At 36.0% G+C, this 72,089-nt stretch overlaps 5 protein-coding genes across 8 annotated transcripts in view; 4 read left to right on the top strand and 1 right to left on the bottom strand.

Moving 5' to 3' along the window:
• Window positions 1–2,694, top strand: part of LOC128230798 (histone-lysine N-methyltransferase 2D-like) — a 15,360-nt gene extending 12,666 nt beyond the window's left edge. Inside the window, exon 8 of the mRNA XM_052943239.1 lies at window positions 1–2,694. This exon is cut by the window's left edge and continues 570 nt beyond it. Coding sequence (XP_052799199.1) covers window positions 1–101 — 101 coding nt within the window. The 3' untranslated portion in view covers window positions 102–2,694.
• Window positions 2,695–19,389: 16,695 nt separating this feature from the next.
• Window positions 19,390–26,362, top strand: LOC128232336 (uncharacterized). 3 transcript variants are annotated; one of them, XM_052945837.1, is made up of 5 exons: window positions 19,390–19,964; window positions 22,512–22,592; window positions 23,261–23,383; window positions 23,629–23,904; window positions 24,329–26,362. In XM_052945837.1, the coding sequence occupies exons 1-5, from the start codon at window positions 19,904–19,906 to the stop codon at window positions 26,221–26,223; spliced, it is 2,436 nt and encodes an 811-aa protein (XP_052801797.1). In that variant the 5' UTR covers window positions 19,390–19,903; the 3' UTR covers window positions 26,224–26,362. The 3 variants fall into 3 exon arrangements, with proteins under 3 accessions (XP_052801797.1, XP_052801796.1, XP_052801794.1); XM_052945836.1 differs by lacking the exon at window positions 19,390–19,964 and adding an exon at window positions 21,200–21,444; XM_052945834.1 differs by lacking the exon at window positions 19,390–19,964 and adding an exon at window positions 21,200–21,447.
• Window positions 26,363–26,860: 498 nt separating this feature from the next.
• On the top strand, window positions 26,861–32,773 carry LOC128232349 (uncharacterized). Of its 2 annotated transcripts, XM_052945858.1 has the most exons (5): window positions 26,861–27,055; window positions 27,661–27,736; window positions 29,344–29,463; window positions 29,704–29,976; window positions 30,416–32,773. In XM_052945858.1, the coding sequence occupies exons 2-5, from the start codon at window positions 27,661–27,663 to the stop codon at window positions 32,671–32,673; spliced, it is 2,727 nt and encodes a 908-aa protein (XP_052801818.1). In that variant the 5' UTR covers window positions 26,861–27,055; the 3' UTR covers window positions 32,674–32,773. The 2 variants fall into 2 exon arrangements, with proteins under 2 accessions (XP_052801818.1, XP_052801817.1); XM_052945857.1 differs by lacking the exon at window positions 26,861–27,055 and having other exon boundaries at window positions 27,545–27,736.
• A 4,719-nt stretch (window positions 32,774–37,492) lies between these two features.
• On the top strand, window positions 37,493–56,949 carry LOC128232750 (serine/threonine-protein kinase greatwall-like). The gene is made up of 17 exons (XM_052946470.1): window positions 37,493–37,632; window positions 38,505–38,560; window positions 39,216–39,316; window positions 40,302–40,393; window positions 41,200–41,339; window positions 42,552–42,640; window positions 44,089–44,198; window positions 44,527–44,735; window positions 45,374–45,518; window positions 46,252–47,714; window positions 48,204–48,264; window positions 48,666–48,815; window positions 49,421–49,616; window positions 50,624–50,737; window positions 51,021–51,122; window positions 52,954–53,064; window positions 53,497–56,949. The coding sequence occupies exons 1-17, from the start codon at window positions 37,573–37,575 to the stop codon at window positions 53,541–53,543; spliced, it is 3,246 nt and encodes a 1,081-aa protein (XP_052802430.1). The 5' UTR covers window positions 37,493–37,572; the 3' UTR covers window positions 53,544–56,949.
• A 26-nt stretch (window positions 56,950–56,975) lies between these two features.
• LOC128230797 (uncharacterized) lies at window positions 56,976–66,485 on the bottom strand. The gene is made up of 4 exons (XM_052943238.1): window positions 65,934–66,485; window positions 65,443–65,601; window positions 64,575–64,632; window positions 56,976–62,124 (listed from the first exon to the last, which is right to left on the bottom strand). The coding sequence occupies exons 1-4, from the start codon at window positions 66,483–66,485 to the stop codon at window positions 59,060–59,062; spliced, it is 3,834 nt and encodes a 1,277-aa protein (XP_052799198.1). The 3' UTR covers window positions 56,976–59,059.
• Window positions 66,486–72,089: the final 5,604 nt, after the last annotated feature.

Genomic DNA, 72,089 nt, shown 5'->3' with positions numbered 1-72,089 from the left:
CAAGCGTTAATTCCAACGTTAAGAATACAAATACACAAAAACAGCTGTTTAATCTGTTAGGTGATCTCTCATCAAGACTAAGAAATAGAACTCGACATTAACATTTAATTTTTTCTTAATATATGTTGTAAAGCAACAGTCTTGATTGCCGTGAATTGGTTAACGATCGCTACCTACATGTGTTATGTTGTACTGGTCGCTGGTCAGGCGCAGTGGATATTTCCATTTGTCAAGGGAAAGCGCTACGCTTAAAAATCGATAAATATTCTCGCGCATACGTGTCGGATGTTTTAACAATAAGAAACACAGGGATTAAGTCAGCAGTTTACCGCATTGCTAGGTTATTTATTCCAGTTGATTGCGCTCACAAGCCATAGTGCAGCCATTATAGGGCGAGGGAAGACCTTTATAAATATAGTATTTATTGCCTGTAAAGACAATTATGTCATTTCATTAGCTTTTTAATATTGATTTTCAATTTCATTTCATTATATTTCTTACTCTTGACATGAAATGTATTATATTTTGAATTTTCTCATTTGTACTTATATTTAATATATATTTAATGAAATATGTTTATAATGACGAGACAATATGTATAGTTTAAGTCGATACAAGCTCTGCCCCGTTCTGTTCTGTTTATAAACTCAAAGAACGACATTACGCACTTAGTTATCAACCTAACGTGCATGGAATACTTTCAACATACATGCATGTCCAAAAATTGCTCCACAGACATTTATCGGGAAATGATTTATTAGTTCCCGATCGGTCGGTGGGGTGAACATGTAGCATTGAACCTTTTACGTGTTTCTATTTACATTGTTATAATAGTTATACATCAATTCATGTTATTCCTGCTTATTTCACTGACTTATATGAATGTTTAAACCTATGTTTACCCTCATTTATATTATGAGAAATATATATATATTTATATATATATATTCACATTTAAACATATTTAGGCGCCTTTTTCATGTATTGCATCAAAATTCGTCTTGTTCAACTCAAATGACAATTAACTAATCAAAACAAAGTCTTAACGGCTCTATTCTTTTGACGTGCACTTCCGGTTAAATATTGACATCGCAGAACAATGTGGCGTTGCAAGAAATATTGGTTTTGCTATAATTGCTCATAATTTATAGCGCTATTATATGTTATGAGATAACTTTTAGTTTAAGTCATAGTGTACCGTTGGGCTACCAACTTTGGAATTTATTTGGCCTGACCAAATAGTTGGTGCTGATGGACAGTGAGACAACCGTATATGTCTAACCATGAAAAAGAAATGATTTTGTTGATGATTTGATTGTTAGTTTATCAATACAGTAGTTTTTACCATGAACTCATTTATTAATTCATTGTGTGGTATTATTACATGTATTACAGTCTTTATGTATTAACACAAAAGTTCGCGTTGTATTGTTTGTGGCATTTAGATATACAATTTGTATGCCGTTCTTATTGTATGTTCCTTTTGGCTTCCATACAATAATGCTAGTAGCATTATATTCAGGTACTATTGAATGAAAGGGCAAATCCATATATCCAACAAAATTTGAACGTTATTTGCTTCTCAAAGATAAGTTAAGACGTAAGTCACAAGAGTGCCTTAATTTGCTCCATGAGTTAAAACGTTGGTCACAAAAGTAAGGCTCCTCCTTCTTTATGACGAAAGAACACAATTTATATAAGAAATCTTAATCAATAAATGATTGGATTACAGCCTTTGAACGGTCAATGAAACAAGAGTCGACTTGGTGGAATTCGAAATCACTGGATTATGAGTTCACTGGATTATGAGTTCACTTGATTATGAGTTCACTGGAATACGAATTCACTTGTGGTTTATTAGTCAGGCTGTAGGCCAATAGGCCTGCATACTTTTATAACCTTTAATCGGAATCTGACAATGGCAGATCAACATAACATTTTTAACATTTGACAAGTTAATGAATGCACGTGTGTATTAACCCCAGCGCTGTTCAAACAGCGGTGGTCAACTACCTAATTGACATTACCAATTTGGTATTATACTGACTGCGGCATGCGTTTTGCACGATAAGCTTGCTAAAAGTAGCGGTGTAATGAGTTTTCATAAGATTTTGTGCGGTTGATATAATTCTAAAACCCCGGAAAGACATGGTAAAACCCCGAAAAGACAATCAACGTATTGCAATGAAATGCTCATCTGGCGTAAGATATCAAACCAAAATGGTTTAAATGCAATTATAATATTCATTTTATCTCACAAACAGCTTTTTGGTGATTAAAATTCATTCGTTTATATAGTTTATACATGGTATGCTTAAAATAGCCTTAAATCGACTCTTAACTTGACATTTTATTATTAAAAGCGGTAGTATTTTTTACACAAAATAAGGTTATGCAACTACGTCTCATCAAATCATTAATTGTGTTAATACATACAAACAATATTCAACCATTACTTAAAGTGTACTATACAATTTTACATTAAAATTAAAGCTCTGCGACCTGTTACGATCTGTGAATATAGTCATGTAAGGCCGATTAGAACGGAAAGTGTGTGAAGATTTTTCGGTTTGTCTCAATAATTTGAGATCAGATTCGTGAGCATGTTGCATAAACATATTTATAAACCACTTACATAAATCTTTTCATTTTTTCCACGAGTAACATATAGGTTGAAGGCAATGATAAGGTACATAAATACATACAGGGAATAGATAGTTTGTTGTTTATTCTATCCAGAGGAATTTTGTGCGAGGAAAAATTAATTGTAGAAAAAAACCTTAAACATAAAGGTTATTGACATGTACAATGCATTTTGTTGGATGCATTTCGCGTAGCGGACATACACTGGAAGTAAATCAAATGCGACATAATACGTTTCATAAGTAAACCAAATATAAATCATACCACATTTAACAAATATATTTTGTATGTGTTTTATCCATTGCAATTCGTTGTTTCTAATTATGTTATCATACATTTATCTACTAAGCATAATTCAGTTTCAAAACAACTGTTTCTCTGTCAGATCTGCCACCCCAAAGTATATTAATAATGATATGCTAATGCATGGGTGGTTTGCCTATAGTGTTGTGTGTATCTCGTTTGATTGAGCTATGGTATAAGCTTTACACATATAAACAGGAACTCCATTAAATGTATAACTACTGTTCTTGCCAATGTATGTATTACAGTAATAAGTATATTAACACTCGTATAACTCCCAGCTAAGGAAATAAAAGCACTGAACGGCTTAAGCAACGATTACTTCTATTGGATACTCGCTTGCCCGCACTCCCGCAAAACTAACTCACTCACCCATCCCCCAACCACTCAACTCACTCACTCATCCACTCACTCACTCATCCAGTCACTCACTCATCCACTCACTCACTCATCCACTCACTCACTCACTCACTCATCCACTCACTCACTCACTCATCCACTCGCTCACTCATCCCCATACCACACACTCACTCGCTCGCTCGCTCACTCACTCACTCACTCACTCACTCACTCACTCACTCACTCACTCACTCACTCATCCACTCACTCATCCACTCACTCATCCACTCGCTCACTCATTCAGCTAATTTCATTGCTAGAGCAGTACAGAAGGGAGAAAAATCGCATTGAATTAATTACATATAGTATATCTAAGTTCTCTTCTCCGCAGTTCCTTATTTAAGAATTATAAAGCAATCTTGTTCCAAAGAGGTCGAACCCAGAACTGCCAGGGGTTTTCCAGTTTATAGGAGTTCTCCCTTTAATATCCGTGCTTTACAAGAGTGTTTACTGTTAATATACGCAACATATTAAAAACTCTTACCTTTAACTAAACATCAACTTATTTTGTAAATCAAACATTATTTCAGATATGTTTCAAGAACTAATTTTCATTGAAATCTGGTACATTCGTGTATGATTTTCAATTCCACATGCCCTCAGTTGAATTTTTGTTATTTATTACTAAAGTCAGGAGCTAACGCTTAAGCCTAAAATATGGATAATGTTAATGAATATAATATCAATACATTTTATTGTCAATTAGAATAGAAGTTAATTCTTTTAATGTATTTTTATTGCTGTCGACCCAAATTATTACGTAAAACACATACACCTATTATGAATATACCAACACTATCAAAGTTACAGAAAATGCCGTCTATAAATAATTATTACTAGTTAATTTAAGTATTAATTTCTTTTTGGTTATTTTCCATAAACCTCAACCAAATTAATTTTGTCCCTGACGTAAGCATTAAGTGTGCTCACAATTGCCATGATAAAGCACGCGTCTGTTTGTCTAAGATATGATTAGTTATCAAGGAGTCACGTTTTAATAATAAACGGACCCCCCCCACCTGCCTCCAAAAAAACACAAAAAAACAACTTTTGTCTTTCTTTGTATACATTATGATTATGTGGAAATGATGACGGTCAACGTGAAACAGTCAGAAAAATGACTAACGCACTGTGTAAAGGCGTCTTTGATCAAGTGTTGTCCAAAATTAGGTTATTTGTTATTTTATATCAAGATGCTGTATGTACCTGCAATATTGTGTCATGCTGTGATTAGCATTTATGTTTTTGCTACCGCGAATGGACAAGAACGTAAGTATACTCTTTTGTTGTTTGCCTATTTTCTTATTAAGTCATGTTACAAGCAAAATTGGCAAATCGGCATCTTGCCTTTGACCATTATTACATATAAGTAACGTTAGATAGTATTAGTTGATTGTAATAATGCTGGCACAAATAAATGATAATATCATGACTCACCATGGACAGCAACTGAATGGGTCATCCTTTTTGCTATAGTTCGTGATTTAAATAAGATTATATTAAATTTGTATACAACTATCAAGTTTGTTTGGCACATATATCAGAGCAAACCTCAAATAAAACCCTGTGAGAGCTAATCATTTATCCTGCCGCAGATATAACATAAAATAAATTGCTTTCGATAATAAAGAAAAAACACCGAATATAAATGCGTGATAATGGGTAACATTATATTAACGTAATGGTAAAAAAGCATCATCATAATTAAAATGGCCACGCTTGTACATCACAGTAGATTAAAGGTTTGTGATTCAAGGCAGTTATTTTCGCGAGCGCCTTTTGTCACGTCCTATGAAACACGTCTCTTGCCGTCCATCGGACAAGGAGATTGTTAATACATGTATACTTTTAACGCAGTCAAGCTCGTCTATTTTCGAAGAAAACTGGTTCAGGTTTTGTGATAGCCTTGGAGTCATTGGATTTAAAATGACTTTTGAAATTCGCATTTATGTGTTTATAAATAAATCAACTTTACTATTTCTTTTTTTTCCTATAGATGTTCGTACTGTATATATAATCATATATATTATAACATGTTTTACCTTGCTTCCGGTTTAAAGGGAGTAGACACCATATGGTCCAAAATAGGCAAATACAGTATTTCCTAAAAACAAACTCAGAATTTTAAAAAGCAAGCTTGTAGGAGGCCGATAATACACAATTTTTTCATGATTAAAATGATATACGCAACAATCATCTTAAAGTCTTATCTAACAGACCCCGTGTAAAAATAACGCATAGTGGTTGCCCAGCTTAAATCATATATATATATATATATATATATATATATATATATATATATATATAATATATATATATATAAAATAGAAACTATTTGATTAACGCGGTAAATGACCAAAGTAAATTTTGAGTTGGAAAAATGCGCAAAAACTGGGAAAGATACATGTGTTGGAAGCGACATGATACATCAGAAAGTAAGATTCATTGGGTTGTACACAACGAATTTTTTCTTAAGTTTTTGACAATTTTCTTATTTCTTGCAATTGTATCACTTGGTGTCTAGTCCCTTAAATAGGGTTACCACTTATTCTATATTTTTTTCTGTGTAAAATAACATTACACCTTAGTAAAAGGCTGTACTATCTTTGGATGTACTGTCTAAAGTTCACGCTGAATCGGGTATCAGAGAAGGGAACTAGTTAACATTTGTAAATGTCGGAAAGGTCAGTCGTTCTGTCGGTTGGTTTAATGGATTCTTCACTAGAAGGATCATTGACTAGACTGAAGATGATAATCGTATTTATATGTTGTACATTAAACTTACAGACATTATACCAATATAAAACCAAAACCTTCCACCAAAAAAATCGGTAAACCATTTAGGAGCATAATTATGTAAAGACATTCTTCTATATGGTATCCAAACATTTATTCAAACTCGCCTTCCTTGTGATTGATGCATATTGCTGTTTATATTGTGATTGTGCGCAGGGGGGGGGGGGGGGGGGGGGCATACATGATGGATGAGAATTAAGCATTCAAATGGTTGTTCGAGGGGTGTACAAAAGTACGACAAATATTTTATGCAGTATTTTCAGGTTTGCCTCACAACATGTCGATTATATATCATCTATCAACTGAAAAGATCCAACGTCTCAAAAGCTGTCAATTATTTCGGAGGTAATTATCCTACTCCAAGACAAGACAAATGAATGCGATACATAATATTTAGAGATTAAAGATTATTGTACATATAATACACTGCCAACCACGTTATTTATTACGTGTTTTACTGCAACTGCCAACCACGTTAATTATTACGTGTTTTACTGGACAACAGCGTGGATTTAAATGGTATATGTCTAACCAAGGTCACACTTAAATATTAAAGGTCAATATAACTTTAATGTCAGACTAAAGTACCAGCAACATTTTTTGTCAGACTGGGCAGAACTGTTTACGATATTTAGACCAGAGAATCGCGTATGAGTGCAACAAAAAATATATTTATTAAGTCTGCTGATAAGTGAAAGGCAGTTTCTACGGAAACGTCGCTCAACGTAACTCGCTTATGTCTCATTGCGTAAAATATGACTCGCCATCCATAAAGCAGCACAACTTGGCGTGAAATGCCTTACACTTAGCAAAATTCTGTCGTCATTTAACCGTTTCGCAGCCATTTTGCTTAGTTTGCCGTCTGAAAATGGGGATTGAGCCGAGATCAGTCGCAACTTATATGTTCGTAATCTAAATTTAATAAAGTACACAATGAAAATGTTTAATCAATAAAGCAACACCACTTGACGTGATATTCATTACATTAATTGAAATTCTGTTGAAAATGAACCGTTTGGCAGCCAATTTGTTAAGTTGGTCGTCTGCAAATGGGGATTGAGCAATGATCAGCCTTAAAGTCATGTGTTCGTAGTCTAACTTTTAGAATATAAACAATTAAAATATTAGATGAATTAGCAACAACACTTAATACATTACTTTATGTGAAATTCTGTTGAAATTTACAGTTTGGCAGTCATATTATTAAGTTGGTCATCTGCAAATGGGGATTGAGCAAAGATCAGCCGTAAAGTCATGTGTTAAAACAATGACAATGTTAGAGAAAGCTATGGAGATACATCAATGAAAAAACAACCGATGTGTTAGTGGTATGCAAGGTTTTACGATGGAAAGCAGAGTGTAGATGTAAGTATCGAAATATTGAGTGGCCGACCAGAGTCGATTACGTCGAATCACGTCTCGTAAATCAATGAACCGCCTTAGAAGGGCCATTACCAAACGACTTCCGAACTGAAGGAGAGTGGACAGTCATAACATAACTGTATAATATTGTTTATTGTGAACTAAGTATGAGCAGATAGTGTGCCAGATGGATAGCCTGTATTACCTACTTATTACCAGACCTATGCATATTCGTTTTGTTTCATCATGATACGATTTATTCTGATATTAATTCCGTAAATGTTCATTGCGTTTCGTTTATGTTTGAAGAAATGAAAGCACTTATGAACCGTGAACGTGTCGTACATACCACAACAGGGAAAAGGTAATTAATGTTAATGCTGATGAGTTTATATCGATAATTTTATTGGTACTTGGAATGATAATTTATTTATTTAATGTGTTCTATTTTGTGTCGACCTCAACGATTACGTTGGCGCGTACGTCTGTAAAAAATACACCTTAATTCCAGAAGAAACTCATTATGAAAAATGAGAATTAATAACTTAATAAAACGATATTTTCGAGCGTCGCTGAAGAACTTTGATTTTGAGCTAGGATTAGGATTAATATAACGTTGGTTGTCAAGTGTGGTGGTTGAATTAACAGCGGATAACACCTTATAATTGGTAAATATCTTTAGTCGAGAGGAACTGACTTTGTGTATCTTGAAATACCATGCACTCTTTACAAGGAGGTATTAATACTAAATGAAAGAAGAAAGTCGGTGTTAAAAAACTGAAATAATTTCTTTCGATGTTAATGCTTGTATAAAAGAAACCTGAAAGGATTTATTTCAATTTCACCGTGTACACTACAATATCGTTGAAATAAACCTACTGCTCTGAAAAATAACGGAATTGTAAATCGCAACACCTTGGCCTGTTTTTTGAAGCTTATCGGCGATCGCCGAGTAGTTAGGATTTTTTATAAATATAGTCTTGCCACATCGAGGCCAAGAGGTCATTTTTTATTCATATTGGCAACCGTTTAAGCAGTGTGGCATACACAAACGCATACAAACAAAAAGCAAGTTCTCTACATAAATACGTTTACAACACTTCTTAAAATCAAATATCAGTAAACATTCAACACTTCAACTAAAATTATTTCTTCATTCATCTACGACAACATCACCTTCTTTCTGTTCCTTTGTCTAAATATTGCCGGCCCCTTCGGCACATGACCTGATCAAACCTTTATACTACCAGGCGTCAACAATTAATAGTTACAAAGTTTCGAAGTGTCTTAATTGCGCCTCTTAATTTTACTAACAATGATACAGATTTGATCATATATCCTTCATAGGAATGACAGCCGCCCACGAAAAACACCCGGTGGGTGAAACGTGTTTACCGTAGCGATGCACGTAGGGCTTAACTACAACAGATAACCCCTGATTAATTCCTCGGAATATAGGATTTACGGAATTCATCCGGACATGTATGCATGTATAAACACATATCAAACATGTATACAAATATCCTTTTTCGAATTTGAATGAAATCACTGTTCGCTGTTAGAAGTCAAGCCTAGAACTTCCAATATAAAAGACCACCTTAGATCGAATACCACGTGACTTTCACGCTCGAATGACCCGTGCATTTGCGCTCATAACGCGTTAAGACATTCGTTCTGCCCTATACTTCGTAACGGCCAGAACTATCAAGTCTTAACGTCCCTCCGCACAAAAGACAAACACATGTTTGCAGGGGGCAAGACTTCGATAGAACAAAATTCAAAGGTTAGAGAAGCAGTTATCATTCAAATTCGAAAATATATATTACATACTGAATATATCGAACTATCCATACATATTTGCAAATTCAATTGCTTTGAAACATTTTACTTGTTTTGAACTAAATCATTAATATATGAAACTTTTGCTAGCTCGGATTTCCATATATCGAACTATCCATGCATATTTACAAATTCAATTGCTTTGAAACATTTAACTTGTTTTGAACTGAATCATCAATATATGAATCTTTTGCTAGCTCAGATTTCCATCTGCCATGTCGTTTAAGACAACGCTCGCGTACAGCGCCGGAATTAGCCGCCGTAGTTGCCCCACTAGCGCGCAACGAGTGCGTACCCAAATCTAAACCCGGAGCCACTGACTTAAGTTTTCTTACAATGCATTCCCTAGCTCTGGTATAACTAAGCTTCTTAACTTTTTAAAAAAAAGAAAACACTTAGAACCTGAACGACAAGCAGGCCTAAACAAATTCATATGTGAATCTGAATTCAAACCGGCACAATACATGTAACGTTTAAGCATTTCCACGGGGCACGCGCTAGTGACGCCTTTGGCAACGTATACATCTCTACCTTCGCGATACACGTCGGTTTTACTAAAACGCACGTGTATTATCATACGATCAGACAAAAACCTTACATCTTTAGATCTCAACTCACTGACTTCGCTAAATTTAAAATATCCTGCGTAACTAAGAAGTATAAATTACAAAATCATGTAAAGAAATTACATCAGTGCAATCTATATACATGTTACATAGTTTTATAATACGTTCTGTAGACAAAACATCCTAGGTTTAAGGTTATGTCGCTTTGCACATTCTAACATGTTTTTCACGATAGAATTCTCGGTTGGATCAGGAAGATCATTGATGCTGTGAAACCACTTTACAGCGTAAAATGATGCTGAAATAACTGCATCTGATTTGCCCGAGTCTATAAAATTCGACAAAAACATTGCAACGTGAATGGATTGTGCAGGGTTCGTGGAAAATCCTTTAGCACCACAAAAAACTTTAAATGCTTTCAAGTAAGATGTATATTTATCTACTGTCCCGTCCGCTCTTGACGCTAGAATGTGTGTTGCCATTATGTCCACAACGTGTGCCTCGATTTCTATTTCCACCCCTGCCTCCTCGAATTTCCGTTTTAGGTTAAGTCTTAGGTCAACACCTGAATAAAACAATAAAAAATATTTTCCATATTGCATAATCAATATCTATATAACAATAGATTAAACGAAACGGCACCTCAAGGCCATCATTCTGAAAACAAATGGTTCTTTGCCAAATACCCCGTTATTGCCTTTGCCTTTACAAACGGATCCCATCACTGGGAGGTGGTTTATTTCTTTAACAAATTGCTTAAATGTGCAAGATTTTTCTATTAACAACGGCCAAACTGGAGCCGACTCCCATCTCGGGATAATCAGAGTGCACATACACTTGTCACTTTCCATTTACTTTATTTATTTCGCCACCATACTAGGTGGTGGTACCAGCCAGTTATTTTCTAAAAACCAAAATTGTTCGAAACAATTCAGGGCTTCCGTACCAGGAACCCACCATTTGGAATTAAACCTTTTACATTTATGTGCTTAACGTTCATGTAACACCATTGTCATTAAGTGATCACTTTCCAATATGTTTCACTAGACATAAGATAAATAATTTCAAATGTTTTGAACGAATTGATCTCACAACTCGATATCTTACCGATGTTTTAAGAATTTCAATGAACAATGATTTCAAAATGATCTTATCTCATCAGGAGTTGATATGATTAAAACAAAAGTCAATCCGAACGATGCTTTAAATGTATTCTATTCTATTGTAATAATGTTTTATCTAAACATGCTCCTATTAAGTAAGAAAGAGTAAAACATGATTTTCAACCTAACTGGTTTACTGGTCAAATAAAAACAATGATATTTGAAAGAGACGATTACCATAGAAATGGTGAACACGACAAATATAAGATATTAAGAAATAAAATTACAGCCTTAATTAAAAAAAGTAAGAAGGCATTTTTCAATCAAGCGGTGAAGGATAAAAAGGATCCAAGCTTTATCTGGAAGAATTTAAAGGATATTTCTCATTTGAACAAAAATAGCAAGATGATTTTACCGGAGTAACTACAAATAGGTAATAGAGAAGTTTCTGGAGGACTCAATATTGTTAATGAACTTAACATTCACTTTACCAATATATCAAATATAATAGAAAAAAACGCCCTTTAAACCCGACCGTTTTAGTAAACTGAAATATGACCTAAACGTTAAATTAGGGCACAAAACGTTCGAATTGAATTATATATCACCACTTGAGGTAAAACAGATCATTGATAAACTTGATATAAGTAAATCAACTGGGATAGATGAGATTGGCCCAAGAGTAATTAAACATTGTGGTTACATTATCACACCATGCATTGCGTCTATTATAAATAACAGTATCATGAACGGAATATTTCCGGACTCCTTGAAAACTGCTCGTGTATTACCATTGTTTAAATTAGGATGTAAAGATGATCCAAGTAATTATCGTCCATTTTCGATATTGCCAACAATATCAAAAATATTTGAAAGGCACATTGCAAACCAATTTCAAGATTACTTCCATTCTACAAACATTATACACACTAAACAGTCTGGATTTAGGAAAAACAATTCCTGTTGTACAGCGTTAACAAGTTTAATAGATGCATGGGTAAAGATATTGACAGTGGCAAAATTGTTGGTGCTGTCTTTCTAGACCTACGAAAGGCATTTGATCTAGTGGATCATGAAATTCTACTACATAAATTAAACTTGTATCATTTTTCTGAAAATTCGATAAAGTTTTTTAAATCCTATTTATCTAATAGAAAACAATTAGTTAAAGTCGGAAACATAAAGTCTGGTTTGCTTCCAATATCATCAGGAGTACCTCAGGGATCCATTCTTGGTCCACTGCTGTTTCTTTTATATATCAACGACATTGCTCTTTGTAAAACGAATATGAACATCGATTTATTTGCAGATGACTCAACATTGCATGAAACCGGTAGTAATGTAAACATCATTGAAAGTAAACTACAACCACATCTTAATCTCGTTGTCGATTGAAGCCAAATAAATAACATGTCATTGCATCCAACTAAATCCAAGTGTATGGTTTCAGACTATATATAAAACAAAACAAGTCAGTAAATTAAATCTTACAATCGATGGAACAGCATTAGAAAATGTGACTGTGCAAAAACTACTTGGAATCTATATTGATAATAATCTAAAATGGCATCCGCAAATAGAAATTGTTTGCAAAAGAATCAACTGTAAAATCTCACTTTTGAAACGTCTATTGTTCTACCTCAATGATGAGATGAAACGTTTGTTTTACAATGCATATATCCTTCCAATTTTAGATTATTGTTGTCATATTTTTGGGGCAAAGGAAACTCAAGTTACTTACATAAAGTTAAATCCTTGCAAAATAGGGCTGCAAAAATCATTCTTAAAATTCCTAAACGATCATCTTCAAACGGATTGTTACAAGAACTTCAGTGGCTAACGTTTACAGAAAGGTGTAAATATCACTGTGCAACCCTTGTCTATAATGCCCTTAATGGAAAGGCTCCGAGGTATATGTCTGAATTGCTAATCTTTTCTCTAAGATCAACTTCAAAACAAGATTTAGTTTTGATTCAAACACCGCGAACTAACTATTTCATGGATTCCTTTTCGTACTACAGTATGAAGGTTTGGAATACTATTCCGGATGAAATACGAAATTCAAAAAAAGTTAAACACATTTAAGCATTATTATAAAGTGCACCTCTTGAAATGTGCATAGGGTTAGTTTCAAAAAGGTATATCATCTTTTCATTATCTTAAAGATTGAAATAACTGTTGTTTTATAAATTGTTGTGTTTTATTGAGTGTCTGTCGGCGTGTACATGATGTATATTAAAATAATTGTTATGTTAATTAAACATGATTTGTATATAATAATTATATTAAAACATCAAAAGTTCTTGTACAGGAATGTATAAGTGCGATGCAGATGTTTTATGATTTACCCAATGCATTTTTTTTTTTTTTTTTTTTTTTTCATAGAAGGCCACATTGTAAATATGATGTTGTTATGGTTGAACCTGAAATTATGTCATAATGTGTTTATACCTTCTCTAAATAAAGATATTATTATTATTATTATTATTATTATTATTATTATTATTATTATTATTATTATTATTATTATGCGTAGAAAATCTATCAACTGCGTGCGTTCCTCATATGTTATCCAAATAATGAAATACCGTGTCACTTATAGACCAATCGTCAGAAACTAAGCATCTACTTAAATGATCCGCCCTAGAATTTCCAGATCTAGGTATCCAGTCAACGCCGAATTTTATATCGTGCGTTTCACAAACATCACGAATCTCTAACCATGTACTATGCAAACTGCCTATATTGCTTCCTGATGCCAAAATATAGCAAATATTTTTATTGTATGTGAAAAACTGTACTTGTTTACCTCTCAGAATCGTCAAACTACTCCGTAAAACTCTAAACATAGCTTGAAGTTCTTTCCATGTAGAACTTTGCATGGACTCACTTTCAGCCCAACAACCGACCACCTCAGTACTAGTACTACAAACGTACCATTGCTGGTCAAACAAAAGTTTGCCTGCCGGAGTTCGCCATGCGTATCTAATCTAGTACTCGTCTCCGAAAGTACACTACAAATTTCTGATTAAGGTTGTTCGAACCGGAAACTACTCACTTCCGGGAGCGCCGTGTCGTTTCTCTCGACTTGATAACCAAGACGCAATGCTCACTTCCGGGAGCGAAAGCGAACACACGCCCACTTCCGGGATTGCCGACTGAACCTAGCTCACTTCCGTGAGCATTAAATTGCCACAGCTCACTTCCGGGAGCAAAAGCTAACCATTGCTCACTTCTTGAAGCGCTAACCTGCTACTGCTCACTTCCGGGAGCACTGACTGACTTTCGCTCACTTCCGGGAGCACCTGTTTTTGTCTCGCTTACTTTAATTATTTCGCCTTTTATGTCACCCAGTGACGCCTTATAACCTGCACCAGTTAATACTAGCGGTGAAAAATGACTCGTCGTATTTGCTAGATCAGGTTATCCAACCTTATTGCATGAAATGGACTCGATTAAATTAAGCTCACCTGTACAAGCTACATCTCTTTTACGATAAAATAAAGCCTCCGTAGCCTACGGCGCTAGCATCAAAATAAACGTTAGCGTCAATAATACAATCTTCTGTCCATGCCTTGCCAATTGCATCCATTGTTCTAACATTATCCTTCCAGAAAGTTAACTCGGCCAAAGTCGTATCGGTCACATACACATATGAGTACCAGTTTAATCTAGAGAGCAAGTATTTGTGTAAATACCTCGTTTTCCGACAAACTACTTTCCCCATTACGCTTTGTAAAGAAACAATCTGACCTATTATTGATGCTAAGTAACGCACTGGAATTAATTTATGACTTTCAGTTTCTAACTAAAAAAACAAAGACGCCAACGATGCCTCTAAGCGCGCAATTCTGTCTGAATATAAAATTCTTCTGGAATTCTAATGTATGCCCAAGCCAGTTTGCTAACAAAGATGGAATCCAGTTGCATTTCTCATTCGCAATCAAAAACCCTAAATCTACCAAACATTGTAAGACAAACTTACTACTGACAACCGCCTGGTGGAGATCAAGTGACCACCGATTCCGTCGTCGAGAAACATGATGACTCTGTGCCCTAAGGCTCTAAGATACTTAACTACACAATTAAGAGTTTTTGAAAATATATGCCCGGCAAAACTTATGTCAAATGGTAAGGAATTGTACACATAAAACTTTGTTTCTGATCCGACCGACCATGAGAATCCCAAGTATGTCCTATTGTACCTAAAAATATCTATGTGGTAATATGCGCCTTTCAAATCATATGTAAAAACAAAACTTGACCTTGTCAAACATCTGTAGAGCAATAGAAATATCCTCAAATTTGATGTTAAATAAATGCAAATATGGATTTATGTGCCTACAGTCGAGGATCAATCTAGGTTTACCGGACTTTTCGTAAGCTACGGTTAATGGGTTCACAATCCAAGGTTGTTCAAGCACTTCTGATAGAACACCTTTAGCCAACAATGAGCGTATTTCTGTTTCTACAAACGCCGGGTTATCCCTTGCGGACTTATTGTTCTTTAAATGAACTTGTGGAGGAACACTCTTAAAAGGAAGCTTATATCCATTCCGTACAACATCTAGAATATATCTATCATCGGTAATTTCTTCCCACTTTTTAAGTTATTTCTTTAAACGACTTACAAGCGATGAGATTTGGGCCGCGTCGCTACTGCAATTTTCTTGTACCTAACCATTGTCTGAATAAACTGTACTAAACTGATCTGTACATACCTGATCGACGCTCTCCGATCCGTAACACCCTTTTACATGCATCTTATTTCTAAATGTACCAACCTGTACCTCAACCGCATACTCTTTGAAGCCAACACTGTCTTCATTACAAACAAAACTAATAGCACTTATCTTATTATCATAATGCTTGTTCTGGCCACATTCCGACTTCCAATGCCCTGGCATTCCACATAAGAAGCAAAGCCCCGGACGCGAACGTTGTCCGCTGACTGGAACCGCCTGACACTGAGTCCCCGGAGCCGCCGGGGATTCGGATGCTTGCGCAGGTTTCCTTAACGAATACGGCCACCTCTTAGACTTCGAGCGCTTGGTGCTCTCTGACCGGGCCTTCCTGGATGCTCTGGCTTCCGCCTTGTATATCCTCTTTTCGTCATCGCTGTCAGACGCAATAAGATTGACCTCGTACTCGGCCACGACTTTCCACCCCAACTCTGATGAATCAGCCAGCTGAATAAGTATCTGCCTTCTTTTCACAAGGTCTTTAGCTAAAATACACACATAAGTCATTTTAAATATTTCTAATAATATACATGTACTCCGCCGTGTTCAATCCCCCTAATCCCAATACTGGCTATCGAGAGAATGACAACGCTCATTGTGCTATGTAAAACTTAAAATTCAATACAATTAACATCCACTTATGATTAGCTTCAATGACGGATTCTTGAGCCTTTTCAATATTGTCGGTGCTAATACAACAGGTGGCCTCATCCAACTTCGACATAACCTTAGAATTGTGTTTAAATTGTTCTTCGTTACTTTTACGTTTAAAATATTTTTTATCTGCCAAATTTACGGCAGACTGATTAGAAGGCTTAGCACTTATCTTGTCAATCTTGCTGCCAATGCTCTCAACAAATCATTGTTGTTTCCTTCCAAGCCCGCTTTCACTTTATCTTCGACCAACTGCTCCACGTGTCTTTCGTCCATTATAGTAATAGTTGCCAAAATAGATGTTCGCTGTTAGAAGTCAAGCCTAGAACTGATTTGCCCGCCAATATAAACGACCATCCTAGATCGAATACCACGTGGCTTTCACGCTCAAATGACCCGCGCATTTGTGCTCATAACACATTAAGACATTCGTTCTGCCCTATACTTCGTAACGGCCAGAACTATCAAATATCACGCACAACATATATTATAGAAAAATGAAAACAATTTGTAATTGATAAGTATTTATTTTTGTTACAATCTTAAATTTTATCCGAAGACCCTTGGCCATTGAAAGTTGTTAACATGTATCCCAGTTTTTTTAAAAATTATTTGACGAATTAATGCGCGCACGGAGGTATCAACCCCAGCGCTGTTAGAACGGCGGTGGTCAAAGACCTTACTTACATTAACATTTACAATGTACATCTAAATTACCTAGTTACCAATCTGCTCCAATAGCTACCGACTGCGTTCTTCGTATTAAGCAACTTGCTGAAAGAGCGCTGTAAATAGTATTCGCAATATGTTATGCGGTTAAGATGGTGCGAATTACTGCGTTTTGTGTATGTGCGAAACTAAACTAAAAGAAAACGCACTTATTCTAACATCGACGAGTTTCAAAAGGCAATATAAAAACAGAATACGCAAATAGTTTCAAAATGAACGCGTACACAATTAAAATAACTATATGTTTACATCTGTGTTTATATTTTGGCCGCGGCCGGGGAACTAGATACATGTACTATTCGTACCATAATTTAAAAATATAATCTGGGTCATCGGGATTCGGACAAGTTTTTTCTACGGAAATTAACCTGGATAACATTTTAAAACCCTGAAAAGGCATGGATCGTATTAAAGATGCAATTAAATAAAAAGTGAAATAATAATATTTTATTGTTTCCTATAACCTGTTGTTTTGGTGATTGAAGTTTATTCATACGTATATTTTCTATGTTTAAAATAGCCTAATACGGCTCTTACTTGACAATTTTTATTCAGATTGTTAGTATGGACTGAGTCGCATCAAACTGTACATGTGTCTGTTCATACTTTAACGTGCGAGCCTAACAAGGTCAACAGATCCCTTCAGCATGCTCGCTCCGGAAGGGGTCCACTGGACTTTATATACAGTAAATTACCATTCAAAACGGAGCCCGGGCTTGCTAATTTGCATATTGCCAAACAAGTACATCAACGTACTTTGAACGTACTTCGATCTATAACGGAATGTTATACTATGAACGCACAGCGGCCTACAGCGTACCATTACAATACTATCAAGTTCACCTTTAACCATTAATAAATGCACATTATACACTGACAATTAAACTCAAAGCACGTTAAGTGTTGAATATAGTCATGTTATGCCAATTATGTTTTCCTGTCGGCGCTTGTGTCATTTACGGTTTTCCTGTAAATCCATTGCTTAATATGTAGAAACAGGCTCAGTTTACAGACTTGCGGGACAGACAAGCCATTTACGTTGATTGATTTTTCAATAGAATGTCAATGTTTATCACATAGTTGTCAAAATGCTCCTATATGTGAACGTAGTCCATTAGTGCGTTATTTTTGAGACACAAAACCAAATGGTTTGTGTTCTTACACGATTCAGCTGACGCCGACGAAAGTTGTCATCCCTGTACTAGTACATCGAATTATCCTATTCAAAAACGATTTCAATAATTTTTGTGTTAAAACAATGTACTGAAAATCCTATTTCAGTATCGTCTCCGTTTTTTATTCATCCTTCTCGTCAGCTAACTCGTCCGCAATTTTGTGCGACCGACAGAACGTTTTTCAATTTACTTTGATAGTGCGCGCAAAATCGTTGTTTTTTCTGCATTTTTTTTTTAAAATGTTCGAAATTTTATGTTTGTTATTTGCTAATAAATAATTTATAAGTGCAATAATTTGCACTGACAACTCCGTTTAGATAATATTTTGCTACAACATGGAACTAGTTGGCCGCAACATTTAACTTATGACTGTAATTTGGTTTGCAGAAACAGTCAAACCGATTGTCGATTTCTCGAATAGGAAATATGCCTTTGTTGTGTTTACACCGTGGCGATTGTGAGCCTGAATAAACGAATATGGTTTTTCCTGTATAATTGACTCAGAAAGTTCAAGATGTGCTTAATACCTAGTCAACAACCTTAGTAGGCCATTTGTAAATGTCCGAAGGTCAGTACTTCGGTCGGTCGGTTTGTCGAATTATTCATTAGTTAGTTATCTTTGACCAGACTGAAGATGAATCTCGTGTCTATTTGTTGTTCATTAATCTTTTTGGTATTATTACGATATTAAACCAAAATGCAATCCCCCCACCACCAAAAAAGTCGGTAAACCATTCAGGAACATACATATGTAAAGACATTCCCGTATACGTTAACCAATAATTTATTCAAACTCGCCTTCCTTGTGATTGATGTATATTGTTGTTTCTATTGTGATTGTGCGCAGTGGGCGTAAATGATGAATGAGCATTTAGCATCCAAATGTTTATACGACTGGTGTTCAAAATACGCGGACAAGTGCTCTCATTTCCATAAAACGCTCTGAAGATTTTATGATATTTAGACCAGAGAATCGCGTATTGATTCAACAAAACTTACAGTTATATTAAATTTGTTAAAAGGTGAAAGGCAGTCTCTAGGTTAACGTCGCTCAACTCTTATAGCTGATTGCGTTAAATATGACTCGCCATTAATAAAGCAACAAAACTTAAAGTGTCATTAATAACATGTCAGAGAATCGCGTATTGAGGCAACAAAAACACTAATATTCACATAAAATATGTTAACTATCTAAGGCAGCGTCGCTCAATGTAACCAGGACCAAAATGTCGATTTCGCTTATGTCTCATTGCGAAAAATAACACTCGCCATCAATAAAGCAACAAAAGTTGACGTGATGTTCATAACAATAAATGAAATTATATTGACATTTAACCGTTCGGAAGTAATTTTGCTTAACTCGTCGTCTGGAAATGAGGATCAAGGAAAAATCAGCCGTTAAGTAATGTGTTTTAATGGAAATTTTAGTAAGGAAACAATGAAAATGTTATAGAAGGCTGTGGAGATATAGCAATGAAGAAACCACCGAGGAGTAAGTGGTATGCAAGGTTTCACGATGGAAAGCGGAGTGCAAATAACGAAATATTAAGCGGCCGAGCATAGTGGGCTACGTGAAATGACGTTTGTTAACCATGAACCATTGCCAAACGATTTGTGAAATAACGGAGAGTGGACAGTGCCGGAACCGGAATTGTGTAATATTGTTTATTGTAAACTAAATATGAGCAGATTTTGTGCCAGATGGATAGCCTGTAATACTTACTTATTACCAGATCTATAAATATTCGTTTTGTTTCATTATGCTACGCTATATTCTGATATAAATTCCGTAAACGTTTCATTGCGTTTCGTTTATGTTTGAAGAAATGAGAGCACTTTTATGCGTTCTTTTTGAACAGTGAACGTGTCGTACGTACCACAACATGGAAAGGATATATAAATGCTAATGAATCTATATCTATAATTTAATTGGTACTTAATTCATCTAATGTCGACCTCAATGATTACGTTGGAACGTATCTCTGTTAGAAATACACCTTAAATCCAGATCATAGATACTCATAATGAAAGATGCGAATTAATAACGTTTAAACGCCATTTTCATCGTAGCTGAAGTAGATTGATTTCGACCTAGGTTTAGGATCAAGATAATGTTGTATATCAAATGCGGTGGTTTAATTTATAACGAATAACACGTTTTGATTGGTAATAATTTAAGCGGAGAGGAACTTAATTTGTGTATCTTGAAAATATCATTCACTCTTTACAAGGTTATATTAACAGTGAATGCCAGAAGAAACTTCTTATGAAATGTGTAAGTGTTTGTAGAAATATGTTAGTAGTTGCCACAACGAAACCAAGGGTGTTTCTTTTAATTCCTGTCAAATTGGTCGTATTTGCTCCTTGCGCAAGAGGTTAATTTTAATTCATATCAAAGTGGGTGCATTTGCTGCATCTTGCGCAAGAGGTTATTTAAATATCAAAGTGAGTGTATTTCAACTACGCCTAAATGCAAAGAACAAGTTGCCTCAAAACATGTATATACACATCCTATCTGTAAATCGGTAAAATCTTCTGTTTTCAAAGTTGTTTTTCTATTAAAAGATTCCGTATAAACATCATTCCTTCTACGCCGTTTATCTTTTTGAAGATATTTTTTATTTCATTTTTCATTAAACATGACCTTGCACTATACATGCGCTTTTAATTGTTTCAAAGATATAAACTCGCAATGTAAATACTCATTACTAATTAATTAAAGTAGCCATGTCATTTATATATATGTTTTAAAATGTCTCATCCAAATTAATTAGATTCCTGACGTAAATGTAAAGTGTTCGCTATTGAACAATCAGCATGATTGAGCACGCGACATTGATCTGAGGACTGATTAGTTACGTAGTTACGATCTGACTAATGAACGGAAAGGCACCTAAGATACACTTAATTGTTATGTGAAAAGGTGACGGTTAAAGCAAAAACAAGCAATTAGTAATGAACGCTTTGTAACACTAGATTTACACGGAAAATTGAATTTTAAATGAATGTTGCTGCGCCTTTGACCAAGTGTTGTATAAGAATAGTTTTGTTGGTTTCAAGATGCTGTCTTTTCCTGCAATGTTGTACCATGCCGTGATCTGGATTATAGTTTTTGTTTCCACGAATGGACAAGGTAGTAAGTTTATTTTTTTCTCGTTCTTTGTCTATTTTAGTTAAAATAAAGATGACATAAAATAAACGGAAAGGAAAAATGGTCATTAGGTACAGCGACTAAAAGATCATTGTTTTTTTTTTATTTCATTTCGTGTTATAAACCTGATTCTAATAAATTAGTATGAAGGTATATTTTTATATATCAAAGCAAACCGCAAATGAAAAAATGTCAGTGTTAATGGGTTATTTTGCCCATTAAATGCAGCCATTACATATAAAATGATTTCGAAAAAACAGCAACATGAAATTACAAAAACTAATCTAAATGAGTAATTTATGTGTGATTAAATCAAGATAATATTTTTCATAAACTAGATGTTTTCGTCGAAACGTGAACAATGTCAAGCTCTTCAATGTAGTTTTGCTCTTTGACATTGAATGTTATTGCTGGAAAGTTGATTAATTAGTTATGACAGTGATGTCAAACAATCCGAAAAAGGTTACACAAATCATTACCTTGACCACTGACGTAAAGGCATCGTTCTTGCTCGCGAGACCCCGTTTTCTCATATTAAAAAATAAATACAGGGAATTTTGAGTGTGACCCTGACCTACAAACACGAATCGTAAACGTGTCACGCAAAGCATTTTGACAATTGACCCATGAGTGTGACCCTTTCCTTTGACATTAAGACATGTCTTGCATGCGACACGACGTCTTCTCACGGGAAGTTTTTAATAATTTATGTTAAAAAGATCGTAATGACTTTTATGTTTGACCAAATGATAGACCGGACAAACAAAAATACAAGGGATTTTGACCAATGACCTTTGGGTGTGACCTTGACCTTTTACCTATATACAATGGTATTGCATATGGGTCCGATTATTTTAAAATCCTTCAATGCATGGCTAAGTTACAGCCCGGACAAGCCAAATAGAAGCACTGACGATATTACGGTCGAGAGGACGCACACATTTACACTGGAACGCAATGACCAGTATGTTAAGCTCACCAAAAGAAGGCTTGACAATAAAACTGGTCACGCTTCTGCATCAGAGTTAGCATAAAGTTTATGGTTTCAGTTGGCAATCTTCCCGGGCGTTCATTGCTACAAATGTCACGAGCGCGTTTCACTCCTTCTATTGGACAGGCTGGTCGAGGTGGTAAGTATATGTATACTTTTGCCGCTGAAACTGTCACATAATAATATTAATTCCGTCTTTCTAAGAAAAAAAAACAATCGAGAGACTATGGTAGCCTTGGTGTTGATGTACTCGTCGTGCCAAACTTAGCAATTGTCATATCACAAAACTCTAACATCGTTCAAGATAATCAATTGAAACTTAGTACACGTGTTGCCAGGGACAATACGCCTATGTTTAGTTAACATTATTACACTCATAACTCAGAAGACTATTGTCGTTCACCCCATGGCGATGTTGATTAAAGAATCTTTCAATGCGATATAGCATCTAGTGAGATAAATAACTTGTGAAACACGCAATTATACGTGTATATAATAATGTATTAATTATCCTCTTTTTGTTATTTTTACCATTTTACAATTATTTTATTTCTGACATTCATGTTTGTAATATTTTTTATAAGTTCGAGATTGTGTATTTGTTTTAAAACCTAAATTGCTGTATATATGTATACGGTACATGACGCGTTATCAGATTTATAACGTTGCAGTTTTATCCAATAATGATAGTTTTTGATTCAAAAGAAATGTTTTATCATAAAAAGCTATATAACACTACATATTCTAAAGCCCACAGTGACGTACATGGATGATAACTATGGTAATATTTAACTGTTTTTTCACAAGCCCCTACCTGGTTCCAACGAATATCGGCAATGAGAAACAGACGCACGCAAGGTTTGAATGCTACCCAACAGAGTACGGGAAATGGTGTCAGCACACCAACAACCGCTCCCACGCTCGTTCCATGTAAGTCAACATTTCCATCAAGTGTCAGCGATAACAGCACTCGCTACACAGTACAATGCAACACGTGCCTGTAGAATACGATTTGAGACACAATTTGGTGGCCGTAAGATCATTCGTAAGTTCATAAATTCGAGGTATTGCTCCAAGCTAGATCTAATCAACAGATTATATAATTTGCATAAGGACCATTCCCTTGTTTCATTTGGAAGTACCAATTTAATGGTAATTTCTCACAACTAATCCAGCAATCCCACGACTACCACGGCGGCTACTGGGGCGGTGGAACAGGCGACGATTTCAGAATACCACAACCAACCCGGACGCCACAACAACAACAACGATAAGCAGCCTCAGAGCTGCCCGCCAGCGGCAGGTTGCTGAACGGAAGCTACAGCGGCGCATGTTTCGACGTCAACGACTTCAGGCGAGGGAAAAGAGGCTGCAGGAAAATATAAAAGCTAAGACCGAAAATTCATCGCCATCGCCACCATCATCGCCATTACAGAATATGCTGACAACAGGTATCCGCCATTGGTCAAAATACACTTTAATACACATTTGCTAATGTACCAATAGTCAGGGTCCAGTCATAGTAATTAATAACATCTAAAACAACAGTCATTTGCCAAAGTATAAATCCTGCTTTTATGATCAAATCTTAACAATGTGATCATGGTATGGTTCTTTTCATAAACTGGTCAAATACTTGCAAAAATGAATCATGAACAATCACGTGAACTAGTGTGTGCAAACAGCGTTAAACATTAATTCGTGATTTGAAAAAATAGGTCAAAACGTTATTTCAGACTTAGGGTTAAATACATACACATGTATATTGTTGATACTGATTTAATAACTTTTAATGTGTCTTTATGTATGCAAATTGTTGTGAAAAATGCCATCTCTTCCTCTATTAACAAGAAGTTTCTGGTGTGTTTTTTCCAGATGTAGCTGCTGGTGAACTGAAAAACTCGACCAACTCATCAGACTCTTCATCGAAATCACAGCTGTCATCGTGGGAACAGCAGAAGCGTAAAATGATTGGAAATTTCAGGAAAAAACAAGTTGAACTCGATGCGAGAATTGCAGCAGCTAAAAGGGCTATAGAAATTGTAAAATTAAGGGAAATTCGAAAAGACCTAGCCCAAAACCAAACTGTTAGTTTAATTGACAGTATCAATGCAAATATAAATTCACAAATAAACTTAACAAATTCGGACGGGAGTATGTCAAATGCATCTTTACCTCAATTTAATAATGTGAATAATTTGACTGAAGCATCATCCACATCTCCAAATACAGTGCCTCTAATTACCACACATACGATGATTGAAACAACGTCAACCCCACTTGTCAACCATTCCAATGCAAGGTTAGGCTTAGAAAGTGCATTGCACCAAACACATTCAATTGCTAATATCGGTGACCCCCTGGTGCCTGGCATGGAATTAGGTCCAGGAGAAGGCATACCACTTGGTATACCAGTGAGCTTTGTTCCAGTTGATATTAACACATTCCTGTCAGATGTTGTTGCAAAACCTGGTGCAACTGATACCAAAGACCTATTGTCAAGCGATCAGAGAAATAGTTTGCAAACAGAAGATAAGACACTCGCTCAATTCTGGCCTCCAAGGTTAGCTATCACAAGTAATGTCAATAAGGGACAGCCCCTCTTAGGGATTGAAAATGAGACCCCAATCGCTGGACATAGAAGTGGTATTCCCCTCGGGTCATCTAGAAGAGTTGGAATTAAAGACATCAACCATTTCGGGGAACCTCTCGGTTTATCAAAATCAGATTCCCCTCCTCCCATACAACGTACAGAATTTATAAATTCTATACTTGGCGGATTAAGACAGCATATTCTGTTTCATCGAAATCACCATGAGCATGGGTCTAGTGAACCTCTAAATATTGACCTTCTCGGTGAACAACTAAAGCCATTGATTGGTCATTCTGGTGAACCACTAGAGCCAACAATAGGTAATCCCGGTGACCAACTTCAGCCATCATTTGGCCATTCCGGTGAACCAATGCCACCATTGATTGGTCACTCTGGTGCACCACTACCGCCATTATTTGGCCATTCCGGTGAACCAATGCCACCATCGATCGGTCATCCTGGTGAACCACTTCAGCCATTAATTGGTGATTCCGGTGAACCATTTCAGCCATCAATAGGTCATCCTGGTGAACCACTTCCGCCATTGATTGGCAATCCCGGCGAACCATTACATCCATCTATTGGCCATCCCGGTGAACCAGTAGGGCCATTAATTGGTCATCCCGGTGAACCACTAGGGCCATTAATTGGCAATCCCGATAAACCACTATCACCGTCAATAGACCATCTCGGTGAACAACTACCACCATTAGTGGGTAATATTCCTGCAAGAGAAACATTCGGAAACCAACCTGTCACAGACACGTTAGAGCCGTCGAGTAGTAGCTTAAACGAGGGTGTTCCCTTACAGTCATCATTGGGCCAACCCCTTGGCGAATCGAATCAAGGAGAACCAATCGGTTTAGGTCCCATCGGTGGCACACAAGGATCGGAACCTGAAAATGAATGGGCGGATATTTCATTTGGTGCCAGTCAACCTGTCACTCAATTCCAGGATGTAGATTTAAGTACTTCCTTTGCCTCTGATGAACCGACTAGTTCGTCTTCTCTGGGTCAAGGTCAAGGTGGAATACAAACACTTAACGGTGGGTTCATACCAAGAATAGAACGTCCACCGGAATCAACGAGTTCTGTTTCTGGTGCGGAGATAAGGACGCAAACCTCTCAGTTGTCTCAAATATTCTCTGGTATATCCTCAAATTTAAGACGGCCATGAAATACTAGCCTGTTGTGCTTACTTTTGAATTGTTATATTTATATTTATTTATGATCGTTTGATCAATTATTTGATAGATAGATATCCTGTAATACTTACTTATTACCAGATTTATAAACATTCGTTTTGTTTCATTATGCTACGCTATATTCTGATATAAATTTTGTAAACGTTTCATTGCGTCTCGTTTATGTTTGAAGAAATGAGAGCACTTTTATGCGTTCTTTTTGAACAGTGAACGTGTCGTACGTACCACAACATGGAAAGGGTATTTTAATGCTAATGAATCTATATCTATAATTTAATAGTTACTTAATTCATGTTATGTCGACCTCAATGATTACGTTGGAACGTATCTCTGTTAGAAATACACCTTAAATCCAGATCATAGATACTCATAATGAAAGATGAGAATTAATAACGTTAAAACGCCATTTTCATCGTAGCTGAGGTAGATTGATTTCGACCTAGGTTTAGGATCAAGATAATGTTGTATATCAAATGCGGTGGTTAATTCACAGCGAATAACACGTTTTGATTGGTAATAATTTAAGCGGAGAGGAACTTAATTTGTGTATCTTGAAAATATCATTCACTCTTTACAAGGTTATATTAACAGTGAATGCCAGAAGAAACTTCTTATGAAATGTGTGTTTGTAGAAATGTGTTAGTAGTTAGAAGTGTTGCCACAGCAAAGCCAATAGTGTTTTTTTTTTAATTCCTAGCTGTCAAATCGGTCGTATTTGCTCCTTGCGCAAGAGGTTATTTTTAATTCATATCAAAGTGGGTGTAATTGCTGCACCTTGCACAGGAGGTTATTTTTAATATCAAAGTGAGTGTATTTCAACTACGCCTAATATATAGAGAACATGTTCCTCAATACATGTATATACACATCTTTTCTGTAAATCAGTAAAAATCTGCTGTTTTCAAAGTTGTTTTTATTAAAAGATTCCGTATAAACATCATTTCTTCCATCTTTTTGAAGAGATTTATTATTTCATTATATTAAACATGACCTTGCACTATACTAATGCGCGTTTAATTGTTTCAGAGATATAAACTCGCAATGTAAATACTCATTACTAATTAATTTAAGTAGCCATGTCATTTATATATATGTTTTAAAATGTCTCATCCAAATTAATTAGATTCCTGACGTAAATGTAAAGATTTCGCTATTGAACAATCACCATGATTGAGCACGCGACATTGATCTGAGGACTGATTAGTTACGTAGATACGATCTGACTAATGAACGAAAAGGCACCTAAGATACACTTAATTGTTATGTGAAAATGTGACGGTATAAGCAAAAACAAGCAATTATTAATAAACGCTTTGTAACACTATATTTGCACGGAAAATTGAGTTTTAAATGAATGTTGCTGCGCCTTTGACCACGTGTTGTATTAGAATAGTTTTGTTGGTTTCAAGATGCTGTCTTTTCCTGCAATGTTGTGCCATGCCGTGATCTGGATTATAGTTTTTGTTTCCACGAATGGACAAGGGAGTAAGTTTTTTTCTCGTTCTTTGTCTATTTTAGTAAAAATAAAGATGACATAAAATTAACGGAAAGGATAAATGGTCATCAGTTACAGCGACTAAAAGATCGTTTTTTTTTTTAAATTTCATTTCGTGTTATAAACCTGATTCTAATAAATTTGTAAAAAGATTTATTTGGCACATATATAAGACTAAACTGCAAATGGAAAATTGTCAGTGTTAATCGGTTATTTTGCCCATTAAATGCAGCCGTTACATATAAAATATGCTTTTGAAAAAAAAAATGAAATTACACAAAAATAATCTAAATGAGTAATTTATATGTAATTAAGTTAAAATGATTTTGAGTTTTTATAAACTTTTTGTCGGCGAAACGGCAATGTCGAGCTCTTTAATGTAGCTTTGAGTTCTGCAATTTGACCTTGAATGTTATTACTGGAAAGTTGATTAGTTATGACAGTAATGTCAAACAATCCATAAGATAAAACATCATTACCTTGACCTTTGACATAAAGGCATAGCTCTTGCTCGAGATGATATATTTTAAAAATATCCTACTGTATAACCAAATTACGGACCGGACAAACCAGGATACACGGAATCTTGACCAATGACCATTGAGGGTGACTTTGACCTTTGACTTATATACAATGTTACACATGGCATATGGCAAACATATGGGCCAGATTATTTTAAAATCCTCCAATTCATAGCTAAGTTACAGCACGGACAAGCCAAAATGAATCACTGACGAAATTAAGGTCGAGAGGACGCACGCACATACACCGGACCACAATGACTAATATGTTAAGCTCACCACCAACAGGCTTGACAATAAAACTGGTCACGCTTCTGCATCAGAGTCAGTATAAAATTAATGGTTTCAGTTGGCAATCTTCCCGAGCGTTCATTGTCACAAATGTCACGAGCCCGTTTCACTCCTTCTATTGGACAGGCTGGTCAAGGTCGTTAGTACTTGTATACTTTTGCCGCTGAAACTGTCCCATACTAACATAAATTCCGTCTTTCTAAGAAAAAAAAACAATCGAGGTACTATGATAGCCTTTGTGTTGTGCCAAATTTAATATTATTCATATCTCATAACTCTAACACCGTTCAAGATGATCAATTGAAACTTGGTACACTTGTTGCCAGAGACAATAAGCCTATGTATATTTAACATTATTACACTCATAACTCAGAAGAGTATTGTCGTTCACTCAATGGCGATGTTGATTAAAGAATCTTTCAATGCGATATAGCATCTAGTGAGATAAATGACTTGTGAAACACGCAATAATACGTGTATATAATTATATATTAAGTAACCTCTTTTTTGTTATTTGTATCATTTTAGAATTATTTTATTTCCGGCATTCATGTTTGTAATTATTTTTTAAGTTTAAGATGGTGTATTTAAAACCTTAAATTGCTATAAACATGTATACGTGACATGACGCGTTATCAGATTGATAACGTTGCAGTTTTATCCAATTATGATAGTTTTTGATTCAAAAGAAAAGTATCGTTAAAAGCTATATAACCCTACATATTCTGAAGCTCACAGTGAAATGGGTAATAAAAATGGTTGTATTTAACCGTTTCTTTCTCAAGCTCCTATCTCGTCCCAACGAATATCGGCAATGGGAAACAGAAGGATGCAACGTTTGAATGCTACCCAACAAAGTACGGGAACTGGTGTCAGCTCAACAACCACTCCCACGCTCGTTCCGGGTAAGTCAACATTTCCATCACGTGCCAGCAATAACAACGCTCGCTACACAGTACACGTGCCAGTAGAATACGATTTGAGACACATTTTGGTGGCCGTTAGATCATTCGTAAGTTCATATTCGAGGTATTGCTCCAAGCAGATCTAAGCAACATATTATATAGTATGCATAAGGAAAACTCCCTTGTTTCATTTGAAAGTACCAATTTAATGGTAATTGCCCACAACTAATCTTTCTTAAGCAATCCCACGACTACCACGGCGGTTACTGGAGAGGTGGAACAGACGGCGATTTCAAGATACCACAACCAACCCGGACGCCACAACAACAACAATAGGCAGCCTCAGAGCTGCCCGCCAGCGGCAGGGTGCGGAACGGAAGCTGCAGCGGCGCATGTTTCGACGTCAAAGACTACGGGAGAAGGAAAATAGGCTGCTGGAAAAAATAAAAGCCAAAACCGAAAAATTATTGCCATCGCCACCATCATTGCCATCACAGAATATGCTGCAAACAGGTATCCGCCATTGGTCAAAATACACTTTAATATACATTTGCTAATGTACCAATAGTCAGGGTCCAGTCATAATGTTGAATAAGGGTCAAACAGATGTTCATTAATAACATCTAAAACAACAATCATTTGCCAAAGTGTAATTCGTGCTTTTATTATCAAATCTTAACAATGTACTCATGGTATGGTTATAAACTGGTCAAATACTTGCAAAAATGAATCATGAATAATCACATGAACTAGTGTGTGCAAACAACGTTAAACATTAATTCGTGATTTGAAAAAAGGTCAAAACGTTATTTCAGACTTAGGGTTAAATACAAAAAAATATTTATTGTTGATACTGATTTAATAACTTTCAATGGTTCTTTATGTATGCAAGTAGTAGTGAAAAATGCCATCTCTTCCTCTTTTAGCAAGAAGTTTCTGTTTTGTTTTTTAGTTGATGTAGCTGCTGGTGATCTGAAAAACTCGACCAACTCATCAGACTCTTCGTCAAAATCACAGCTATCATCGTGGGAACAGCAGAAACGTAAAATGATTGAAAAAATCAGGAAAAAACAAGTTAAACTCGATGCGAGAATTGCAGCAGCTAAAAGGGCTATAGAAATTGTAAAATTAAGGGAAATTCGAAAAGACGGAGCCAAAAACAAAACTAATAGTTTAATTGATAGTATCAATTTAAATATAAATTCACAAATACACTTAACACATTCTGACGGGAGTATATCAAATGCATCTTTACCTCAATCTGATAATGTGAATATTTTAACTGAAGCATCATCCACATCTCCAAATCCAGTGCCTCAAAGTACCAACGAAACAACGTCAACCCCACTTGTCAACCATTCCAATGCAAGGTTAGGCTTAGAAAGTCCATTGCACCAAACACATTCAATTGCTAATATCGGTGACCCCCTGGTGCCTGGCATGGAGTTAGGTCCAGGAGAAAGCATACCTCTTGGTATACCAATGAACTTTGTTCCAGTTGATCTCAACCCATTCCTGTCAAATGTTGTTGCAAAACCTGGTGCAAGCGATACCAAAGATCGGAGAAATAGTTTGCAAACAGAAGATGAGACACTTGCTAGATTCTGGCCTCCAAGGTTGGCTATTACAAGTGATGCCAATAAGGGACAGCCCCTCTTAGAGATTGAAAATGAGACCCCAATCGCTGGACATAGAAGTGGTATTCCCCTCGGGTCATCTAGAAGAGTTGGAATTAAAGACATCAACCATTTCGGAGAACCTCTCGGTTTTTCAAAATCAGATTCCCCTCCTCCCATAAAACGTACAGAATTTATTAATTCTATACTTGGCGGATTAAGACAGCATATTCAGTTTCATCGAACTCATCAAAAGCATGGGTCTAGTGAACCTCTAAATATTGACCATCTCGGTGCACCACTACAGCCATCGATTGGCCATTCTGGTGAACCACTAGAGCCAACAATAGGTCATCCCGGTGATCCACTTCAGTCATCATTTGGCCATACCGGTAAACCAGTTCCAACATCGATCGGTCATCCTGGTGAACCACTTCAGCCATTAGTTGGTGATTCCGGTGAACCATTTCAGCCATCAATCGGTAATCCTGGTGAACCACTTCCGCCATCAATCGGTCATCCTGGTGAACCACTTCCGCCATTGATTGGCAATCCCGGTGAACCTTTACGGCCATCGATTGGGCATCCCGGCGAACCATTACGGCCATCGATTGGGCATCCCGGTGAACCATTACGGCCATCGATTGGGCATCCCGGTGAACCAATACGGCCATCGATCGGTCATCTTGGTGAACCACTTCAGCCATTAATTAGTGGTTCCGGTGAACCATTACAGCAATCAATTAGCCATCCCGGTGAACCATTACAGCCATCGATTGGCCATCCCGGTGAACCTTTACGGCCATCGATTGGGCATCACGGCGAACCATTACGGCCATCGATTGGGCATCCCGGTGAACCAATACGGCCATCGATTGGGCATCCCGGTGAACCAACACGGCCATCGATCGGTCATCTTGGTGAACCACTTCAGCCATTAATAAGTAATTCCGGTGAACCATTACAGCAATCAATTGGCCATCCCGGTGAACCATTACAGCCATCGATTGGCCATCCCGGTGAACCACTATGGCCATTGATTGGTAATCCCGGCGAACCATTACAGCCATCGATTGGCCATCCCAGTGAACCACTATCACCGTCAATAGGCCATATCGGTGGACAACTACCACTATTAGTGAATAATATTTCTGCAAGAGAAACATTTGGGAACCAACCTGTCACAGACACGTCAGAGCCATCTAGTAATAGCTTAAACGAGGGTGTTCCCTTACAGCCATCATTGGGCCAACCTCTTGGCGAATCGAATCAAGGAGAACCAATCGGTTTAGGTCCCATCGGTGGATCGGAACCTGGGGATGAATGGGCAGATATTTCACTTGGTGCCAGACAACCTGTCACCCAATTCCAGGATGTAGATTTAAGTACTTTTTTTGCCTCTGATGAACCGACTAGTTCGTCTTCTCCGGGTCAAAGACAAGGTGGAATACAAACACTTAGCGGTGGGTTGATACCAAGAATAGAACGTCCACCGGAATCAACGAGTTCTGTTTCTGGCGAGCAGATAAGGACGCAAAGCCTTCAGTTGTCTCAAATATTCTCTGATTTATCCTCAAATTTGAGACGACCATGAAAAACTAGCCTTTTGTGCTTACTTTTGAAATGTTATATTTATATTTATTATGATTGTTTGATTAATTATTTAATGCGGATAATAAATGCAAACATATTGACATGCTGGCATGCCGTTGTTATTTTGACAAAGCATATCTGGGGAAATTTTGGACCCAGTTTATATATCCAACACACAGCCCATTGCCAGGTTCGTTTTTTACTCAACTCAACGTCAACGACGTACAGTCAGTAACAAATTATCAAAATCTTGAATTTAGTGCAACAAGCTGTTTTTTCGTCAAGAAGGGTTACAAGTTGATGGTGTACAAAAATTTCATATCACAATCCGGAAAACAATATTCTGGCTCACTTTCGATGAACATCAACACGTCAGCGTAGCACAAAAAATGTCATCGTTCAGAGTAAACAATTTGAGCAAACTAGACCATTTCACGTCTACCGACGTCGGTGCAACATAAATCTGTATTTTTCTTTTTTTACACGTAAAACTTGTCTTGTATTTTGAACGTGATTCTATGACTGTCTTAAACAGTGGATGATAAAAGCACTATCGGGAAACAATGAAATTCCCCATCAACGCTTCCCGATCGAGTGTGAAAAATGTCATCATGAACCATACTAAGGTTTCTCCTCTAAAGAACTTTAGATTATTTTACAAGAACTTGGACTTCGTTGTTTTTGAAAGTAACAATAATAGTAGATTTTAACCGAGTCATTTATTTTCGGTGCGGGGTGATACAGGAATCCAGTGGATTTCACGAGAAATCCACTCAAAACGTGAAATCCACTCAGAACTCAGTTATTTTAATGAATAATTTATTTTTTTATATACATATTAGAAAGTGCCTCATGAAGGGTTTATATTTCAAATTTTATTGAAATTGGTCAAAAAATAAAGAAGATAGAGCAATTTTTCATTTTTTCCAAAAATAGATCGGAAATCGAGGTGAAATCCAGATTCCGATAAGTGAAATCCACTTATAACTCATTAATTTTAATAAATAATTTTCTGTTTTTGTATATTTATTAGAAAGTGCCTCATAAAGGGTTTATATTTCAAATTTTATTGAAATATATCAAGAAATGAAGAAGTTAGAGCAATTTTTCGGAAATCGAAGTGAAATCCACATTTTGACAAGTGAAATCCACTTTTTCAGACGTGAAATCCACTCATAACTCATTTATTTTTAACAAATTAATTTTTCTGTAGAACAAATAATTGAAAGGGCTTCATAATGGGTTTATATTTCAAATTTTATCCAAATTGATCCAAAAATAAAAAGTTGTAGACCTATTTTGAAAAAAGATCGGAAATCGAAGTGAAATCCACATTTTGACAAGTGAAATCCACTTTTTCAGACGTGAAATCCACTCATAACTCATTTATTTTTAACAAATTATTTTTTTGTTGAACAAATAATTGAAAAGGCATTATCATCGGTTTATATTTAAAATTTAAATGGAATTGGTCCAAAAATAAAAAAGTTATAGACCTATTTTGAAAAAAGATCGGAAATCGAAGTGAAATCCACATTTTGACAAGTGAAATCCACTTTTTGAGACGTGAAATCCACTCATAACTCATTTATTTTTAACATTTTTTTTTTTGTTGAACAAATAATTGAAAAGGCATTATCATCGGTTTATATTTCAAATTTAAATGGAATTGGTCAAAAAATGAAGAAGTTAGGTAAATATATTGAAAATAGATCTGAAAGCGAAGTGAAATCCACATTTTGACAAGTGAAATCCAGTGTTTGGGAAAGAAAAGTGTAAAGAAATAAATTCAATCAAGTATCTTAATATTAATACAGTAGTTGCTTGTGTCCGATGATTATATTTTAATGTTTTTATGTTTTATTTACTTACATTAGTATCATTTAATCCGTTTTAGTCGAGATCTCTTATATAACATTAGATCTAATATCTGAATCAGTTGAGATGCAATATATTGGTATGTTTTTTACTGTTAGTAACCACTATCCAATATATTAGTTCTATAATATCGTTTAATAATTACTCTTGTCTTTGATCTATATCTATCAAAGACGAGGATCACGACTCTCACGTGCCGTTACTTTCGCTTTTAGCTGTTAAGGTGATACATCACATATCCGAGAAAGTTGACATAACATACTCGGCGGTAAAATTAAAGAAGTTTAGTACAATGGCAGTAATTATTTTATGCCGAAAAAGAATTTGAGAAGATATGGTAAGTATAAAATGTATCAGAAATGGCAATTGTCATTGCTATGTTTTTATTTTTATGCTATGAACATGTAGTGTTGGATATACGTATTATTTGATATTTAAACGGATAATTAATTGTTTCTGTGTATTTTGTTTTATTATATTTGGATATTTAAAAGGATAATTAATTGTTTCTGTATATTTCTGCTGTATTTGTTCATAAAATGGGAACTTTTCCGTGTAGTGTATGCCTTGAGGCTTGTGCACTTGACTCAATTTATTGTGATAATTGTAAGTTGTGGTGCCATCGTACATGTTGTCAAATGGGCAAGCTTGAGCTTAAGTCTTGGGACCAACGTCATCTTAAGTTTGCGTGTATAAAGTGTGCTTGTGTCGGGGATGAGTACAACTACACAGCAGCACTGAATCGGTAAGTGTAATATATACTTAGCATATTTTATAATATGCTTATTATTGAAAACGGAGACGTTTTATATGAGTTAATGCAATATTTATTCATTTCAAAAATATATTTCATAATAAGTTTAAAAGTACATTAACAATCATGAATAGATATTACTACATCTTTAAATGAATGAATGAAGCACATTTGAAAACATAAATAACAACTATATAACAACAATAAATTAATAAGTACGTGTTTTTATAAGCACATTTGCGAACTACTACTACTATTACTACAACAATAAGCATATTTATAACTAACATCACAATAATTGCTTTTAGCTCGTATTAATCTGTGAAATTACGTAATATGTTTCCTGATGGCGTGAAAGTATTTAATGTGTCCTTTGTTTTTGTAGTGCACCATGTCACTGTGATAGTCCTTATGAAATCTTATGTCCTTCATTTCAATGCATTTTACACTTTTTCGAACAAGATTATTGATGCGTTTTCTCTGTGCGTTGAAACTTTTTTTGCTTAGAAATTTGTCTTTGAAGTTTCCCCTTTCTGTTTACCTGTGTATATTTTTTTCATATTTTGCTATTGTTTATTTTGTGTAATTATTTTCCTTAACTGTTGTGAACATACCTTTTCATTATCTCTCATTATTGTAAACCAAGTTAAACATATGATTTCACTTGGTGTAACTTTGTTCTGTTGTATTTGTTTCTTTCTTTTTTTTAAATTTTTTATGATCACGTATATCAACCAATGTACATGTATAAATAACCATAAATAAATGTCTGGCATAAACAAATAATTCAAAACAATTTTCGGATTATTTAGGAAATTTTTAATATTTTCAAAATTCGAAAGTAAAAAAGGGCCATGATTGAGGGCGCCTCCACGTGGTATGGCCTGGGTGTGTATGGATATTGTGTTTATCATGAAAAAATTTAAACAATTATGCATACACAACAAAACGCCATCACAATATAACTTCAACTTTCTTATTTTTGGATCAATTTGAATAAAATTTGAAATATAAACCCATTATGTAGCCTTTTCAATTATTTGTTCAACAAAAAAATAATTTGTTAACAATAAATGAGTTATGAGTGGATTTCACGTCTCAAAAAGTGGATTTCACTTGTCAAAATGTGGATTTCACTTCGATTTCCGATCTTTTTCAAAATAGGTCTATAACTTTTTTATTTTTGGACCAATTCCATTTAAATTTTAAATATAAACCGATGATAATGCCTTTTCAATTATTTGTTCAACAAAAAAAATAATTTGTAAAAAAATAAATGAGTTATGAGTGGATTTCACGTCTGAAAAAGTGGATTTCACTTGTCAAAATGTGGATTTCACTTCGAATTCCGATCTTTTTTCAAAATAGGTCTACAACTTTCTTATTTTTGGATCAATTTGGATAAAATTTGAAATATAAACCCATTATGAAGCCCTTTAAATTATTTGTTCTACAGAAAAATTAATTTGTTAAAAATAAATGAGTTGTGAGTGGATTTCACGTCTGAAAAAGTGGATTTCACTTGTCAAAATGTGGATTTCACTTCGATTTCCGAAAAATTGCTTCATTTCTTGATATATTTCAATAAAATTTGAAATATAAACCCTTCATTAGGCACTTTCCAAAATGTATACAAATTACTACTTAATAAAACTGAGTTAAGAGTGGTTTTCACTTCTCGAAAACTGGATTTCACCTCGATTTCCGATCTATTTTCGAAAAATTGCTCTAACTTCTTCATTTTTTGACCAATTTCAATAAAAAATTTAATGTAAACCCTTTATGAGGCACTTTCTAATAAATATACAAAAACAGAAAATTATTTATTAAAATTAATGAGTTATGAGTGGATTTCACTTCTCGAAAACTGGATTTCACCTCGATTTCCGATCTATTTTTGGAAAAAAAATGAAAAATTGCTCTAACTTCTTTATTTTTTGACCAATTTCAATAAAATTTGAAATATAAACCCTTCATGAGGCACTTTCTAATATGTTTATAAAAAAATAAATTATTCATTAAAATAACTGAGTTCTGAGTGGATTTCACGTTTTGAGTGGATTTCACGTTTTGAGTGGATTTCACGTGAAATCCACTGGATTCCTGTATCACCCCGCACCCATTTATTTTCTGTATTTTTTCTTTCGGTTAATTCAAAATAACCTCCCTTGAATATTCTTTACGACAAGCGCCTAGTTCGAACAAAACAATAATGTTAAATAATATTTTTGCAGTGTTTTGCTCCATATAGTGCATTGATCATGCACAATGAACACCATAGAAGAACAACCACCTTATAAGGATTCAAAAAATGAAAAGAATACAAAGGTTGTTAGCTTTTCTGACGTTTTCTCTCAATATTTGAGACAAATATTTTGAAGATGTCAAATGAAAATGAAATATCCTTAAAGTTAAACTTGTTAGAGCTCCTAATAAGTCGGTGACATAAAAGCAATTCATTTTTTGATTTAAAGGCTAATATTTACGTTCACTTTGTCCTTTGTATATGCTTAGATAAGGGATGATATTCATATTGGAATTATGGCGTCATTGTTTATTTAACATTGCACTCCGAATGGCTTACTTTAGTGCTATTTTCTGCCTGGCCAATATTTAAGTGTTGCATCGTTTTTCAAATTTCTGTCATGTTGAAATGTTTGCCAAGGATTGCATCATCAAATTACAAGCAAATCTAACATGTTTCACATGTGTAACAGAAAATAGCAGTATTTTAACTTTTATAGGCTAAGAAATATTTTCATATACTTTCTGTCAAAAAACTTATTTAAAAATTAACTTCACATACTTGGGTTTTACACTGGTTGTGACCCATGTAAGGACACTTTTGAAGTCACATGATTCCTTACTCTGACTGCGCAGTGTTGGTTTAAATATAATTTGTAATGTATGTTACTATTTAAAGGTTTTTGAAAGTGACTTGGGTGAAGCTGGTGTTGAAAGTTCACAGTGCATGATTGAAAGATTTCTTGCATCGTTTTCATGTGGAAATATCACATTTACTTGCTATTTTAAACCAACAATATATCGTATAATTAAAGTGTTTTAACTCTCAACTGAACTGTTATAATTATTTCTAGGCATGATATTCTTGTTAAATAATGAACTTGAATAACTTTGTTTATAAACTTAACAACCCAATAGATAACTCTGTAGCATAAATATAACCATTCTGCTTCTAGGTACCAACAATTGAAGACTTTGTCTTTATTAAACCGATTAGCAGAGGAGCCTTTGGGTAAGAAATACTTTAAAGTTATTGCTTAGATGTTATTCAGATATCCAAATCATTTAAGTTTTTCAATTATTTTTTTTAAGTTTTCTATATATAAAAAGTCTAGATCTAGGTATTATTAAAGCTTTTTGGGTTTCATATAAAATAATATGGCATAAAAATTCCTAAGTTGACCCAAAACTAGTGTTGGGAATCGGTTCCAATTTTACAATCGATAATCGGTTCCACTCAAGTAACCGATTATTGATACTACAATCGTTTTTTAAAATACTACTGAGATAAAACCTAAAGTGAAGTTTTATTCATGCACATTATTAAGCTCTTAATCATTATATGCATATACGTTATGTCTATGATTAAGGTAATTAAGTGTTATATAAAAAATAGTTCATTTTTACTTGCTCATTGAGGCTTTCATCTGCCATTTTGTTAAAGATGACGTCTGAACACTTACTTACATTTTTTTCTTTCGATGATCAATTATAACCAAATACAATCGATTGTCGCCGATTTCAGGCCCAACCAATCGATTTTCAATTATAATCGATCATCGGAACATCACTACCCAAAAATTCTGATATTTTTTCCCAATTTTTACTACCATCCTTTTCCCTAAAGTGCTGAAAAAACCCAGATGCTGTAACTTAAATGTTTTCAGGAAAGTGTTTCTTGGACACAAGAAGAATCAGACGGACACTGTGTATGCAATCAAGGTCATGAAGAAGTCTGACATGATCAACAAAAACCTGACTAGTCAAGGCAAGTTTGCTATTGTTTTCAATATTTCAGTTGCAATTTATTATTTAAACCAAAATTATTATCTTATGTACATGTATTTAAGTAGTTCAACACAACATACAAAAGTTGAACTTGTATGTACATGAAGTGACTAGTTGTGTACTTCATTTATTGCTGATTTTAGTAAAAATCAAATTCCGTTCTATCTATCTCTGGGCCTATGTTTACATTATTATACCAATACATTAGTGCAAACAGTTAAAAGGTTTGGTATCATTATCATTATATCAAACATGTACAACCCCTTGTTAAACATTGGGCTCTCATTCGGAACACATCGGCCATTTTCCATCGAAAACAACCCGGATATATGTTGGTATATCAGTAGAAGTAGTTCGTAAAATTTTAAATAAAAGTATTTATTAATTGTAGTGTTTTAAGTGCATTTTCTATATCTATGTTTTAATTGATTGCCAGTGTAGTGTTTTATTGCATAAATAATTAAGATTGTCATAAGTAAGGTCATTATGTTTAACTGCTGTATTGAAATCAATACTCAACCTTATTGCAGTGTAGTTAAATATAAAGATTTCTGACATTGTAAATGGACCAAATACATCCGAGGTTGTTTTCGATGGAGTTTTGAATGATTGCGCTCTGTCTTAGCATTCTTTTGTTAAAACAATCAGCAACACACCAAAAGTTTAATGCATGTTCTCAAACATTTATCTCTTGTCATTTAACTTGAGTGTTCATTTACTTGTTGTCGATTTAATTTAAACTGCTATTATTCATATTTTCTTGTAAATTTCTGGAGACGAACATGAGGCCCATTTGAGAATCAACCAAAAGATATTGACCAAAACAAATTGCCTTTCATCCAACATCCCACAATAGTTATGTTTAAATATAAATCACTTTATATGTTAGTTAAACATGTATATGATTTTTATTTTTTACCATATATACATGTAGTATTGTTGATATGATTGGTTTTCCCTGACAGTGGTTACAGAGCGAGATGCAATGGCAAAAGTGTCCAGCCCCTTTATCGTGAAACTGTTCTATTCCATACAGTCCCAACAGAACATCTTCCTGGTAAGGCCTTACAATCAGAGACTTTGGAACATTTTTTATGTAAAGCATGAATAAAAATATATGTCATTTAGTGTCAAGCATTTTTAAGATGCTTCTTTTTTTCTAGAAAAGTCTGAGTATTTTTGTTAAAAAAAATGAGGCATTGTGATTTGAATTGTAATTTTAAACTTTAAGTCAATTTCTGACACTTCCAGTTTTAATTAAAATTTTATTGTGTGATATTGCTAGTCCTGAGAGTGTACATGTATGGCAAGGCCCATAACTGGTTTTATATTTGTGAGGTTGTGTCCTTTGCTTGACTGAAAAAACAGTCAAGTATTTGCGCTGCTTTCTTGTTCATTAAATTGATTAATTCATTTCACAGTACATAATTTAAGATTTGGCTTTGGCCATATTAAGATGAAATATAAAAAAAATATCGTGCAGAATATTTGCAGCTGTAAATTCAGGATGCCAAAATCATTAAGGATTTTTGAATGAAATTGAAAAGTGAAATTACTGGTAGCCTGACCACATATGGCACTGGAATCGGCACTGTGCTATTAAAAAATGTTTTCCAATACCATTTTTGGCTTTCAAAATTATTTCGCTCATTATATATTAGTATTTTAGCAATTTGTTTTTTTGTGCGGAATTATGGCAAATATATCCCAAGTTATTGTATTATTGTAACATAGATGATGAGTATTTTTTTCAAAATTAGATTTGTCTATGAAAAATTTCTTCGACTCTGAAACATTCATCAACCCCTGTACCTCAATGGTAATGTAAATGTTAAGTTCATACACTGATTTTTGTCGTTGAAGATTATGGAATACCTGGTAGGAGGAGATGTAAAGAGCCTTCTTGGTGTGGTGGGCTACTTTGACCAACCAATGGCCATAATGTACGTGGCTGAGGTCACCCTGGCTCTTGAGTACCTCCACAGCAAGCGCATCATACACAGGTACAGCAATCAAGTAGTAAAGTATACACACTCAACATGATTGGTTTTCAGTTGATGCTAAGACTGTTGTCTGATTGATAAATTTCGGTCTACTTACACAGCGGAGGAAATTGCCAAATCAGTGATAAAAAGGGTTCCCCTTCAGTCATTCACGATCTGGAGACATATGACAATTTATTGCCTGGTTTTTCAAATACATTAGTAAAAATCTCCTGTTCATAAGGAGTTTTTTTACAAACAATCTAGAACTACGGTTGTGTACTAGAAAGATTGATATAAATCCAACTGTTAAGATAATTTTTAAAGTTGCTCATACTCGAGATATTGGGGCTTAAATATATGGGTTTTTTTGGTGTGAAAATTTTCCACCTAAAGTTGTAGTAGCAATTCAAAAGGGATTCATTTCCTGATTGGGAAATGCTGAATAACTTTTCATGTGTGGTTTTCTTGCGGATTGGGAAATACATGTAGGTTCTTTTAAATCTGAGAACGTCTTGTAAAATTCTTGATATCTCAAGGATCAAAAAGTAAAATGAACGCTTTAAGATTGTCCATAGACTTTATATCCTTATGCACAGGACAATTGAATGTTAAACAGGCTTTTGTTTCGCAATTACATGCAAAACTCTGTAGACGAATTCCCTTGTTTTCGGATTGGGCAATATCCTCCATTGTGACATGTAAGTGACTACTTCTTGAGATAAGCTTTTTGTCACAAGTCTTCCTCAATAATAATGGCTACAGATAAAGGTCTTTGATATACCGGGTAATATCCATTGAAATCTTAATTACTTCCAGTGGTCTAAATTAGCACAAGTCTGCAAACCTTGCACTGTTTTGTAGGGCTTGCTTAAAATCTATTTTTTTACAACTGGGTGTTTCTTACCATTTCTCTAACAAATTAGTCTAAAAGATTTGAAGTTTGGGGATATTTCTGCAAAAATGATTAAAAAGCAATATATGCGATCGATTTTCAATGATTGTTTTCTTGGTACACGTATTAATGAAATATGTTTTAAAACAAATGGTTTGGCTGAAAAGGTTACACGGAGTTCATTTAAATTTCAATTATTATTTTTTGATCTCTGGTACTCTCCCATTGTTCACCTAAATTATTTAACCTGAAAATATTTGATAATGTAGCCCCAGTATGCCTAATTTCAAAATGATGTCACCATCTTCTTACGTCAGTAAGGGTATGTTCTGTTCAAGAGACCTGAAGCCAGACAATATGCTGATCACAGACCGAGGCCACATCAAACTCACAGATTTTGGATTGTCCAAGTTCAACATGAGCTTCAGTAAGTCTTGCTTTGTAATACTCGCCTTTAAGGAATATTAATCTAAGAGACTATTTATGGTAAAGCTGTGTTGGTGTTCCCTCTGTGGTTCTCTTATTCAGCTATTCTATTTCTATTCAAATGATTGCCTTTGTTTTACAAAGCTTACATAAGCATGTACATGCTTGTACTAGCAAATCTATTCTTTTTTAACGATCAAGCATGCTGTCTTAGGAAAGATTTCTGAACTCCATTATCACAGACAATACCCAAAGGGCTTCCATTTAAAAAATGAACCTCTGAGAACATTATTTACTTTTATTAATAGATTTTCTCTGGGAAGTTTAAAATCTGTAACATACAAATGTTTCCCACACAGGCTGAAGCACAACATATGTAACACCATTGTTTGACTGTGCTTAATAATTATTATACTTGACTGTCTAAGGTTGAAGTACATGTAACAAAAAATACATGTATATGCTGTATTCAATCAAACAGGTACATTTTGCCTTGTCATACGACTATTGAGCTTTTGGAAGTCAAAAGTCCGGGCCAAAGCTGGAAGAAATAAAACTTGGCCTCTAGGTATTGTGCCATACACTATGTTACTGCTAAGTGCACAAAAATATAAATAAATTGGGAACTTCATACAATGTCTATGATGAAGGGTATATAAAATTGGATTATTATTATTGAACATAAAGCAAATGGAAGTAGTGAAATGTTAAATCATGCACAGTGTGCAGTAGTATGTTTTTGCTAACTTAAGCACTGACATAGAGCATGCAGTATTTAATTTTCATTGGAATAGTTTGTGGGTCATGTTACAAACAACATAACAATTCCTAACTTCACTTTAAACCAGGGGCTGTATTCATAAGGCTTCTAAGTAAAAATTATGGAATTCTTAACAACGAATATTTTAAATACCCCCTATATTTCATAAAATTTATTGATATGCCTTTATTGATTGGAATTTTTTATTGCTTATTTTCATATCTTTGGTGTAAAATAAGACTGTTTCCTGTCTTAAAATTCAATTTATAAAAGCATTTTTTCATTCAGTTGAAATTGTTCACCAAGATGATTTATGCATACGGCCCCAGATATTCTGTTTTGATTTGCCGAAGCAGCGATACTAAGTCACATACATAGGTACTGTTTGGTTGACTACTACAATGACTATGTTAGTTATTTGAATAACATCTCATCCTCTTTTTCAAATAAAGAACACCATTAAAACATTAAAGATTTATAGGAGAATGTAAGTTTTATTATTTGTTCGCCTGTCCATTTTTATTTTATTTTTTACATTTGAGATGTTGAGAGCCCATGAAAATTTACCCTGATGGACTTGAACCCAACATTTGTATAAATGGCTGACACTTATATTACATGAACACCTACCAGCCCTTAGATCTGATCACGGTTTTAATAATAATATTTTGCATTACTGTATTCTACAGATGCTGATGTACCCATGACCCCTAGGACACCGATGCCATACAGCTTGAAGAATTACAATGCACACCGAACTCCTGGGCAGATCTTATCCTTGAGATCATCTCTAGCTTTTGTGAGATCATTTATATTTATAACTTTTATATCTACCTATATATTTTAATAAGGCAACCTTTAATATCACATTCTCTGATTTTTACTTCACCTACAAGTTTATCTATGCTCACTGGCTATGTGTGATTCAGTTTTAAAGATTCATATGTGCCAGATTCAGTCTTAAAATGTTTGTGTTCTTAAAAATTAGCTTATAAATAGTTAAATACTATTATGTTTAAACTCCCTAATCTCTCTTCTTTAATGGATAAGAATAAAGGCTAAAATGAGTCTGTGAAGTCAATTGTATGTAGATTTCTATTGATACCCAATTTCTTGTATACTTGCAGAGCAGTGATGGTGACCAGTCTAGTTCCTTGTACAGCCCCCATCCGATGGTGATGTCTCCGCTTGCTGAGGTGTCCTTTAATATGCAGCAGAGGCAGGCTGGCCCCGCCTCCCATGCTACACCATGTCGCCCAACCCGTGACTTGGCAGGCCCTGGTGCCCACAAAACTCCCGGCCCTGCCCACCAGACACCACGGATCAACCCCAATAGGTAATCTTGCCTCACATGCTTTACCATGTTAGCCAACCATCAACCCTTGGTCCCACAAAACTCTGAGACCTGCCAACCAAACACCAAGGAAACACCCTTCTTGGTTACATTGTCTCAAACCTTAGCCCATGTTGCCTCATTCACAATTTGCCTCAGGGCATGCAACACCACAGACATACCCACCAAACACCAAGGATTCACCCCCTCAAGTGATCTAACCCCCCAAGTTACACCATATTACTCAACCTCCAAAATATTGACCTCTGTGCAAACACCCATAGGCAGACCGCAGTACCAATCAGACACCTAGGATACACCAAAACAGGTAATTGTGGCCTCCATATTGCCGCACCAACAACATTTTGGGCATAGGAGCTTACAACACCCCTCAGCACCACCCTTGGGCTTCACCCTCACCTTCACTTACAATATTCTGCTCAAAGCACAATAAGCTTGGCCAAGACCCTAAGGATTCACCGACGCAGGGCATGAGAAAATATGTTTTTGCGATTGAATCCTTTATACATAAACAAGGAAGCATGAAAAACCCACCAAGCGCAAAGAATCAGAAAAGTTTGACTATAATATATACATGTATATATATATATATAAATGTGCATACATCAAACTATTTATAGGCTACTGAAGCAGAAGTCTATGAGGGATGAGCTCCTCTCTCAATCCGCATCCAAGGTCTTGAGTTGTCACAGTATGCAAGCTTCAACACCAGGCCGCACAGCAAACAAGGTTGCTCCCGTGTCCAGCCTTATGACGACACTAGAGGTATGTACTCATTTTATATGTCCTAGTACGCTCTCAGTCATCATCCAAGATCCTGGCATTCATGCAAAGCATGACAGCTAAGCCATACAGACCTGCTCCAGTGGCCAGCCTTGTGTTTACAGTAGGGTATTCAATGTCTACATGTATGCACTATCTACCCTTGAGATATGTACTTGAGATATGCACTCAAGGTATGCAATGTCTACCCAAAGAGTATGCAATGTCTACCCTTAGGGTATGCAATGTCTACCCTCAAAGTATGCAATGTCTACCCTCAAGGTATGCAATGTCTACTCTCAAAGTATGCAATGTCTACCCTCAAAGTATGCAATGTCTACCCTCAAAGTATGCAATGTCTACCCTCAAGGTATGCAATGTCCTCCCTTGAGGTATGCCATGTTTACCCTTGAGGTATGCAATGTCTACCATAATGGAACTTGTATTTATGTGTACACTCAAGATAATAGTATGCAACTTCTACACTCTGACATACATGAAATTGAAGTGTTGCATGAATGCATGTAAGGAAACTAGAGAAGGTAAACTCAATTTTGTTTTGATCCTTGCCACATGATAATTGTACTGTGTGAGTGTTAATAACTACTACATGTATCATCATTGTTCTCAAAGAAGTTCAGTCATAGCCCTTTTTCATTGGTGGCAGGTTTGTAGCCATTTAATTAATGCTGTATCTGATTAAACAAACATTGTTAAGTAATGATGAATGTTTCAGGCGTCAGCAGACTGGACGCAGTCGACAGGCTGCAATATGGAAGATGTGAGCAGCTCTGTCAACATTGAGGACATTAGCTCAATCCATCTAGCACGCCCTATAGGCCTTTCATGTAGAGATAGTCTTGATGTCAATTCTCATCTCGACTCCATTGGAACGGAACAAAGCCAAGATTCGGATGATGTTTTCTTTGGCAATTCTTTCAAGTCTTCTGTAACTGGGGAGGTTTCGGAGAATTCAATAATTAAGCAGGAAAATGTTGGAAGCTCCGAACGTCATAATGGGAAATGTTCATGCAAGGCTGACAGAAGGGAGCGCCATTGCTCAGAGTGTGACAGCCACTGCAAGGTGCCGTCGAGACAAGAGCGGATGACTGACGATACTCCCCAGATGCATCGGACTGACGAGTCTGTGTGGAGCTCGTATGCAGCCAGGAACTTACGGTCGTTGAGACATGGGTCGTATTCCGAGGATACTGATGGTGATAGTGACAATAAAGAAAATGGGGGAATCACTAGCGTAGAAGGTAGCCAATGCGATGTTTTTGGTCAAGTGAAAGAAAAACAAGAAGTACAGCAACTGCGACATTCCCTCAGTTTTAGTGTTTTTGATGACATAAAGGCCAAGTGTGGTACAAGCAATTATCAAAGAAGTAAACCAAGAAAACTAGTCAAAACAAAAAGTTTTTGTTATCCTTCTGATGAGGAGAGTGACTCTGATGTAAGTCGATACCAAGATCGTGTACGGTTTGCAAGAAAACGCAGTTTCTGTCATGTTGAAGTGAGTCCTGTACGGCGTACGCATAGTGCAGATTCTGGGCTCACCCAGGAGTTCAGAATGTTGAAATGTGGGAGCAGCGGGGAACCGCTGTATAAGAGGAGTAACTCCATACCACGTACAAGGATTAGATTTCCTAGTGGTCAGGATGGTAAAGAAAAGCCATCTTGTCATAAACCTGGAGCATCGGGTCGGTGTAATCCTGATAAAACAAGGCAATGCCTTGACCGAATCACTACTGACTGCAAGAAGTTATACAGCTCAGATAACTTGGTGTCCCTGTCGGCGGATGAACAGAGACTTGTAGAGGGACATAGTGACACGTCGGAATCTGAGAGAATGACATCATCAGGAGGTAAATCTGGGATGCACAGTGGGGACGAAGAGAAATCTACAGGCCAGGATTCTAAATGTGTATCTGAAGATTTTCTTGATAGCCCTATCTTCACACAGATGAAATCTGAACAAAACAGGCATGATAATCTACCTCAAAAAGGACCTGTGATTGATAAGCGGATTGCTAAACTTCAAAAGCCTTTTGCTTCTAGTTTAAAATCGGAGGGTGAGGTTGATCCATTCAGCCCAAACCTGTCTAGTATCCAGGACAGCTCACAACATGGTTGGATGGATATGTCTGTGTTCACGCCACCACCTGAGGGGAATGTTCTGAATCAGGAGAAATGCGGGTATGTGTGCTGGCATTATGCATGAATGGTTTTTAGGGTTCTATTAGCTTAATTCGTATTTTCATCTGCTTTCTGATTTTTCATCTCTGTGTCGCCTGCACGGTATACGAATAGGAATAAATATGTCTGTCATCATGGTCTGCATTGTCATCACACTTGCGTTTCAATCAAATGCTGACTTATTTACAATCACATTTTTGTGCTCTTTTGGATACCTATATGACTAAAAAACCATTAGATGGTAAAATTACAAAAAAAACATTGGCAATCTCCTGCTTAGAAATTTGATCTTTGCATCTTTTACGATGAATCTGTTAATATTATAGGCTTTGATGTAAATATCTATATCTGTGTCAATGTTAAACTTATCTGAAGTTAGAAGAATTAGTATAAATTGACTGTAAGTGTAATGTTTGCTTTGCTTTAAGGTAAACAAGCTCCTGACCGACAGACTTGATTTATTTTCGGCCTTTTCTAAATTTGTTTCAGGTCCCCACAAGCCCAGCATGAAGCCAAGCCGCTTTTTCCACCTCCTGCGCCAAGGACAAGGGTATGTGTTTTAAAGTCAGCTGATAAATAACTTCAATGAAGAAAACTGCGGTGGTTGAAATTGGCACAAGCTCCCTAGCCCTGCACTGATAAAATGCTTTCCCAGCTTGGTAAAAGTCTTAATTTTATAAAGTCAGGCTTGATCAAGTACTCTTATGTCATTCATGAGTTTGAGAAAATGGGCTTGTTCATCTAAAAGTCTAATTTTGATATAGATATACACTTAAGTAACACATTGCATTTAAAAAACAACACTGTTTCAAGCATTCTAAGACCAGAAAATCAAAGCCAGGATTACCTAGGGTGGTGGTCTCCCATCAAGATAACACAAGATGCCTCTTGTACCACGCCCTACAACAGTTGAGCATCACTTATGATATATCCTCTATTTACTGTTTCCAGCATCCATCAGGCAAGAAGATCCCCGCCAATATTAACCTAGGGGAGAGAACCCCAGCCAAGCTAACGGAAGGGGACGCCTTGCGTCATCGAAATAGCTCAGAGGGATCCACATCTTCTTGTATTGCCATGACTCCAGAGCCTTATTTAAAGGTCAGTCTTTAATTGTCTTGTTATTAAAATTGAAGAAAGCTTTCATAGATGTGAACACTATTATTTAGACATTACTACAGGGAAGTCAAGATAAAATTCAAAAATAATCCTGATACAATGTATTAGGAAAAAGAGCTTTCAATTTAAAACCACTGGTATTAAACTTTTGTTAAGTTTGTTTTTGTTGGACATTTGTGTTCAGTATAGTTAAAAGGAAATGGATATAAATGTCTTTGAGCTGGATGTAACTGGCTGTGAATCCATTTCAACAGGGTTCTTAGCCTATTAACTCTTGGACTCAATTAAATATTCAGGATCATGAATTTGGGTCTTTTATTATTTGTTTACTAATAAACTCATTATTCAAGCAATTTTGAGCCATAATTTGCATGTGTTTGAAGATGTTAAAGTATTATACTGCTTGTAAAAAGTATTGTATTACATTTCATCACCCAAGTGCAAGAACTCAATAACTGCATATAGAAAAGCAATTATTCAGTTTTGGCATTAAAGTGACTGTTTATTGAGGAATGCACCAAGAATGATTGAAAAAAGAACTGATTGTGCATATAATGTTTTGAGTCAATCATTTCAATTTCTTCCAGGTACATTTCCAAACCCCAGATGTAAAGCGGACTCCTTGTGCCCCTGTTACCCGGTTCCATTCATTTTCACATCCCCTTAAGACGCCATACAGGACCCCTAAGTCTGTGCGACGGGTCCCACCCCCCACAGAAGAAGAAAGAATTCTTGGGACACCTGATTACCTTGCCCCTGAAATCCTCCAGCAAAAACCACATGGTATTCCGGATATGCTTTTTTCATGTTAAAAAAAGATAATAAAGGAACAGGAAACTTCATTTTTATCAGCACTGGCAATTTAGTCACATTTGCAATTTAAAAGCAATTGTTCTTGGTAAACCTAATAAAATTCCCACAACATGATTCATGTAGGTACATTTTAACATTTGTACATGTTCTGTTACCAAATGTATGTGGTAAAACACATCTCAGTTAGTGGATACTGTTTTTTTTATCCCATAAACTCTTGATAAACTGCAAAAACTGAGTTGGAAAAATAGGGTTGAATTCCATTTTAATATATACTCAGAAGTTGCTCTGGGCTAGTATTCATAAAACATGTAAGTCATTTCTTAACTAAAGATTATTCAATTTGATCTCAATTTCCGTTATTTCTCGTAGCCAGATTAAAAGAAAAGTAAAAGTGGTTTTAACATGAAAGAATGTTTGTTACATAAACATGATAGTAAATAAAGTATTTTAGATATAACTAAGTTATAATATCATATGACAAGTGGATACACTGGTTTGCGAGATGGTATCTTGTGTTGCATTTCTGGTTTTGGGGCATATGAATTAGGTCTTAGACCACCAAGCAAGATAGGTGTGTTTCCCCCACCTATTCTTTTGCCAACAGTATAACACCATACCAAAGTTTTCGATAGATATTATGTGGATATTTCCGCCAGGATGTGATTAAAAATATTACGTTGTCCGCACCATTGACTGGTTAATGGATACTTACGAATAGTCTGAGCCTACTACAAGCGTTGAAATGGACTTTCTTTTTTATTCACTGCATATTAAACATAATATTTATTTTTTACTCACTGTAATTTTTCTCACCATTTTCCCGTGTGTATCATCTTTCATTTCGAACTACTTACAGTCAAGTTTCATTTATATAGCGTAACACTGTGCTAACGAGTGTGATGTGTTTAATGCTGTAAAAACTGTTCTCAGTTGTCATTAAGGACATAATTTTCAAGCCTGATATTATTTCGAAGGTCCCGGTGTAGACTGGTGGGCTCTGGGGATCTGCATGTTCGAGTTTCTGACTGGCGTGCCTCCCTTCAACGACGAAACACCGGAACTTGTCTTTGAAAATATATTAAAACGAGGTATGCTTTGCTAATTTTTATCCTTATAATATTCGATATTTGTATTGTGAACATTATAAGATTGTGAAGTCCATTGCAAACGTGTTGCTTTAGCACAGACAAATGTTGATGGAAAATGGAAATCATAATTATTGAAGAAAATGCTATTCCTATCATTCATGTAGATTATCTTCTACTCATATTGTGTGCGGTATACCATTAAAGTTATGCAATCTTTATATATTACAATACCATTATAAAAATACCCAGATAATCAATAATTCTCCTCCCCCTTCAATTTAAGACATACCGTGGCCAGAAGGGGAGGAAGCTATCAGCCCGGAATGTCAAGACGCCATCGAGGCTCTGCTTAACCCAGACGCCATGCACCGACCTGGGGCCAGAGGTATGTACTTTTGTCTGTTCAATATTATTTTTTTTAGATTGTTAATCAGTTTTGTTAACTCTTGTAACAATGAGTGTGATTTATTGTTTGATCATCACTTGTTTGGTATGTAAACTTCTTAAAAGATAGAAATAGTTATATATTAGTCAGTTCATACAGTGAGTCTGACAAAACAAGGCATTAGAGAAATGCTTTGTAACTTGGGACAATTATGAATGATGGTTTGATAAACAATCCTTAGTTAAGTCAAACATGCTTTGATATTAAAAAAGTCTATATTAAAATCAAAGTTTTACTTGGGGACTAAACAAAATTGTGTTTTAAGAACAGTACAGGACATTTATTTCCAAGAAGGTGATAGACCCAACTGGCAAAACATGTACATATACTATGGCGAGAAATGCAGCAATAACACAATAAACACAATTTATGCAAAAAGTCATAAATGATTTATAATAATGAATACATAATTATGCAGACATAGAGAGGTGCACTAATAGTTAATATTTATCGTTGTCTTCATAAGACCACTTGATTCAGTTACTGTGTAATTGTTAACAAACATATAAATGACAATTGCACCAATCATGCTTATGATAAATTGTAGTATGGTCATTGATAGGACAGGCCTCTATGTTTTTAAATGTTTAGGTACATGATTCACCAGAAATCCAAATGCGAATACTGAGATTTTTGGTAAATGAAAAATAAGTGAATCAGAATCATAATTATGTAGATTATGCACCTTTAGACAACCACAAATAAATTAGTGTACTACAATAAACCAATATGTCAATTTTTGTGTCGCCTGAAAAGACGACATATAGGGGTTACTTTTGTCGGCGGCGTCCGCGTCCCATTTTTGCTTGTCCGGGGTATATCTCCTAAACTATTAGTGGTATCAACTTGAAACTTCATATGTACATAGATCTAATTGAGGGCAAGTGCAGTGCACAAGAACTGTTACTCTTGCTTCCATATTTTTAGAGTTTTGCCCGTTGTTATTTTTCATGCTTAAAGTTTTGTCCGGGGCATATCTTGTAGAATATAAGAGTTATCAACTTGAAACTTCATATGTAGATAGATCTCATGGAGGGCAAGTGCAGTGCACAATAACAGTAACTCTTGCTCTCTTAGTTTTAAAATTATTGCCCTTTGTTAATTTTCATGCTTAAAGTTTTGTCCGGGGCATATCTTGAAGAATATAAGAGGTATCAACTTGAAACTTCATAGCTAGACAGATCTCATTGAGGGCAAGTGCAGTGCACAATAACAGTAACTCTTGCTTTCTTAGTTTTAAAGTTATTGCCCTTTGTTAATTTTCATGCTTAAAGTTTTGTCCGGGGCATATCTTGAAGAATATAAGAGGTATCAACTTGAAACTTCATAGCTAGATAGATCTCATTGAGGACAAGTGCAGTGCACAAGAACCGTTACTCTTGCTGCCATATTTTTAGAGTTATTGCCCTTTGTTAATTTTCTTGCTTAGGTTTTGTCCGTGGCATATCTCGTAATCTATAGGAGGTTTCAACCTGAAACTTATTCCGTAGGTATATCTGATTGAGGGTTCAAATGCCACCTACACTTGAAAGTTAAATGGCAACATCATTGTCTATAAATGAATAAAATGCCAATCTTACAGCTATAATGTCTACAGTAAATAATTTGTCAGGCGACACATCGGACTCGCGGAGTTCTAGTTTGGTCTTAACTGTCTGACTCACAAAAATGCCCAAGACTCCATTGGCAACAGTCAACAAACTTTTTTTTAACTGTGGCCTAAACTATACCTTGTTGTCTCATTACAAAACTTATTATGTATATGTTCCAGTTGTGCGTCATATGCCGGTGTTTGAGGGTATACACTGGGCCCACTTACTGGACTCTGAGGCACCCTGGGTCCCCGAGCCCAATGACGCCACTGACACCACATACTTTGAAGGTACCTGCACCTTTTACTTAAGCTTATCGAGTTTTATGTTGGAATATATACATGTCTTTAAACTATTTTTGGATAATGCTGTGCTTGTTTGTATATTTTTCAGTTTGAAAATTTAGCCCTCTCTCACTTCAAAATCAAACGTCAGGGCTCACAGAGCAGGGACACAAATGCAATGATGCATACAATTTGACAAAATTTTCTAAAAATTACGATTAACTGTCTTTATATCTTTTTAGGCAGATAATAATTACTTTTTTAGGTTTCAGTGTAAGATTGCAATATATTTCTTCGAGTTGAACCCAAAAGCAAATATTTCACTTGTGTCTAAGCCACTCATTTTTTGGTGCTCACTTGGTGCTGTATTCAGCAAACTTACACTGAAACAAACAATTATCCTTTATATATTTGAGATACGTTCTTGTTTATTTTCAGCGCGAAATTTGATGCAAAATCTTCTTGTATCTGACGTGGATTTCTGAGGGTTGGATCTGCTGCTATCGGACGTGGATTTCTGAGTGTTGGATCTGCTGCTATCGGACGTCAATGTCTTTTTAAAACTCAATATTTTTCTCAATGTCTCATATTTGCAAAGTTACCACACTTGACTTATCATCTTCCATCAAACCGCTCCCCCTGTAAATATGTTGGGCCCTTGTCACATTCTGTGATGGCTGTAGTTATTTCAATAGCTGAATATACTTGTTCATAAGAATTCTTATAACATATTCCTATTATTATGACACATTGATTATGACGTAGTATATTTTTGGTAACCGGTTAGTTATATGTTATTATATTGTTGGTAATAGTTTTTGTTAATTCTTACAACTTGTCAATTTAGCTGAAATAGTTTTTGTACTAACCATGACACTGTCATTGTATTCATAATTTTACTTTGTTATCTTATACTTATTAGAAGCAAACATGGATTTATTAACCGATTTTTCTTGTCCTCTATATATACTTTTTACATTTTGTACATTTCTCATTATGTTGTCTCCCTTTTGACTTTACTGTAAATTTGTCATTATTCTTATTCCTATACTTCTTTTTTTTCTTCACCAAAATTTTTACCGGAGCAGAACATGAAAACTACTTGAAGGTTTTCAATGAAACTTGGAACATAGATAGATACTGATGTTAACTTTTGCATCCTCATAACTGGGGCACTTTATATCAAAATTGTCTCCTCTGGTTCATCTTTCTTATAATGCAAACTTCTTTTGATAGAGACTATGTGAAGATTAGCACTCAAATTCAAGGGCACTTGATTGCAGATCTTCCTTTATTTCTTTAGTTAGTTTTCAGATTGTCAGCTTTAGAAGAAAATGTCAGGTTTTTGTCATTGCCTTTTGCCAAAAACTTGAACCTTAGCCATTCCTCAATAACAGTTAAAAAATCTGTCTTTGATAACATGAATCATATCTTATGTATGGAACTGAATCTTGATACATGTTACTAAAGACTATGTTGGCTTTTTTAATTATTATGTCCTTTATTCCACTGAAAAAAAACAACACAGAATAAGCTATGTAACCGTCTTGTTGGTTTTTGTTTAACTCAAAAATGTGCTTTTTTATGTAAAACACTAGTCAATTAATACTTCTAACACTACTTTGTAATGAAGTGAAGGAGAAAATATTCATATTTCATATAAAGTCTATTTAGTAACTAGGAGATCTGGTGCGGTATTCATAAAACATTTAAGTCATTTCCTAACTTAAGTCAATTTCGTTTATATAGAAAAATAGTTTTTATACTCAAATTAAAATACATGAATTATGTTATTTCTTCATGAAAGTGTGCATTTTGAATTTAGTTTATGAAGTAGTTTTAACATTTTCAAGACCAAATATCAAATGACCAATGAAATACTTAAATTAGGAGGCTGACCTAAGAATACAGGCCCTGATCTAAATAAGTATAGTGAGTATTCGGTGCTAATCCAGTGGTGTATGCACTATATCATGTATATGAACTTGTTGTATCTATGTATATAATGTTTGTTACATCATTCCTGTGATACTGTTAATATGTTTTATGTGTATTGTGTGTGTGTCTATGTTATTGTAAGCTTATAAATATTAAATACAGATTAATTTACTTATACGATTTGGAATTGCATATATTATTATTACTGGTACATGTATACTGCGTATATTTATGGAAATTGTACATGATATTCAAGTTGGTGTAAATGATCTGGCCCAAATTTCTCGAAACTTCTTAAGCTAAACAGGCTTAAGTCACATATTTCAATTAGCCAAAATACATACTGAAAATGGATTTTGATAAATGAAAAATGGCTTACTGTCATAATCATATAGATAATTCCTACATAATTTCTAAAAATTCTTGAAGAAGTAAATATAACACATTTTATAGAGCAACAAAAATAGTGAGAATAGCTTAATCCTGTTATAAGAGACTAAAGAAGTTTCAAGAAATTGGGGCCTGTCTCATAACAAAAACATGTTATACCCGTATATACTGTATGTGTTCCCTCTTTTCTTCGATTGTTATAGATGATATTATAGATGTTATTTATGATGAGCTTGGGCGACTATAAATTAATTGTTAGATATTTAGCCTCTCCCGCCCCCTCTTTCCCTTAAATGTTACTACTCTTAAAAATGTTGAATTAGGGTCTATATCGGGCCAGGAATGGCGTTAATTCATTCATACGATGCTAATGTATAACATTCACATGTAAAAATTGCGAATTGTTACGATTGTGTTCGTGGCTTGTCTATAAACACATGTATATGGCCCCTAATGCAATAAGAAAGAGCATGTACACACATTCAACGGTGTAACAGTCATTTAAGAAAAATAAAATGTCACCCCAACTCTCACCCCCATTGAAAAAGAAATTGGATGATAATCTTGTAATTAATTAATAATGGCCTTACTAGAAATAGTGAAACCGCTAGTTATTAGGGTTTTAGCTAAAGACTTTTGGAAGGGTGCTAAACCCTGTCCAGTTTGGATGCACCCCTCTGCCTTCTTGAAGACGAGCATGTGCACATTCTACCTTCCTGGGACTGTATGTTTTAGATAATAAATAGTAATATGCTTCGCTTAAAAGCTGAATATATTAGTATAAAGTCAATATATCTTGCAGTTGAATTCTCAAACGACTTCAATTTAATTAATTTCTAACATTTATTGTGAAATTAATATCTATTCAAGTTCATCTCCGCTCGAAACAATGTGCCTTTTTACGCGTAGTACTCTGTCCCTTCTCAGCAACACCTTGCCCTTTTAAAACCTGGCTAAGACCAAATAGTTATATCACAGACATACGTACATATATCCTAGGTTATATCTACCCACAATAATGAGAGTTCGACATAGATAGATCATACGTGTTATTATTTTGACATTTGTTATGTATCCTTGCAACGAGTCTGCCAAGTACAAAACACGTCTGACATCCATTTAGATGAACTATGGTTATATCATGCAATTTTTTTTTGCTGCTCTGTTTTTCCCAGAAAAGCACCTCATAAGATAGCTTTGATGTCATTGTCTCCTTGTCGTCGGCGGTGTACAAAACACGTCCAACTTCTCAAATTGAACTAAGTACACATGTCTGCAGAAGCTATTCCCACTTGTGTAGCGGACCCATAATTTCGGATTAAATAATTGTCGAGTTATGCCCCATTTTAACTGAAATCCCAACAACGGACGAGCATTGCCATTGGCTCGCGATGAACTGGTTCAGTATAAAGTCAAATGTAATATGCTTGCTTTTGCACATAATTTATTTTCCATGGACGATATTATGATTATTACTTTTTGGGCATTAGGTTGACAGAGCTATTGGAATTGTGTGCGAATTGCTGAAGGATTTGCTTAAGAGTGCAAAATAAATGATACGAAATAAAACGTGTTTATTGTGCATTTATTTCTTCATTAAACTTATATGTCCCATTACTGGAGCAACATACTCACATCCTCAGATGTAAACTTTACAAAAGTTTGCGGGAGTTTTCAAAATTGAAATTCTTGTTACCAATGGACTTCCAAAAATGAATTATGATTTTATTAATTGTCTATGCAAGAACATATTTTGAAGAAGACCATTTTTAGCTTGACTATTCGAAGAATAGGTGGGCTATACTACTCGCCCCGGCGTCGGCGTCCGGTTAAAGTTTTAGGGCAAGTTGGGATTTTCACTTATAAGTCCAATACCCTTCATTCAATTGACTTAATACTTCACACAGTTGTTTAAGATCATCACACAATGAGGTTACAAAACCCCATATTATCCGTAATACAAGTTATGGCCCCTGATTGACTTAGGTTAAAGTTTTAGGGCAGGTTAAAGTTTTAGGGCAAGTTGGCATTTTCACTTAAAACTCCAATACCCTTCATTCTATTGACTTAATACTTCACACAGTTGTTCAGAGCCATCACATAATGAGGTTAGACAACTCCATATTATCTTTTATACAAATTATGGCCCCTGGTTGACTATGGAACTTAGGTTAAAGTTTAAGGGCAGGTTGGGATATTTATTAATTACTTCTATACCCTTCATTCAATTGACTTAATACTTCACACAATTGTCCAGGACCGTTACCCAATGAGGTTACATAACTTCATATCCTTAATACAAGTAATGGCCCCTGATTAACTTAGGTTAAAGTTTTAGGCAAGTAAAAGTTAAGGGCAAGTTGGGATTTTAATAAAAAAAACTTCTCTACCGTTCATTCAATGCACTTAATAAAATTCAAAATTATTTACGACCATCTTACACCAAGAAGCATAATTCCATTTTACCCTAAATACAAATTATGGCCCTTGATTTTTTATTTTTTTTTATTTCTGGTGAAAGGCATATATGTATATTCTTAACCACATTTTAATAATGGGAAATCAAGTTATTTGAATGACTTGCGTCATTGTTCGGGCGGGCTGGTGGGAGGGCAGCATCAAAGTCACCTTATGTATCGAATAATTTTAGTTGGGTTTCACATAAAGAGACCTAACTTGGTAATATTGCATCGTTATTGTATTTACTTCTAAGTCAAAGCAGCGTAGTCGAGCGCGCTGTCTTACGACGGCTCTTGTTTAGTGATGCACGTAATTAATGGATGATTAATCACGGGCATGGATCGATTCTGCTCCGCTATGCCTTACATGAGTCCATAGTTATAACGAACAAATATAGGCCAAAAAAAAACGTTGGGAGGCATGCCACGTTTGCACATCTTGACTCAAAATCAAAATCGATGACAATGAATTTAACATTTCTTGACCAGCCTTTAATTTATATTCTCAGTTATACAAAATAAGCTGACCTAGGTGGTCATTACCTCATAACGATATATGAATCCGCCATTAATTCGAAAAGATGTGGTGTGTTGTATGCTGTTTTAACGTTTATTGCTTCGATATCAAGATCGCAGTTAAAATCATTAACATTTCTTATCTTTCCTTTAATATGATTTTAAGCCATATACATAAAGCCGACTTAGATGGTCTTTTCCTTATAACAATGCTTCATCTTAAGAAGCAGTCCATTCATATTCATTATTAGTGTGTATGTGTTGAGAGTTGTGTTCCTCAGTCTATAAATATTGAGCGATGTCAGTTTTTGATTATTTTTAACATTGAAACTGCTAATTTACATATCATTAACGAATTAAAACCAACTGAAATTTAAATAATAGGCTATTGCAAATAAGATGTATATCTTTGTTATAGAATAAAAAAGCTGCAGTGTTATGATCAATTTATGCATCAGTCAATTGAAACCACGGTCCCCCAGGTCCGAGGACTTTGACTTTCGGTCAAGCCAAGCCCGGGTACGATCCTCGTCGTGCGAAGATTGCATACAAATATTAATTGTTTAAAATGCTTTTCGTGTAAAAGTAACAGATAACCTTATTTTTTAAAATAAGAATGGGATCTACTGGCAATTTCTTCACTGTGTTTCATTTTCATCCAATATCATGCCCTAATCGATGCTGTTTTAACTTATTGTTTACATTTTAGTGTACATTAATCTAAACACTCGATACATAATGTCAAATGCATTAAGATTAAATGACGCCGGGCTGTTCACTATCTCTCGGGTGTCCTCAAACGTGTCAATAATAAATGGCCTTCGCCTGTCCGCGACTTGCTCTTGGATGTCCCTTAACGCGTCACGATAACGTGACGCTGTTCTGTCGACCAGGTATCGGATGTGTACAAATGGTCTAAGATGGTATAACGTTGAAGTTTCCACTTGTTCTCGGATGGCTTCTAATTCTTTAAGATTGAATATCGCCGAATAGTTCAAAACCTGACGGATGTCTTCGAATGGGACATAACATAACTTCAAATTGTCCATTGGCTCTTGAATTTCGTCAAATTCGTCAAGATCGAATGACGCCGAGCTGTCTTCTTGCTCTCGAATGTCCTCAAATTCGCCAAGATCAAATGACGCCGAGCTGTCTTCTTGCTCTCGAATGTCCTCAAATTCGTCAAGATCGAATGACGCCGAGCTGTCTTCTTGCTCTCGAATGTCTTCAAAATCATCAATATCGAATGACGCCGAGCTGTTTTCTTGCTCTCGAATGTCCTCAAATTCGTCAAGATTGAATGACGCCGAGCTGTCTTCTTGCTCTCGAACGTCCTCAAATTCGTCAAGATTGAATGACTCCAAACTGTCCACAAGCCTTCGGATGCTAGAGAATGGGTCAAAAAAACCCAAGCTGTTCACTTGCACTTGGAAGATTGCAAATTTTTCAATATTGAACAACGTCGAACTGACAATATGCTCTCGGATGTTTTCCAACTCACGGTCTGGTTTCAGCATGCAGTAATCCATCACACATTCTACGGTGTGTGGTATGTTCTCCATCATATCCATTAGTCTCCGCACCGCTTCCGATGTCATTGTCACACACACTAGTTCAATATGGCAAATGGAGGCTGGAGGGAGGAGGTGGAGCTCACCTAGATCTGTGTATTGTATTTTAAAGTTTTGTAAATGGGGAAGACTTGGAAGTGTATCGCACATTAACTGTATATTCTTAACGTCGTCTAAAACAAGATGTTTTAGTTTACTCCACATTATATTGTGTTTAAATAAACTAAATATGTTTAATTCGACATCCGATGATACGAATTGTAATCTACATGTTGTTATATGTGATGTATCAACCTGCAAACATGTAGTATCGTCTCCACATATACTCAGATATTCCAGCCTGTGACACTGGGACAGGTCATACTGCCCAACACAGTGTAACATATCAACTGCTTTTAGGGAGTCTGAGGAAGATGTGATCAACTCATGTAGATTTACCTCACTATTTATTCTAGCATCAAAGAGTAGTGTCTGAATTCGGTTAATGTTTATCCGAATCAGCTTTTTTAACACACTGACATTTACCCTTCCACAGAACACAAAGTGCTTGAGAGTGAGCGGGGTGTCATCATAGTTGTTCGCCTGGGATTCAAGGTACCCGGAAACAATCATGTCCTGAAGTAGCTCCGTGTCTTCGGGTATTGGTACCTCTTCCCTGAAGGGATTGTCGTAGGGTATAAAGCAACGGGAGCTGTGTGGTGGAGAAAAACTGGACCACATAGACATTAAAACTTTGATCGCTGGCTTCATTCCACATTGTGGTATAGAATTATTGATCCATGAAGACATTTGAACACCGAGCTCGGGCTTCATTCCACAAATGTAAATAAAAACCTGAGAAACATCTCCCAAGATATATTGTTTATTATCTGATTCGTACTTGCTTGATAGCTGATTGTAGTCGTCTCCATTAACGCATAAATGAAGAGCCGCTAAAAACTCTTGAAGTGTTTTATGAAAGAATGTAAAATGAGATGATCTCCTGCTATATGAGTTGGATTTTTTCTCCGTGAGTAGACCCGACTTCAATGCAAACTCAACCTGCTGTTTGTCTAATGTAGCGTAAACCGTATCGCTGCTGAAAACAACAGACGATTCTCGGCACCCTGAAAACAAAGTAACGTATGCCAACTTTGCTAGCTCAAGGTATATTGTCGGATTTTGTCTAAAGCATTCATGAACCGTTAATACATGTGGCAGTTTAATTTTGGGCTCTTTAAGCTCCCTTCGCATACAACTATGTCTACATGAAAGCATGTTTATCACTCCAGCATAAATATCACACTTTGAATTGGTCAACGATATACCCTCGAACCATAGGCACACCAGGTGGGTGAGTGTGATAGGTGCTGTCAATAAACCTGTAAGACCCTTTTCATGTACCATTCGTATAAAGGCCTCTGGAGTCCGTTCATTCTCAGTATCCTCATTTAGGATGGTGAGGATATTTTTCACTAGTTGTGATGGGTCGTCAGGTCCTTCTATTTCAAGATACTTGTCGATCTTTGAATCCTGTACTCTAATCTGTGAGAGTCGCCAGGGTCGTGTTGTCGTGAGAAGTGTGGCCTTGTTGGCCGAGTTCCGGAAAGGGGTGACTTTCTCGTCCGCTTTGCAGGTACACTTTTCATTTTCTGGATGAGTCCATTCATCAAGGCCGTCAGCTATGATTAAACATTTTTCACTTTCCAGCACCGTCTGCAATAGCTGATAGCCATCATCGACATCCTTTTCGTGGTAAATTTTACATATTAGCTGATCCTTGATCATTTCTGCTACATCACAAGTTTTACCTGAATCTCGTAGGGTGACATGAAACAAAAATGCAAACTCTTTGAAGAATTCTGGGTCGGCATAGCTTGTTTTAATACCAACGTTTTCCTCCGCTGGTAAATACTGTTGAGTCCATTCCAGGGCACACATTACGGAGAATGTTGATTTTCCGGTGCCAGGTTCACCAACAAGGAAAACATTGCTGAGGAACTGACCGTTTTTGCAGAAAACATCTGAAAAGTTTGCATTTTTTTTACTGCGTTCTTTCTTGTCAATCCTGTCGAGTTTTCTATGATCTTTCTCCGTAATTTTCGGTGCCACGTAGAACCTGGAGAGTTTGGCATTCTTCTCTACCAGAATAGGAGATATCGGCATGTCGGCCAAAGTGGTTTTGTAATGGTTCGTTAAACGTAGTCTCAATCCTGGAGTAAATAAAATAATGAAATATTAAAAACGTACAGAAACCATTAATGTTATCTTATCATTGTATTAGAAAGCCAAACATATATGCCATATGTACAATTATTTTATTTTTTCTATACTTTGAATTCATGAATATTAATTAATTACCCATTTTGTATTGTAAATTTATAAATACTGTATAACACACATCTCTATATAAGCTGTTTTACTTTTAAAGGATGATTTCGTCAAATGGGCTGTCAAGGATAATAGTTTTAAATTTTATTATTAGGTGATTTGGTAATTGTTATTTTTCGCTGTAGGATTTTCATTATCGAAGAATTAAACATTTCAAGGCTCCAATTTTGTTAAACATTACAGCGAAACGCTTCAAAGAGTAATTTATGAAAAAGCAATTATGAATATGAATTTCGTAGAACCGTGAGTAAAAGATTTGCTGTTTTTTAGTATCGATATATATTTGGTTCATAAAGTTATATTCAACAACAAAAACCTAGTTATCGAACTATTTTGGTGGATTTATGTTGTTTTTTTTATTTCTTAAAAAATGACAAATAATACAGGGACAACTTCTGAAATATGTATAAAAAACAGCAACGAATTGTTTCATTTAAGTTAAAAATGTAAACGTATGTGCAGTGTGCATATCATTTATCTTAATTCAATTAATTCCATAACATTATGTGTGCTCTTACTGTAGCAAAACAGCTGACATTAACTGCAAGACACTTTGCACTATCTTTTCACATTGTAAGCAGAAAGACAGCAGCACATGGTATATCATTTTGCACAGAACCAAAGAAGCAGCAGTATTATCAGACAGTGACTTAGTACAGACAACGTTATGAAGACAAGTAAAAGCAGTATCAGTAAGCAAAGAGTACACATTATAGGAAGACACTTGGTTAGAAAATAAGAGGCAGCAGTTTCATCAGACAATTGGTACCAGCAATGGCACAAGACCCCTTGTACAGGATAGAAGTAGCATCAATAATACAACACATGGTACAAAATATAAGCAGTAGCAGTACGAAACGATATTTGGTACAGACTATAAGCACCATTAGTTTCGCAAGACACTTGGTACAACAGACAAGTAGTAGCAGTAGCACAAGCCACCTGGTACAGGTGATACGAACCAGCAACTTCACAATGCACAGTGTACATAAGACATGTAACACCAGCATAAAAAGATACTGGATACAGAAGATAAGTAGCAGCAGAATCAAAATTTACATGATACAGCAGATGAGAAGCATTAAAACTAGACACTTGGTAAAGAAGATAAGAAACATCATTATCACAAGACAGTTGGTACATAATAAAAGCAACAGCAGTATCATAATATACTTTGTACAGAAGAGGAAACAACATTATCACAAGACACGTGGTACGGACGATAATAAAATCATTGTCACTAAACATTTGCTACAGAAAATAAGTAGCAGGCCAGCAGTAGCTTTAGACACTTGGAAAAGAACATCCGTAGCAACTTCACTTGGTAAGAGGCTATGCAGCAGCACTATCAGATCACTTTTTACACGCGATATGTAGCAACCTTATCATATAACATTTTGTACAGGATATAAGTATCAGAGTTATCATATCATTTTGTACAAAATGTAATTATCAACAACATCATTATACATTTGGCACAGGAGATAAGAAGCAGCAGTATCATCAGACATTTGGCATAGGATATGTGTAGAAGCATTATTATATAACTTGTCATATAATATTGGAAAGAACAGTCAACACTGAGGCACAGGTGATCAAAAGCAGCAGAATCCTATCTCTTTTTAAGAAGAAAAGTATCAGCAGTATCACAAGACGCTTGGTACAGAGGGTAAGTAGCAGCAGAATCATAAGGCAACGTGTACACAAAATAAATAGCAACAGTGTCATTACATTTGGCACAGGAGAATGTCAGCATTTAAGGCAATTGGCGCAGACGATGGGTAGCAGCATTTTCATAAGACAACTGGCACAGAAGATGAATAACAACAGTGTCACAAGACTTGGCATAGGAGATCAGTAGCAGTGGTATATCAACACTTGAAACAGAAGTTAAGTAGCAGCATAATCATTTAATTGGGCACAGAAGATAAGAATAAGCGGTAACAAAAGCCACTTGGGACAGTAGCAATGACATCATAAGATACTTGGTAACAATAAAGGCAGCAGCATTATCACGAGACGATTGGTACAGAATATTAGCATTATCAAACTGATGCGATATTTAGATTCAAGACTATTTGGGGGACAATGGCCAATGACCGTTAAAATAAGAATTAAAGCGTGTAAATAATAATATTTTTTAAGCAAGATCAATTAATCGAATACCTTAAAAAATATTCTATGCCTAATGTCTTGGGATATTGTACATATATATTTGTATTTGGAACGTGTCCAAATAACGGTTAAAATACGCTTGTAAAAGCCTCATTACCTTCCTTCAACATCTCACGTTGGTTTTCAGAGCTGATCTTAAAATCGTCCGTTTGCAGCTGTAAGCAAAACAGATCAAGAAATAAAGCATCTCATAATTCAAAGGCTATTTTAAAAAAGGAATGTTTTATTACGGTAGAAAAAAGATGACATGCGTGAAATTTTTTATCGCCTAACAACAGCGAACTTACTCGTTTCCATGACATGGTTATCTCGTGCCAACGACCGTGGCGAAGACTTACTAACGGTTCGAGTGCTTTAGGTAATCGATCTGCGACAAGAGTCGAACCGGGCCTAGCCCTCTTGGTTGCAAAGAAATTTACACTACAATATTCCGATTTTAAAGTCACCAAATCTATCAAACACGTACAATCATACCCGGTTGCTGTTCCATTTTGTGCCGTGCATCGGCTAGTATTGTTCACTAGCATGTAAGCTCATACATTTTTATTCAGTATGTTGATATGTTGTGCCTTGTGTCGGCCCGCTAGTTTAGTGGTGTTCTTAAAGATAAATATCATACCTGGTGAAGGTAAGCATTTCTGTACCTCCTTTGTCTGCCTAGATCAGCTGTGGCCTATACTATGTAAAGTCATACCTGTTTAAGATGTTCCACGGCGTCTTGTGCCACGGATCGGTCCTCTCGGAAAGGACACAGCCTGGAAAAGCTTGGTTCTCTAGCATGTAAACTCATACCTTTTTAAGCTGGTCCACGGCGTGTTGTGCTATGGAACGGTCCTCTCGGAAAGGACACAGCCTGGTAAAGCTTGGTTCTCTAGCACGTAAACGCAGTTTTAGATGTTCCACTACGTTTCGTGTCTCGAGTTTGTTTGCTAGTTCAATTGGTTCTATAGCATGTAAACTCATACCTTTTTAAGCTGTTCCACGGCGTGGTGTGCCTCGGGTCGGTTCGCCAGCTCAGTTTTATCCTCTAGCAGGGTTCGGAGCTTAAACAGGAAGTCTACAAGTTCCGTGTCCTTTATCTGTTGGTCGTTGGAGTGGCGGACGCGTCGACCAATGTCCCTTACCTTAAATATATTGTTTGCATTCAGTATAATACACTCTTACAGGTATGTATAACAAACATGTCTTGTACATATTGTATTTTTGAACATGACTCAAATTGAAATGCAGGCAATATGTTAACATGTATACGTTCATTTTAAGACTCTAACGTTGATGTGATAAGATTAAACGAATGACAGAATAATCAATATCATAATCTAGTTGTTATGGTTGTAATGGTTTTAAATGCGTACACGGGAAATAGATGCACCCTGTAATGTTCTACCTTACTTATGAACTTTCAATCGATTGCGATTTGATATTAGGTTGTTACTTACGTGCCTCATATGCATACCTCTGTCAATAAATTTGTCGTTGTCGCAACATTGAACGACAGCTTGGTTTCGAAATCCGCACAATTCAACATCACGCTAAGCACGCCGTTGAAGTCACTTTCTTTGATAGAGGGCACGGTCTTGTAGCCATCAGGAGGCAGGAAACACTTGCCAATCTCCCAAGGACTGGTACACCATTTGTCTGCGTTCGTGTTCTTCCAAGATGGACCAGTAAACCTGTGATGTTGAATAATTTCATCACGGACATCTTCACAAATCCCTTTTGGACAAGGATTAGGCTGAAGGGTGTTGTGAAATCTGCAGATTCTAGTACTGGTACATATCCCGCGCGTGGGGCACTTTAATACGTTCTCGGTAAAACAATGTGCACATATTGCCCCGCTTGGGAGACTCTTGGATGTGCTAACGGTGCTAAATATGTCTTTGTGCACGCATGTCAGCACGTTCTCCACAAAGTCTTGTAGACCCTCCTTGGTAATGTTGAGGGCGAGGGCGGCCTTAATCCAGTTCTGTGTGTCTTTCTTGCTCAGTAGATCTCGATAACAAGTCATTGTTTTGCTTTTAAGTCATTGCCGGTGTCTGTTTAAAAACAAGACAAAGTTCATTGTATGATATTGCAATGACATAACGAACAACATCATTATCGGCATAAAACAGCCATCATTTTAAAAGACGTTCCTTTCAATGATCGTGAAGGGAGTATTCAGTAAAGTTTGAAGAAGATCGGATAAGAAAGATGATAAGTATTTCTTTGAGCGAAGCTTGGAATCCACGAGGCAGAGTTGGACAATCAATAACTTGTTTATTGAAAACAGGTCTTAGGTCTCCTACAACGCCACAGGATCGCCGCGGGGGCGCAGAGAGAGAGAGGTCGCAGGGCGAACGCAATAGTTATTGGTGGCGCGTGCCCGGCGATCGTTCGGCGTTCTCAAAGATGACACAGCGTCCCTATCGCGCTTACCATGAGTTTTTCTTCTTACTGCGCTCTTACAATGATCGTCTACGGCGATTATTGTTCTCCCAATGCGTTTCTGCCGCGTCAATCGGCGTTTGCATGACAATGAACCAACCCAATAGTGTATAGAGTACATATATGAAAGTAAACATTCATTTTACCATGACTAATGTGCAACAGCAAGCAGGGCTACTGCTTGCCTATATGCAGGTCCAGCAGACCCAGGACGATGCAGACGCTTTGGATCTCACTCTGAGACAACGACGGAAGAGAACCCCAAGGCGTAGGAGGCTTTTGGTTCGACCATAGCTGGACGAAGGCAGACGATTGCAGCATTGTCTCAAATTGTTAGAGCGCAAATGGAAAATGGATAACTGATGGAGATATCGTTTTTGTAGGCAGTGCAAAATGATGTACGTGAAGTTAGCGGCCTAGCGGCCTAGCGGCGTGAAGTTAGCGGCCTAGCGGCCTAGCGGCGTGAAGTTAGCGGCCTGGCGGCCTAGCGGCCTAGCGGCGTGAAGTTGGCGGCCTAGCGGCCTAGCGGCCTGGCGGCCTAATTATTTTTTCTATTTCCAAGCAATTGTTAATGCGTTTTTTTAAAACAATGATAAATCAAGGTTTTTTATTCATATAGTTACATAGCGGCCTTAAATTGTTATATATTCAGAATATTTTTCTTTACCTTTTATTCTAAAACAATTTTAAATTAACTGTTTTATGCACAAATTATCACTCTGAAGCGTTTTTCAAACTTTTTTCAAAAAAGTCGATCAAGCACTTCAGCGACCTAGCGGTATAGAAGCCTGAAATTAGCGGCCTAGCGGCCTAAATTGAATCCTATTTCAAAGCATGTATACATGCATTTTCTTCTAAAACAACAACATTTTAACTGTTTTTATGCACAAATTAACACATTGAAGCGATTATCAACAGTTTTTTTCCAAAAACGTCGATAAAGCAGTCAGCTATTTCAAAGCATTAAACATGACTGTTCTTCTTAATCAATGATATATTAACTGTTTATATGCACAAATTATCACTCTGAAGCGTTTTTTAACTTTTTTTCAAAAAAGTCGATCGTGCACTTCAGCGGCCTAGCGGCCTAGCGGCCTAGCGGCGTGAAGTTAGCGGCCTAGCGGCCTAGCGGCCTAAAATGGTATCCTATTTCAAAACATGTATACATGCATTTTCTTCTAAAACAATGACATATTAACTGTTTTTATGCACAAATTAACACTTTGAAGCTATTAGCGATTATCAATATTCTTTTTTTTAAAGCGTCGATAAAGCAGTCAGCTATTTCAAAGCATTAAACATGCCTGATCTTCTAAAACAATGATATATTTACTGTTTTATGCACAAATTATCACTCTAAAGCGTTTTTTATTTTTTTTTCAAAAAAGTTGATCGAGCACTTCAGCGGCCTAGCGGCCTAGCGGCGTGAAGTTAGCGGCCTGGCGGCCTAGCGGCCTAGCGGCCTAGCGGCCTAAAATGGTTTCCTATTTCAAAGCATGTATACATGCATTTTTTTCTAAAACAATGACATATTAACTGTTTGAATGCACAAATTAACACTTTGAAGCTATTAGCGATAATCAACATCTTTTTTTTTTCAAAAAAGTCGATTAAGCAGTCAGCTATTTCAAAGCATTAAACATGCCTGATCTTCTTAATCAATGATATATTTACTGTTTATATGCACAAATTATCACTCTGAAGCGTTTTTCAACTTTTTTTCAAAAAAGTCGATCGAGCACTTCAGCGGCCTAGCGGCCTAGCGGCCTAGCGGCCTAGCGGCGTGAAGTTAGCGGCCTGGCGGCCTAGCGGCCTAGCGGCCTAGCGGCCTAAAATGGTATCCTATTTCAAAGCATGTATACATGCATTTTCTTCTAAAACCATGACATATTAACTGTTTTTATGCACAAATTAACACTTTGAAGCTATTAGCGATAATCAACATCTTTTTTTTTCAAAAGCGTCGATAAAGCAGTCATCTATTTCAAAGCATTAAACATGCATGTTCTTCTAAAACAATGATATATTTATTGTTTTTATGCACAAATTATCACTCTGAACCGTTTTTCAACTTTTTAAAAAAAAGTCGATCAAGCACTTCAGCGGCCTAGCGGCCTAGCGGCGTGAAGTTAGCGGCCTAGCGGCCTAGCGGCCTTGCGGCCTAAAATGCTATCCTATTTCAAAGCATGACTACATGCATTTTCTTCTAAAAAAATGATATGTTAACTGTTTTTATGCACAGACTATCACTCTGAGGCGATTATCAACATATTTTTGAGAAGGATTGGCATGTATGCTGACTGCTTAATCGACTTTTTTGAAAAAAAAAGATGTTGATTATCGCTAATAGCTTCAAAGTGTTAATTTGTGCATAAAAACAGTTAATATGTCATTGTTTTAGAAGAAAATACATGTATACATGCTTTGAAATAGGATACCATTTTAGGCCGCTAGGCCGCTAGGCCGCCAGGCCGCTAACTTCACGCCGCTAGGCCGCTAGGCCGCTAGGCCGCAGAAGTGCACGATCGACTTTTTTGAAAAAAAGTTGAAAAACGCTTCAGAGTGATAATTTGTGCATATAAACAGTAAATATATCATTGATTAAGAAGATCAGGCATGTTTAATGCTTTGAAATAGCTGACTGCTTAATCGACTTTTTTGAAAAAAAAGATGTTGATTATCGCTAATAGCTTCAAAGTGTTAATTTGTGCATAAAAACAGTTAATATGTCATTGTTTTAGAAGAAAATACATGTATACATGCTTTGAAATAGGATACCATTTTAGGCCGCTAGGCCGCTAGGCCGCCAGGCCGCTAACTTCACGCCGCTAGGCCGCTAGGCCGCTAGGCCGCTGAAGTGCTCGATCGACTTTTTTGAAAAAAAGTTGAAAAACGCTTCAGAGTGATAATTTGTGCATATAAACAGTAAATATATCATTGATTAAGAAGATCAGGCATGTTTAATGCTTTGAAATAGCTGACTGCTTAATCGACTTTTTTGAAAAAAAAGATGTTGATTATCGCTAATAGCTTCAAAGTGTTAATTTGTGCATTCAAACAGTTAATATGTCATTGTTTTAGAAGAAAATGCATGTATACATGCTTTGAAATAGGAAACCATTTTAGGCCGCTAGGCCGCTAGGCCGCCAGGCCGCTAACTTCACGCCGCTAGGCCGCTAGGCCGCTAGGCCGCTGAAGTGCTCGATCAACTTTTTTGAAAAAAAAATAAAAAACGCTTTAGAGTGATAATTTGTGCATAAAGCAGTAAATATATCATTGTTTTAGAAGATCAGGCATGTTTAATGCTTTGAAATAGCTGACTGCTTTATCGACGCTTTAAAAAAAAAATATTGATAATCGCTAATAGCTTCAAAGTGTTAATTTGTGCATAAAAACAGTTAATATGTCATTGTTTTAGAAGAAAATGCATGTATACATGCTTTGAAATAGGATACCATTTTAGGCCGCTAGGCCGCTAGGCCGCCAGGCCGCTAACTTCACGCCGCTAGGCCGCTAGGCCGCTAGGCCGCTGAAGTGCACGATCGACTTTTTTGAAAAAAAGTTGAAAAACGCTTCAGAGTGATAATTTGTGCATATAAACAGTTAATATATCATTGATTAAGAAGAACAGGCATGTTTAATGCTTTGAAATAGCTGACTGCTTTATCGACGTTTTTGGAAAAAAACTGTTGATAATCGCTTCAATGTGTTAATTTGTGCATAAAAACAGTTAAAATGTTATTGTTTTAGGAGAAAATGCATGTATACATGCTTTGAAATAGGATTCAATTTAGGCCGCTAGGCCGCTAATTTCAGGCTTCTATACCGCTAGATCGCTGAAGTGCTTGATCGACTTTTTTGAAAAAAGTTTGAAAAACGCTTCAGAGTGATAATTTGTGCATAAAACAGTTAATTTAAAATTGTTTTAGAATAAAAGGTAAAGAAAAATATTCTGAATATATAACAATTTAAGGCCGCTATGTAACTATATGAATACAAAACCTTGATTTATCATTGTTTTTAAAAAAAACGCATTAACAATTGCTTGGAAATAGAAAAAATAATTAGGCCGCCAGGCCGCTAGGCCGCTAGGCCGCTAGGCCGCCAACTTCACGCCGCTAGGCCGCTAGGCCGCCAGGCCGCTAACTTCACGCCGCTAGGCCGCTAGGCCGCTAGGCCGCTAACTTCACGCCGCTAGGCCGCTAGGCCGCTAGGCCGCTAACTTCACGTACATTGCAAAATGACACGCCGACAGCGCAGTTTGAACGCCGTAGAAGCGCGCAGTGCACAAGCAGTGCGCGCGCGATGACAAATTGAGTTCGCATTAAAAGCGCTGCGAGAGCGTCATGAGAGCGAAGACAATCGCCAACTTGAACTCCTTAGGAACGCCAAGGTCGCCGTGAGAACGCCGTGACATCGCCATATTCATAAAAAATATCAAATTTTCCAGCGATATCACGGCGCTCTGAAAAATTTAACAACGCCATGCAATCGCAGTGGCAACGCGGCTATGTATGACAGGAGCTTTAGTCCACGAGTACCCGTACCCGTACCAGTAGTATTTCGCGATCTTTCTAATAGTAAATATTTAATACCGAGTACAAAAAAATGGATAATTTTATTTTAATTCCTCAAATTGCGTTTGCCTTCGTAGATTGTGTGATATAAATGTATGCATAAATAATTTAATAAAATAACAATGATGTTGAAAAATAAAAAATAAAAAATAAAAACTTACCCACATTAACACCGGTTGCCCCAATGAATGAATATGAATGTGACAAATATGCAATCAAGCGCATGCGCAAACGTTATCAGAACATTTTTATCTCGTGGCATTCTGGTGCACGTAAATTTAGTTTGTCACTTTCTGATTTTATTATCAGTATCAAGATTAAGCTGTATAAATAAAGATAAAATAAGGTAAAGAATAAACACTACAAACACATGAGGTTACGTGCAAGTTTCCATGTTTGTCAAAGCAATAACATGATAACATCATTTATACGCTGCAAACGTACTGCAAGTACAGTGTCATCTCTAGAACAAGCACGGCACTTAAAAAAAAGTTATTTGGATTTGTTTTATTATACAGATCAATGCTATTGCATAAACACAGTTTTATGCCCGAAGTCCACTAAATATACTTTTGACAAACTAAACAAAAAGTTAAATATATTGGGCT

The sequence above is a fragment of the Mya arenaria genome, chromosome 4 (genome assembly GCF_026914265.1).
Source record: "Mya arenaria isolate MELC-2E11 chromosome 4, ASM2691426v1".
Classification (NCBI taxonomy): Eukaryota; Metazoa; Mollusca; class Bivalvia; order Myida; family Myidae; genus Mya; species Mya arenaria.
This window is presented reverse-complemented; position numbering and strand designations above follow the sequence as displayed.

What these genes read in the sequence shown, in the direction of transcription:
- LOC128230797 (XM_052943238.1), bottom strand. Translation starts at nt 66,485, where the DNA reads ATGACTTGTTATCGAGATCTACTGAGCAAGAAAGACACACAGAACTGG. An exon ending in CGACAAATTTATTGACAGAG is followed by an intron (nt 65,602 to 65,933) that starts GTATGCATATGA and finishes AATATATTTAAG; the next exon opens with GTAAGGGACATTGGTCGACG. An exon ending in ACGTGAGATGTTGAAGGAAG is followed by an intron (nt 62,125 to 64,574) that starts GTAATGAGGCTT and finishes TATTTACTCCAG; the next exon opens with GATTGAGACTACGTTTAACG.
- LOC128232349 (XM_052945858.1), top strand. Translation starts at nt 27,661, where the DNA reads ATGCTGTCTTTTCCTGCAATGTTGTGCCATGCCGTGATCTGGATTATA. An exon ending in TTCCACGAATGGACAAGGGA is followed by an intron (nt 27,737 to 29,343) that starts GTAAGTTTTTTT and finishes TTCTTTCTCAAG; the next exon opens with CTCCTATCTCGTCCCAACGA. An exon ending in ACAGAATATGCTGCAAACAG is followed by an intron (nt 29,977 to 30,415) that starts GTATCCGCCATT and finishes TTTGTTTTTTAG; the next exon opens with TTGATGTAGCTGCTGGTGAT.
- LOC128232336 (XM_052945834.1), top strand. Translation starts at nt 21,372, where the DNA reads ATGCTGTCTTTTCCTGCAATGTTGTACCATGCCGTGATCTGGATTATA. An exon ending in CGCTCCCACGCTCGTTCCAT is followed by an intron (nt 23,384 to 23,628) that starts GTAAGTCAACAT and finishes CAACTAATCCAG; the next exon opens with CAATCCCACGACTACCACGG. An exon ending in ACAGAATATGCTGACAACAG is followed by an intron (nt 23,905 to 24,328) that starts GTATCCGCCATT and finishes TGTTTTTTCCAG; the next exon opens with ATGTAGCTGCTGGTGAACTG.
- LOC128232750 (XM_052946470.1), top strand. Translation starts at nt 37,573, where the DNA reads ATGAACACCATAGAAGAACAACCACCTTATAAGGATTCAAAAAATGAA. An exon ending in CCACGGATCAACCCCAATAG is followed by an intron (nt 44,736 to 45,373) that starts GTAATCTTGCCT and finishes AACTATTTATAG; the next exon opens with GCTACTGAAGCAGAAGTCTA. An exon ending in GCACCGACCTGGGGCCAGAG is followed by an intron (nt 51,123 to 52,953) that starts GTATGTACTTTT and finishes TATATGTTCCAG; the next exon opens with TTGTGCGTCATATGCCGGTG.